This window comes from Setaria italica, chromosome V (genome assembly GCF_000263155.2).
Source record: "Setaria italica strain Yugu1 chromosome V, Setaria_italica_v2.0, whole genome shotgun sequence".
In the NCBI taxonomy this organism is placed as follows: Eukaryota; Viridiplantae; Streptophyta; class Magnoliopsida; order Poales; family Poaceae; genus Setaria; species Setaria italica.
In genome coordinates this window covers 5,961,846-6,031,960 of record NC_028454.1, presented here as the reverse complement: position 1 = coordinate 6,031,960, position 70,115 = coordinate 5,961,846, and the positions used below count along the sequence as shown (strand labels likewise).

The 70,115-nt window shown below is 46.3% G+C and overlaps 5 protein-coding genes across 7 annotated transcripts; 3 read left to right on the top strand and 2 right to left on the bottom strand.

Annotated features, from left to right (window-relative positions):
* Positions 1-14,655: 14,655 nt before the first annotated feature.
* Positions 14,656-16,428, top strand: LOC101774610 (isoflavone reductase homolog IRL). 2 transcript variants are annotated; one of them, XM_012845854.2, is made up of 3 exons: positions 14,656-15,288; positions 15,401-15,845; positions 15,925-16,428. In XM_012845854.2, exons 1-3 carry the CDS (start codon positions 14,965-14,967, stop codon positions 16,227-16,229), a joined length of 1,074 nt encoding a protein of 357 aa, XP_012701308.1. In that variant the 5' UTR covers positions 14,656-14,964; the 3' UTR covers positions 16,230-16,428. The 2 variants fall into 2 exon arrangements, with proteins under 2 accessions (XP_012701308.1, XP_004967939.1); XM_004967882.3 differs by having other exon boundaries at positions 14,662-15,288; positions 15,946-16,428.
* Positions 16,429-34,444: 18,016 nt separating this feature from the next.
* LOC101774205 (protein RER1A) lies at positions 34,445-37,809 on the bottom strand. The gene is made up of 3 exons (XM_004967881.2): positions 37,306-37,809; positions 35,150-35,330; positions 34,445-34,865 (listed from the first exon to the last, which is right to left on the bottom strand). Exons 1-3 carry the CDS (start codon positions 37,671-37,673, stop codon positions 34,815-34,817), a joined length of 600 nt encoding a protein of 199 aa, XP_004967938.1. The 5' UTR covers positions 37,674-37,809; the 3' UTR covers positions 34,445-34,814.
* Positions 37,810-47,235: 9,426 nt separating this feature from the next.
* On the top strand, positions 47,236-51,435 carry LOC101773801 (uncharacterized sugar kinase slr0537). Its single transcript, XM_004967880.2, has 8 exons — positions 47,236-47,566; positions 49,353-49,616; positions 49,701-49,772; positions 49,854-49,892; positions 50,015-50,122; positions 50,250-50,347; positions 50,505-50,616; positions 50,950-51,435. Exons 1-8 carry the CDS (start codon positions 47,384-47,386, stop codon positions 51,196-51,198), a joined length of 1,125 nt encoding a protein of 374 aa, XP_004967937.1. The 5' UTR covers positions 47,236-47,383; the 3' UTR covers positions 51,199-51,435.
* Positions 51,436-52,473: 1,038 nt separating this feature from the next.
* Positions 52,474-54,507, top strand: LOC101773261 (iron-sulfur assembly protein IscA-like 1, mitochondrial). Its single transcript, XM_004967879.3, has 4 exons — positions 52,474-52,641; positions 52,933-53,176; positions 53,970-54,087; positions 54,166-54,507. Exons 2-4 carry the CDS (start codon positions 52,996-52,998, stop codon positions 54,257-54,259), a joined length of 393 nt encoding a protein of 130 aa, XP_004967936.1. The 5' UTR covers positions 52,474-52,641; positions 52,933-52,995; the 3' UTR covers positions 54,260-54,507.
* A 133-nt stretch (positions 54,508-54,640) lies between these two features.
* On the bottom strand, positions 54,641-59,552 carry LOC101772563 (transcription factor bHLH110). 2 transcript variants are annotated; one of them, XM_004967877.3, is made up of 7 exons: positions 59,103-59,552; positions 57,965-58,562; positions 55,850-56,026; positions 55,583-55,648; positions 55,210-55,275; positions 54,991-55,050; positions 54,641-54,882 (listed from the first exon to the last, which is right to left on the bottom strand). In XM_004967877.3, exons 1-7 carry the CDS (start codon positions 59,255-59,257, stop codon positions 54,739-54,741), a joined length of 1,266 nt encoding a protein of 421 aa, XP_004967934.1. In that variant the 5' UTR covers positions 59,258-59,552; the 3' UTR covers positions 54,641-54,738. The 2 variants fall into 2 exon arrangements, with proteins under 2 accessions (XP_004967934.1, XP_004967935.1); XM_004967878.3 differs by having other exon boundaries at positions 55,850-56,023; positions 59,103-59,551.
* Positions 59,553-70,115: the final 10,563 nt, after the last annotated feature.

The following is a 70,115-nucleotide window of genomic DNA, read 5'->3' as shown; positions in this document are numbered from 1 at the left end:
GAGTAGTCTCAGTGTGGCGGAACCACCCAAATTAACCTGACTAAAATGCATTGAAGTCGCCTGACATGCGATTATGCACTTTAAGCAAGTCAACTTGGTCGACCGTCGGATTTCCTCCGATAAACCACGTAAACAGGATCGAGAAGCATTGCTCACGCGAAGGTGAGTAGCACAGAGATTACAACATCCCATCATGATAACATAGTTCAACAATTTATTACATTAGAGTTTTGGAACTTCAACCGAAATTTTGCATGGTTCGAGGTCAAATTAAAACTAGCGGAAGCTAAACGTCGATACAAGACATCATGACGGAGCCGATCATGACATCAAAAATTCCTCCCTTCGCCGTCCGAGGAAGGATCCCACTCGACGGTCCAGCCTGGAGGAAGCTGGGTCAGCCAAGTGGTACCAGCACCAAAGCTACTGACATTACCTGAAAAAGATTAGCCACAACAAGGCTGAGCAACTAGTACTCAGCAAGACTGACCCGTCGGAAGGACACGACCGAGACCTAAACATGCAAGGCTTTCTGGCTCTAGGGTTTTTCTTGCCAAAAGCGTCTAAAGTTAGTCCTTACTTTCAACCTTTTAGCTCATGTTCTATATTCTTTATCCATTCTAAATTAGCAACTTATACTAAACAAACATGGTTTCCAGGCAATTACTTATCAAACATCAAGATTTAAAACCTCATCATGTTCCATCCTTACTCAGTGCAGCATAGCGATCAAGTAGTCCCAATCTGTGAGAGGCAGACGAATCGATTCGAATTTATTAACCATGCATGGCAAACCTAATCTCACGACATCCGCGCACCACGAAGGGTCGCTTCATTTGTCAGTCGTCCCCATCGATCTCTTAGGCACGTGTCAGGGCCAACTTCCTTTGGCATGCAATGCTCCACTGTCCCAGCCTAGTGCTGCACTGTGACCGCACTTGCACCCACATGATGCACCATGGGAACGACGTTCCAAGGACAGCTGGAAGGTATGCCACGCCCCAATTCAATCAGGTACTAGGCTTCCCCATCCCATACTAGGTATGAGATTAGTACTTTCAATCACTTGATCACGAACGCCGACACGTTTCGACCTTAGTTCGTTTTCATTTAGACAGACGGGGCAATCCACCAAGCATTGAACACAAGCCTGACCCCGTCCGTCGTCCTTATAGTTGCGACAAAACTGAAACATTCAACTCCTATAACTCGCGAGTGACAGGAGATCACTCGACTTTTACCGAAACCTATTAAGCAATGCAACTACTCGGCCTTAGAGACTAGTATTCAAAACAAGGTACTAAGTTATGCATCTAAGGTTCCATTACAACTCCTCAAAACGTAAATGCGCAATCAAGTAATCAATCAGTGGCATGAAAGCAAAACAGGGAGTTCATGCACCGGGGCTTGCCTTCAGAAAAAGCTTAGGGGTCCTCGGGGTCTTGCGCTGGCTCGGGCTCTCCTTCGAAGGGGTGCAGTTGTGCCTCGGCGGGGTCTTCTTCCGGGGCTGGATGAAGCTCGTACGTCCCATCGGCGAGATTCAACTCTACACGGAAATGCAATGCAGGGGTTAAACATTTTAGATGGTTATTTCAACATTCTCATGCTTTAACACGGACACTTGTAGCAAAGCTACAGGAAAGGTGGGGGAGTTCAACTTCTGCATGTGGAGAGCAGGATGGAAGGGTCGGATTGGGGAAAACTTAGGGTCTGACCCTCAGGTTTAAGGAAAACCGTACCGAGGTCCTCAGACTCAACACAGAGGAATCCCCGAAAACATTTCACCGATACCCTCGGGTCAAAGAAAAAGAATTACAACCGAGCCCTCGGGCGAGGCGGAGAGAGGGTCGGCGAAACTTGGCAGGGTCGGGCGAGACGAAAAGAAAAGGGGTCGGACGAACCGAAACAAAGGGGTCGGACGAACCGAACGGAGAGGGGTCGGACGAACCGAACAAGGACAGGGGTCGGGCGGGACGGAAAGACAGGGAGGTTAAGTAGCTTACCTCCAGGTCTACCGGCGAAGCCTTGGGGCCGAAAGGGAGATTTTCGCGGCTGATTCTCACTTTTTCTTCGGCCTCTATGACCAGGTCAGGTCCATACACCGTTCTCTCTCCGGGTTGCGACCAGCTCAGAGGGGTTCGGCATCTACGTCCATACAAGGCCTCGAAAGGTGCCATTTTCAGGCTAGCTTGGTAACTGTTGTTGTAGGAGAATTCCGCTAATGGCAAACACTTATCCCAGTTCTTGTCATAATGAATAGCACAGGCGCGCAACATATCCTCCAAAATCTGATTAACCCTTTCAGTTTGCCCATCGGTCTGAGGGTGATATGTGGAACTGCGGATCAGTTTCGTGTCAAGTGAAAACTGCAACTGTTCCCAAAAGCATGCTACAAACTGACTACCTCGATCAGAGATGATCGTTTTAGGTACACCATGCAAGGAAACAATCCGATCAAGGTACAGTTCTGCATATCTCTGTATGGTGTGGGTGGTGTGTACTGGAAGGAAATGTGCGGTTTTGGTTAGTCGGTCTACTATAACCCATATGGAGTCATGCTTGCGGGAGGTATTGGGTAATCCGACTATAAAGTCCATGCTTATGTCTTCCCATTTCCACGAGGGAATGGGCAGCGACTGCAAGGGGCCAGCTACCCTCAAGTGGCTTGCCTTAACTCGCTGACAGGTATCGCACTCTGAAACGTATCGAGCAATGTCGGGTTTCATCCCACTCCACCAGAAATTTTGTCGGAGGTCGTGATACATCTTGGTACTGCCGGGGTGAATCGAGAACTTGGACAGGTGTGCTTCGTCCAAAATTTGTTTCTTAAGGTCGGGATCATTTGGAATTACAAGTCGAGTTTCATAAAATACTACTCCTTTCCAATCCCGTCGGAAATGTTTATATCCTTCGTCCTCCTGTGCAAGTTTCTCTTTGATAAGGTTTACCTCTTGGTCCTCTAGCTGTGCTAGAATTATTTGGTCAAGCAGGGCGGGCTCCAGAGAAATATGACTCAAGGTGCCGTGTGGAACAATTTCCAAGTTGAGTTTAGCCATTTCGTGACACAGGGTCTCGGCATAATTGACCGCCGATAAGCAGTTACAATGGACCTTGCGGCTGAGTGCATCTGCAACTACGTTGGCGTTTCCTGGGTGATAATGCACTTCTAGGTCATAATCCTTGATTAATTCTAACCATCTCCGTTGACGCATGTTGAGATCTGCTTGAGTGAATATATACTTAAGACTCTTGTGATCTGTATAGATGTTGCATCGGGTTCCCATGAGATAATGTCTCCACATTTTCAGAGCATGAACGACTGTCGCTAACTCAAGATCATGAGTAGGGTAGTTCAACTCATGTGGCCGTAATGCTCGCGAGGCATAGGCGATGACTCGGCTGTCTTGCATAAGAACACAACCAAGTCCAGTGCCAGAGGCATCGCAATACACATCAAATGACCTAGTGGTGTCGGGCTGAGCTAAAACTGGCGCTGAAGTCAATAGTTGCCTCATGGTGTGGAAAGCCTCTTCACATTTGTCACTTCACACAAACTTACTCCCTTTCTTCAGCAGTTCCGTCATTGGCTTGGCTATTTTTGAGAAGTCAGGGATGAATCAACGGTAGTAACCGGCTAAACCAAGAAAACTTCGAATCTGATGAACTGAAGCGGGCGGCTTCCAGTCCATTACTTCTTACACCTTGCTTGGGTCTACTGCTATACCGTCTCTGGATATGGTGTGCCCCAAGAATTTAACACTGTCCAGCCAAAAATCACACTTGGAGAACTTGGCATAGAGTTGGTGGTCTCTTAAGCGTTGGAGTACAGTATGTAGGTGCTCTGCATGTTCTTGTTCATTCTTCGAGTACACAAGATGTGGTCAATGAAAACCACGACGAATTTGTCGAGTTCGGGCATAAACACCGAATTCATGAGGTACATGAAATAAGCCGGTGCATTAGTAAGCCCAAACGACATGACTAAGTACTCGTAGAGTCCATATCGTGTAGAGAAGGCAGTCTTTGGAATGTCACACGAGCGGATCCTAATTTGATGGTAGCCAGAACGGAGGTCAATTTTGGAAAACACTCTAGCTCCAGCTAATTGGTCGAACAGAACATCAATGCGGGGTAGGGGGTACTTGTTCTTTATCGTCACCGCATTGAGGGGTCAGTAGTCGACACACATTCGCAGACTATCGTCCTTCTTTTTCACAAACAAGGTGGGGCAACCCCAAGGTGATGTACTTGAGCGAATAAAACCCCTTTCCAACAAATCATGCAACTGAGTTTTCATTTCTGCCAGTTCGGCGGGTGGCATCCGATATGGTCTCTTTGAGATTGGGGCGGTACCTGGTTGCAACTCAATGGCAAACTCGATGTCTCTCTCAGGCGGCATGCCCGGCAAATCATCTGGAAACACATCCGGGTACTCGCACACCACTGGGATATCTTCCAAACGGGCTTCAGACACGGGATAGGCACAAGAAGGTTGGCACTCTCGGGGAGGTAAGTGTATGGTGGAGCTACCATACTTGGGTGAATTTATGTGGATTGCCCTGGCAGGGATATCTAGGGTCACTCGGTGTCGGGTCATCCAATCCATACCCAAGATAACATCTATTCCTTCTATCCCAAGGGTAAGCAGGTCTTCCTTAAGGAGGGTCCTTCCTAACTGGATAGGTACTTTGCGGCTCACTTGGTGTGAAGCTACCTTTCCACCCGGGGTAGAGATTAGGTAGGTGCCTTTGGTGTGACAGAAATCTAACCCACACTTAGCACTGATTCTAATCCCAATGAAACTATGGGATGCTCCTGAATCAAACAGAATAAGGATGGGTTGATCACAGATAGAAAAGGTACCCGTCATCACTGGTGCGCCCTCTGGAAGTTCAGCAAGGGTGGTGAAGTTCAGCCTACCTTGTCAGACCTGCACCTTTGGCTTCTTCCCCTTGTTGCCCGATGTATTGCTTTGACCGGGTCGTTGATTCTGGTTGCGGGGGCATTCCTTGGCGAAGTGTCCTGAGTTCCCGCAAGTGAAACAGCGGTTTCCAGGGACCGGGCGCAGTGGCATCGGGAGAGCAGGGCGGGGCCCTTGTGGCTGGAAACCTGGGAAACGAGGTGCTGCCTGCGGTGGAGGTCGAGCAACCCATCTCCCAGGCTGTGCAGGCCTGCGAGGCGCTTGTGGGGGAACCATTCTGTACTTCTGGGCAGGCGGGCTGGGTGCCAGCATTGGAGCCTTTCTCTTCATGTCGGCCTTGAGAGCCTTCATGCAATCTTCCTGGGAAATTGCCAGGTTCACCAGTTCATTGTAGGAACCCACTTTGATAGGGTTCAGCCTTTCCTTGAGCTCCAAACTCAAGCCTCTGCGGAAACGGTCCCTCTTCTTTTCATCGGAGTCCGCATGATAGCCTGCATAGCGACACAGGTCGTTGAAAGCCTGCGCATAGTGCAGGACATCGCGGCCTCCCTGGGTGAGAACCAGGAACTCGTTGAGCTTGCGCTCCAGAAGACCCTCAGGGATGTGATGGCCCCTGAACGCCGTCTTGAATTCCTCCCAGGCAACGACGTGGTCGGCCGGCTGCATGGCGTGGTAGTTTTCCCACCACAGGAGAGCAGAACCACGCAACTGCTGCGCAGCGAACCGAACCTTGTTCTCATCCGGGCGAAGTGCGGTGAGAAGGGAGAACTTGGACTCGATAGCGCGAATCCAGGCATCAGCATCAAGTGGGTCCTCCGTCTTGTGAAACAGAGGAGGCTGGGTCCCCAGAAAATCCTCATAACGAGCAACGTGTGGCTGATGATGGGCCCTTCCTCCTTGGGGCTGCTGCTGCTACCCCTGAGCGATGTGCCTCAACAGCTCGGTTTGGGCTGCCAAGATCGACTCGAGGGTGGTCGGAGGCGGAGGTGGGGGAGGCACCTCGCTGCCACTGGGAACAAAGCCGGAGCGTGTGCGATGCGCCATCTACAAGATTCACCTTTCCATTAGCTCCATAACCTCAGAAGTATTCCCAATAAAATGTGGGAATGCACGTGTTAAATCCACGGATGCAACTTTTGCAACACAGCACATATCCTTATAAGGAGGTGCACACATCTTAGCTAGCAACTAGCCCGTTTTCTGCAGCGTCATTTTATCCTTGTTACCGATCGGAAAGGTATTTGGATCCATGTTTTGTAGGGTCCAAAAGATCCGGTGTTTCCCTGGTTGGTCTGCACACACCCTTGGGCGAGCAAAACCTTATCCTCGGCGCCCCACTAAATTCCGACCTCTAGTGCCGGGGTCGGGCGAGGCGAAGACCTTCCAACATGGGGTCGGACGAGGCGGAGACTGTCATCCCGAGGTCGGGCGAGGCGGAGACCTGCCGCGAGGGGTCGGGCGCGTCCGACCTCGCGACCCGGGGTCGGCCAGCTTTGGACAGGCCCACAGGAGGCGGGTGTGTGATCACAACACTAAAACCCACACAACTTGGCATCCACGGTGTGTCACAAAGATCAGAAGTAGAGTCAAAGGGAGCGAAAACAAAAGGAACTGCTTTCACTAAGATCATTTCACTGCTGGTCTTACATACAGGAGGAGTACTCAACTCAAGGCTAACCTATTACATCACTGGCCAAAAATATAGGTCGCCGAGGAGTACAAACAAAGACAAAAGAACCGCTCAACCTAGTTTGTCATAACTAGAAGTTGTCGAGGTTGCCCACGGAGGCAAAGCTAAGGGCCGGTGAGTGAGCGTCACCAACTGGAGGCTGCGGTGAGGCATTCTCATAGTCCATGCTCGAAAAGCCTTCAATCTCCTCAGGCTCCTCCTCCTGGGCCATCTTCTCATCTAGCTGCACCTCCAGGGCGTGGATGACATTTAGCTCATCATGATGTTCTTGTAAGTGCTCATTGGCGTTCGTCAGCTCCATGTTCACATCATAGAACTGGTCAGCCAAGATCTCCATATCGTGCTCCATGTCTACAATCTCTTCCTCTAAACGAGTAATCTTGTCCTGCATCTCAGCAATCTGAACATCCTTCTGTACCAGCTTGAGCGACTGGTCCACCATGCCACTCTGCACGGTAGACAACGCAACCTGGTTGGCCACTGCCATCCTAATCACCGTGGCCATTGCTCGGCTCTGCAGCTCAACCATCCTGTAGAACACATTCAGGCAGCGAGCTGAAACAAAAATCGTGCGCTGAGGATTCATAAGTCCGAGCAAGTCCATATGCTCCATACGGTCCAACCAGTCCGGGTCCCTCGTATCCCGGGCAGGGAACAACCCAATCGGGTCTAGCACGATCTCAAGAGGGTGTGCCCGACAGAACTGGGTCAACGTCTGCAAGGCTGCGAACTCCTAGGCGTCGTGGAGCGTGTGTCCCTCAGCCACTACCTCCAACAGCGGCCACTGTGGCTGATCCGGATGCGGGGATACCCGCACGTGTACGCGGCTCCGTGGAATCCCGTGGTCCTGGTACGCACGGCTCGCATAAACCGGTGGCGACTGATACCCGAAAGAGCGCAGAGTGTCCCACAACACAGCTGGAAAACCCTCGTAGTGAAGGCACCGTGAGTAGGTGGTGCCATCCGTGCCGACTGCAACGTGCACGGGCTGCGCCATCTGTAACCAAAGGTCAAGTGAGAACGAAGCTAACACTTGGAAATCAAATAGATTTTTAGCAGTTAGAGGAAAGCACATAACTCATCAAGTATTCCTCCAAAACTTCTCAAATTTTACCAACAGGTTCTTTAGATAGCATGTAACAAGTTTGGTATTCAAAGGTAGGGCTAGAACAGAACCTAACGAGGTGATGATCTCAGATTCCCATTAAGTGTACCTGCTGGAACTCTTCAGACCGAGTCAAGATAAACTGAACACAACTTCCAAGCCAGAGACTCAACAAAGCTGAAACTCTACCAGTAAGTCCTTCACTAAGTTCTGAAAAACTTTGCTTAAAGGGCTCCTCACTGAAAAGGTCCTTAGGGTGGTCGAAACAGCAGAAACTCCGCTGGTGTGCACTTTGGGCTAACAGCCAACAGGGGGTCACCAACTGATCACAACTCTCAACCCAAAAGTTAGTACCTAGTGGCAGTTTTACTTGAGTGTTTTAACACGACTTGCTTATACAAAGTTTTTGGAGTTATCATGGCGGAAAAAGATAGCTAGACAATCCTTAATGCGGTGCATTACGTTTTACGACGTACTCGAGTTTGAATGCATGCACGTCTTAGTCGTCCTCTCAACCAAAAATAATTGCCAAAAATCTTTGGACTTACGTGGTTAGTGCCGGTGGCAAGGCAACAATACGGCCCTCACTATAATAACTAGTCGAGTTACTAGACATCATTTCGAACGCAATGTTTGTTAGTGTACCTGCAGAAAAACACAACACAGCTTGAACCTTCCGTGCCAGCACTCACGAAAGCGTCCACAATCATTACCGTTCGCTATAGAAACGGCACCCATGCGTTTAACGCTGCATGGACAGCGCAACAACCGTGGAAATAGGTTCCTTTGAATAGAATCCTATAACCCTTCGCATTCTCGCGATGCGGAATCATGCACACGTGTAACAAACGTGGGTGAACAACCGTGACGATAGGCTCGTTGGAATCGAACCATACCATCCTTCGCATGTATTAACATACGGAACCTGCGCACGTATAATAAACGTGGGCGAAACAACCGTGATGATAGGCTCGTTGGAATCGAATTCCCATCACCCTTCGCATACTCGCGATGCGGAATCATGCACACGTATGATAGACGTGTCAAAAAGTGCTGGAAGTTAGAAGATAACCAATAACTATTAGCCACCTTAAAAACAACCCCAAAATCCCCTAGGGCTCCTCGAACTAAACTCATCCTTAGCGAACTTACGAGCTTCTTGATTTTTACTTCTTGTAAATTTTAGTTAGAAAAAGACTTTTAAGGTTTGTTGTTCTCCGTACTGTGCTTCGAGCTCTGATGCCAGCTATGGCGGAACCGCCCAAATTAACCTGACTAAAATGCATTGAAGTCGCCTGACATGCGATTATGCACTTTAAGCAAGTCAACTTGGTCGACCGTCGGATTTCCTCCGATAAACCACCTAAACAGGATCGAGAAGCATCGCTCACGCGAAGGTGAGTAGCACAGAGATTACAACATCCCATCATGACAACATAGTTCAACAATTTATTACATCAGAGTTTTGGAACTTCAACCAAAATTTTGCATGGTTCGAGGTCAAATTAAAACTAGCGGAAGCTAAACGTCGATACAAGACATCATGACGGAGCCGATCATGACATCAAAAATTCCTCCCTTCGCTGTCCGAGGAAGGATCCCACTCGACGGTCCAGCCTGGAGGAAGCTAGGTCGGCCAAGTGGTACCAACACCAAAGCTACTGACATTACCTGAAAAAGATTAGCCACAACAAGGCTGAGCAACTAGTACTCAGCAAGACTGACCCGTCGGAAGGACACGACCGAGACCTAAACATGCAAGGCTTTCTGGCTCTGGGGTTTTTCTTGCCAAAAGCATCTAAAGTTAGTCCTTACTTTCAACCTTTTAGCTCATGTTCTATGTTCTTTATCCATTCTAAATTAGCAACTTATACTAAACAAACATGGTTTCCAGGCAATTACTTATCAAACATCAAGATTTAAAACCTCATCATGTTCCATCCTTACTCAGTGCAGCATAGCGATCAAGTAGTCCCAATCTGTGAGAGGCAGACGAATCGATTCGAATTTATTAACCATGCATGGCAAACCTAATCTCACGACATCCGCGCACCACGAAGGGTCGCTTCATTTGTCAGCCGTCCCCATCGATCCCTTAGGCACGTGTCAGGGCCAACTTCCTTTAGCATGCAATGCTCCACAGTCCCGGCCTAGTGCTGCACTGTGACTGCACTTGCACCCACATGATGCACCATGGGAACGACGTTCCAAGGACAGCTGGAAGGTATGCCACGCCCCAGTTCAATCAGGTACTAGGCTTCCCCATCCCATACTAGGTATGAGATTAGTACTTTGAATCACTTGATCATGAACGCCGACACGTTTCGACCTTAGTTCGTTTTCATTTAGACAGACGGGGCAATCCACCAAGCATCGAACACAAGCCTGACCCCGTCCGTCGTCCTTATAGTTGCGACAAAACTGAAACATTCAACTCCTATAACTCGCGAGTGACAGGAGATCACTCGACTTTTACCGAAACCTATTAAGCAATGCAACTACTCGGCCTTAGAGACTAGTATTCAAAATAAGGTACTAAGTTATGCATCTAAGGTTCCATTACAACTCCTCGAAACGTAAATGCGCAATCAAGTAATCAATCAGTGGCATGAAAGCAAAACAGGGAGTTCATGCACCGGGGCTTGCCTTCAGAAAAAGCTTGGGGGTCCTCGGGGTCTTGCGCTGGCTCGGGCTCTCCTTCGAAGGGGTGCAGTTGTTCCTCGGCGGGGTCTTCTTCCGGGGCTGGATGAAGCTCGTACGTCCCGTCGGCGAGATTCAACTCTACACGGAAATGCAATGCAGGGGTTAAACATTTTAGATGGTTATTTCAACATTCTCATGCTTTAACACGGACACTTGTAGCAAAGCTACAGGAAAGGTGGGGGAGTTCAACTTCTGCATGTGGAGAGCAGGATGGAAGGGTCGGATTGGGGAAAACTTAGGGTCTGACCCTCAGGTTTAAGGAAAACCGTACCGAGGTCCTCAGACTCAACACACAGGAATCCCCGAAAACATTTCACCGATACCCTCGGGTCAAAGAAAAAGAATTACAACCGAGCCCTCGGGCGAGGCGGAAAGAGGGTCGACGAGACTTGGTAGGGTCGGGCGAGACGAAAAGAAAAGGGGTCGGGCGAACCGAAACAAAGGGTTCGGACGAACCGAAACAAAGGGGTTGGACGAACCGAACGGAGAGGGGTCGTACGAACCGAACAAGGACAGGGGTCGGGCGGGACGGAAAGACAGGGAGGTTAAGTAGCTTACCTCCATGTCTACCGGCGAAGCCTTGGGGCCGAACAGGAGCAGGCTGGGGCGGGAAGGTTGTACGCACGAAGGCTTGGGCGGCGGCGAGACTTTGACGGTGGTCCGGCGGCGGCGTGCTTCTGGTGGACACAAGCAAGCTCTAGTACCGCGCGGAGGAGCGGCAGCGGGTGTGTCGGATGAAGCGGCTTGGGGTGGCGGCGAAGTCGCCGGAGTGTGGTGGTGGCGCAAGGGGGTGAGCTCCACGGAAGCTCAGCGGCGGCGCGGAAAGAAAGCGGTGGCTCAGAGGAGAAGGCAGGGCGCAGAGGAGAAAGCGGCGGCGCAGGTGCGGGCGTTGGCAAGGGGTGGCATTGCCGGTGAGGGGGTCCCCTTTTATAGGCCCGGGGTGGCGCGGAAGGTCGAGGCGGGGCTTCGGTGGGGAAAGGATAAGGCCGGGAGCGGCGAGTGCTCGAGCGAGGCGGCCATTGGCCGACGACGCTATTGGGCAGAGGAGGCGGAGCTCCGGGTGGTCTTCGGTGGCGATTGGCCTTGGGCGGCGAGCGTCTGGGGCTTCCGGTCTGTCGGGCGGGCGAGGCGGAAAGGCTACCGCGGGGGTTGGGCGAGCGGGCGGAGACGCGGGACGTCGGGGGCATCTCAGCTTCCTCGGCGAACGGGCGGAACAGGATTGGCGGAGCAGAGCCGTGGCAGACGGAAGGCGACTTGCGCTCGGCCGGCGATTGGCTAGCCCTGCGCTTGCTCCGTCCTGTCACGGGTGCGGGTTGGGCACCGTGGCTCTCGTCTGGTCGCTGTCGTGCTGGGGATAGGGCGCCGGCGAGCTGCTAGTGGCCGGCGGCCACGCGGCACGCGGCGCGCGAGCGAACATGCTCGGGCACGCGGGCGTCGAGGCTCCCTTCGGGCTACAAGCCAGACTAGCTTTGGAGCGATCCTTCTCCGAATCTTTCAACACAACACCCGAAACTCCCTTAAACAAACTTGTTCAACTCTGGTAATCCTTCAAACTTTGTTTAAGGTGTCAGTTTAGATTGTGAAAGGATTCAAAGATATTTCCGGCCAAAATTAGCCAAAAATCTGGGATTCCAGACTTAGGATTTTTAAGCATCCGGGGTGAGTTGACTGGTTTACCTTACTTTGACCGGGGTTTTGAACAAGTTCGGGCCCGATTTGGATCTGGGTCAGTGTAACAAAGCTGGAACACTCTTGAGGTACTACAACTTCCATTAAGGCTCTGACTCGAGTTTAGATAGGAAAACAGGAGATGAAAGCTTGCAAAGATGGAGGAAAACTCAAATTCCAGGACTTAAGAGATTTTCAGGGTCCTGCAGGAGAACCGGCTTGGGTTGCTGTTTCTGACTCCTTTCCACTCCGACTTAGACAAGGTGCCTTTAACAAAAGTTGTGGGAAATTAAAAGTTTTACAACTCTTATTTGGGCAGAAACTTAAGTTTGTATATAGAATTTCAAGCTTTAAAACAAACTCCAAAAGAGAGCTTCTTAGGTTTAAAAAGGTCATTTCACTTCGTAGCTTAGGGGTTTAATTGACACTGGTTTAGGATTAAAGCACTTAATTTAGGTAGAGTTGTTACAGGCGCCGGGCTTGGCAGTGAAGATGTGGCCGGGCTTGGCAGCAAGCCCACCGCCCAAGATGTTGCCGTCTCTGCTGCACAACACACAGGGTTGAAGAAGGCATAAAAAAGAAATGCTCCTGACACGGTAATGCAAACTGAGCATCCTATTCAAATTCAGAATGTGAATGGAAATTGGTAGCAACCAGTTAAACTTTCTTGTGTTGCTTGTGGATGACAAACTCTGTATAGTGAATTGTGATCATTCAAGAAAGTAGCAAATTAATGTAACTGGATGCTTTCATCTCATGGTTAATAATAGAATATTGAATCATACAAAATACTTCATTTTTTTAATAGAGCATCTCACAAAATACTTCTGTAATGTAGGAGGGTGTGGTAAGGGATTAGGTTTTACATTTTTGGTTAATGAGTGTACATGACATGCATAAGCTAAACAGTTGTACTATGATTTCCTTCTTATATAATGAGTGTACATGACAGATTAGATGAAGTGGCAAATTCTGACATGATGAAAAGGTATGGGCTGCAATCTTCTATGCACATAACCACATATGAGATGCTTGCTATGTTCCTATACACATGTGTTGGAAACGAGTCTAATAGGAGAGCTCAAAATAGATTTAAGCATTCAGGTGAAACTATTAGTAGGAAATTTGATGAGGTTCTAAATGCTTTGATGGTTATGGCAAAAGATTACATTAGACCAAAAAATTTCAACTACTCCACGGTCCATAAAAGGATAAGATATGACAAATGTGCATATCCACATTTCAAATATTGCATTGGTGCACTTGATGGCACTCATATCCGTGTCACTCTTTCACATTATGAGCAAGTGTATATTGGAAAAACTAGGGTAGCCACTCAAATTTGTACTAGCAGTATGTGACTTTGACATGCGTTTCACTTATATTTCCATGGGCCAACCTAGAACTATGCATGACACAAGTGTGTTGTACAATACACTCAGAGTGGATGAAGATTTTTTCCACATCCTGCACAAGGTAACATGTGTTCAATTTGAACATACAAATGTGATTAACATGTAGCATTAATCCATAACTCATATTATTTTTATCTGAATATAGGCAAATATTATGTTGTGGATGCAGGATATCCTAATCATCCTGGCTACCTCGCTCCTTACAAGGGTGAAAGGTATCATTTACCTGAATGGCATAAAGGTACCGAACCTAAGACTCATATGGAAAGGTTCAATCGGGTTCACTCATCTATCTGCAATGTGATTGAGTGACCTTTTGAATTATTAAAAATGAAGTAGCAAATTCTTTGGAAGATGCCACCATATCCCATGTACAAGCAAAAGATGATTGCTGTGGCTACCATGATCCTTCACAATTTCATTCGTGAACATGGAGGTGAAGATGAAGACTTTGCTCGGTTTGATCGTGATCCTAATTTTGTTCCTACAGTACCGAAAAGATATAACAAATATGCAGTTTCACAAGCGGCGTCGGATGGGTCAACTTCGGCACTCAACGCACCAACTATGGATGTCTTTCGTGATAAGCTAGCCACCACACTCTCTCTTCCTTGGAAGTAGTTTGTAATGGCAAGGTTGATTTTGTACCGTATTTGTTGTGACTTTTCATTTGGCAAAACATTATCGGGTTGGACATTTTTTTAAAAAATAATTCCTGTAGCGAATTACTGCAGCACGTCAAAATAAATAAAGGAGTCTCCACGATGCTAAAAACAGAACCAGCTATCCATCATGGGTAAAATAGAACTTTCCCACCAAATTCTTGTATTTTTGGAGCTGGAGCACTATAAACAACCAAATGTGTACAACAGCTTCATAGTTTTCTGGAGTTGGTGGAGTGGAGCTGGAAAAGTGTGGAGCTAGTGGAGTAGAGCTGGTTTTTGGAGTGATGCCAAACACCATCTTAAGCAGTTGGATTCATAATCTGAAGCCACAGAGTTTAGCCAAATATGCATTAGAGGATTCATTTTCAAACGGATTTCAGACTGAAACCATTTCACCATCAAGAAGAAGAAAAAAATAAAACCATTTGCATTGTACAGTTACATAAAGAAGAAGAAGATTTGTCAATTTCCTGACAACAGCACACAAATTGAACCGTAGCCATGGAGTGGGAACATCATCAACTGTTGATTTATGCTGTACTTCTATATTTTTTTTTTTGAAACGAAGCTGTATTTCTATATTGTTGCCCGTGTTTCGCGTGGTAGTTAACTATATCGATATCAATGTTGGCGCATTGAAATCGGCTAATAATGAGTCACTCCCGATCACGATAAGAACGGGCAGACAGGTCCCTTCTTAAACCGGCCACACACGTCGAGTCTAGCGAACTCACTCACTCTTCTCGGTGAGCCGCGAATCGATCGATCGGTCACTACTCACAAGCAAAGGAACCAAGATGTCCCCTAATGAGGAGACTAGGATCCTGGTGATCGGCGGCACGGGCCGCCTGGGCAGGCACATCGTGGCGGCGAGCGCGCGGCTGGGCCACCCCACCGCCGCGCTCGTCAGGGACACCGCCCCCTCCGACCCGGCCAAGGCGGCGCTGCTCCGGAGCTTCCGTGACGCCGGCGTGACGCTCGTCAAGGGCGACCTCTACGACCACACCAGCCTGGTGCGCCCCATGAAGGCCGCCGACGTCGTCATCTCCGCGCTCGGGACGCGGCAGATCGCCGACCAGACCCGGCTCATCGCCGCCATCAAGGACGCCGGCGGCGTCAAGGTAGCAACCTTTGTTTACTCGCATCACTGCACTGCCTTCGATGCTTCGATTCAGTGATTCGTTGACCGCAAGCTCGCTCGCGGCCGGCGTGCTTGTAAATGCTTACGTGCAGAGGTTCTTGCCGTCGGAGTTCTGGACGGACGTGGACCACACCGCCGCCGTGGAGCCGGCGAGGTCCACCGTCTACGCCAGCAAGGCGTCCGTCCGGCGCGCCGTGGAGGCCGCGGGCGTCCCGCACACCTACGTGCTGTGCGGGTACCTCGCCGGCGCCGCGCTGCCCAGCGTCGGGCAGGTGCTGTCCCCGGCGCCCCCCGCCGACGAGGCCGTCGTCCTCGGCGGCGGCGACACCAAGGTGTCGTACGTGGCCGAGGAGGACGTCGGTGCCTACACGGTCCGGGCCGCCGCCGACCCCCGCGCGGCGGGCCGGATGCTGTACGTCAAGCCGCCGGCCAACACGCTGTCGCACAACGAGCTGCTGTCGATGTGGGAGAAGAAGACCGGCCGGACGTTCCTGCGGGTGTACGTCGCCGAGGACGCCGTCCTCAAGATGATCCGAGGTCAGTAGGACACGCCTGGTTCTGGTTCTTCCTGAGAAGACAGCATCTGCATTGTATTTACTTGCTGTGAAATGTTAAGGGGGGAAAAATGATTCTGCAGAGGCTTCTCACGCGCTGGGCATCGCGCTCTCGATCGGGCACGCGGCGTACATCCTGGGGGAGACAAACTTCAAGATCGAGCCGTCGCTGGGGGCGGCCGCCGGCGAGCTCTACCCGGACGTCGAGTACACCACTGTCAGCGAGTACCTCGACAGGTTGCTGCCGACAGGCTCCTCTGGACGTTATCTGCAGGGGCACAAGGGCGTGCTGACGTCGCTGGCGGCGCTTTGCTGCGTACTTCTATGTATCTTTGTGTGGATGCTATCTGATAGAATATCCAGATGATGTTAGGCTTGTGGTTGCAAGTTCACCCTCCCCTGGAACTTCTAGCTGCTTCGCCCCAAACTTCCATCCCTACTTATTTCACCAGCATTCCTCCAAGATCTGTTTTCCTGTACAAGAGTGCATCTAAGTTTAAAAAAATGCTTTGGTGTGCAAACAATGATTATAGATGATAAGCAAAAGCAAGGATTTTGTACAAGCATATGTCCATGTACCAACAGAAAACTAAACCAGATGAAACCTACACAGCAAAAGCAAGGATTCTGGGTCCAATGGAAACGGATGAAACCTAAATAAATAGCAAAAGCAAGGATTCTACGGTGAAGGATCGGAACGGGCGACCAAAGGGTGGTGAATGGGAGCCAATTCAAATTTCTTCAAATAACCTCGGCTATAGTCTCAAACCAATCCACAAACCTCTCTTCTAGCAATATCAAGTCCCCTTAGCTATGCAAGAGCTAATGGATCTAGAAATGGTGCTAGGAACCAAATTAGAAACTAACGGAAGCGAGAAAGAACCCAAACAAGTGTCGGAAGAAGAGATTCAAAAACCAACACAAAGTACGGAAACTCCGCAAAACTCTTCGGAATAATCCGCAACTTCCGGAGAATCTGCACAAACCTTTGGAGAATCCACACCTACGAAATTTCCGAAAAAATCTTCGCACCTACAGAATTTTTCGGAAAATTCTTTGGAATATTCCGCAGCTCCAAAAACAGTCTGCGTGAACAAGTCGGAAAAATTCAAAACTTGATCAAACGACCTCCAACAATTACAAAATTTGAACCATAAACTTATAACAACATACCAGGTTATTCCCAAAGGCTCACTTCGAAAAGCTTAAGTATTCATAACGAATTTTGGAGAACACCGAAACCCTACTAAGAACTCAAGTCTTTAGGAAAACTACAAATTCAAGTCGAATCCGTGGGGGATTTGAGGAGGGATCACATCATACTAGTTGGGGCTTTGAGATGAATCTGTTGAGGGCCGTCATGCATCCAGTCAGCTTCTGGATGTCCTTGATGCCTGATGGGGCATGCATATCGGTGATGGAGGAGATCTTCTCGGGGTTAGCTTCAATGCCTCGGTGACTAATGATGAACCCGAGTAGTTTCCCGGAAGGTATGCAGAAGACACAATTTGTCGGGTTGAGCTTCCATCGGAACTCTTGCAGACTTGCAAAAGTTTCTTCTAGATTCGCAATCAGGTCATCGGGATTTCTGGTCTTTATGACCACGTCGTCCACGTACGCCTCCATGTTGCGGTGTAGGTGCTTCTTGAAGCACTCCTGGACTGCCCGTTGATAAGTAGCTCCTGTGTTCTTCAACCTGAAAGACACTGTTGTGTAGCAGAAAGCTCCGTATAGGGTGATGAACGCGGTCTTAATGTGGTCTTCCTCCTTGAGAGCTATTTGGTGATACCCTAAGTATCAATCGAGGAAATAGAGTAGGGCACATCCAGCTATGGAGTCGATGACTTGATCAATCCTAGGGAGCTCGAAGGGATCCTTTAGACAGTGCTTGTTGAGGTCTGTGTAGTCAACACACATCCTCCACTATTTGTTATTTTTCTTTCACACTAGGACGGGATTGGCGAGCCACTCTAGATGATAGACTTCTTTTATGAAGCTCACCGCGAGTAGTTTGGCCAGCTCTTTCTTGATGGCTTCCCTTCTGTCTTGGGCAAATCGTCGTAGGTGTTGCCTTTTTGGTGTAGCTATTAGATTCATGTTGAGTGAGTGCTCGATCAACTCCTGGGCACCCACGACATGTCTGTTGGTTCCACGTGAAGATGTCTTGGTTGGCCCGAAGGAACCTGACAAGCGCGCCTTCCTATTTAGGACCTAGCCCTATGCCAATCAGGACTGTCTTGGAGCTGTCACCAGTCTTAAGGTCAAAGGCTTTGATGTCTAGTTCACTTGCTAGCTTGCCCTTGGTTGCCCCCGACTTCTTTTCTAGAATCTCGAGCACTGATGGGGACAACTTCTTGGATGCAGTGAAGACTTGCATCATCAAGTTTGGTACTTGAGTAATTGCTGCTAGCTCCATGGCTTCTGTGTCGCAGTTGTACGACCTCTTCAAGTCTCCGCGCAGGGAGATTACTCCCTTGGATCCTGGCATCTTGAGTACTAAGTACACGTAGTGTGGGATGACCATGAATTTAGCCAATGCTGGTCTTCCGAGCATGGTGTGTTGTGATGTTTTGAAATTCAACACCTCGAACCGGATGTATTCTGTCCCGTAGTGTTCTTTGGTCCCAAAGGTAATTGGCAAAACCACCTGTTCGAGGGCTACAACCGTGTTGCCTGGGACAATCCCATAAAATGGAGATTTTCTTGGTGTGAGCATATTCGGTGATGTCGAGGCCCATCTTATTCAGTGTATTGGCGAACAGGATATTGAGACCGTTGTCGCCGTCGATGAGTACTTTGGTAAGTCTTGAGCCAGCGACGACCGGGTCCAGGACGAGGGGATACTATCCTGGGTCTGAGAAACTAGTCCATTGGTCCTTCCTGGAGAAGGTAATTGGCACCTCGGACCATTTGAGGAATGTTGGCACCGCAGGTTCAATGGACATTATCTCTCGAAGAGTCAGCTTCTAGAACTGCTTAGTGGCAGTACCCGGGGTTCCACCGAAGATGACGTTAATGGTGTTGGATGGGTTCTAGAACTTACCATTGTCACCATCATCTTTGTCTTTCTTGGTCTTTCCCTTGTCTTTGGTACCAGATAGCTCTGGCAGGTCCTTCATGACTCTGCGTAGACTGAAACAGTCTAACGCAGCATGCTTGTGGTATGGGTGCCATGGGCACTGTTTCTTCAAGAGCTCATTAAATGAGGGCTTCTCTTGGTTCTTGCTGCCACCTTTCTTGGACGACTGCGAGATTTCCGTGACAGTATTGTCTGGCTTACGCAAGTTGTTCTTACTTCCCAAGTAGTTATTTCAGTTGTCATTGCTGGGGCGATCGTTGCAGTTCTTGTTGTTGCGTTGGCCGTTGTTCTGATTGTTGTTGTTCTGGCTCTTGTTGCGATTGAACTCGAACCTTTCGATCTCCCTATCTTCTTCATCTGCCCACGTCCATGCCATGATCTTGAGAGATTTCACATCAGCGAAGCATCTTTTGACGATGTCCTAAAACATCTAGCGGTCGCGGAGGCCATTCTAGAAGCGGTCAACGAAGTCACGCTCCGTGACATCCACGATTGTGGCCTTCTTGTCGAAGAAGCAATGTAAGTAGCTTCGCAGGGTCTTGCTTTCTTGTTGCTTCACTTGAGACAAGTCAATCCAGTTGCCTGAACGCTGCATTGCCCCCATGTAGTTGTTGGTGAACACCACCTTGAGGTCCTTGCATGAGTCGATGGAGTTCTTGTCCAACGATTCGAGCCATGTGAGTGGCGCCGCCTCCATGCAGATGGGGAAGTAGACGACTTTGGTGTCGTTGTTTCCCCCAGCTGCTTGTACTGACAGCGAGTAGCACCAGAGCCATTGGACTGGGTCTTGCTTGCCATCGTACTTGGTGATGCCTGGGGGTTTGAACTTTTCAGGTAGAGTTGTCCTCCTCACACGTCTGGAGAAGGCGGGGAACCCGTCAGTACCATCTCCTACGCATTTGACTTCTTGATCGCGCTCGCGGCACCGTTCATCGATGATGGTACGGGCGTCGCGGCTGGCAATGATCTTGTTGTAGAGGTCTCCTACTGGGCGTTTAGGCTTTGGGTTAGCCCCATGGTGGCCACGACATCCTGAGGGTTCTGCCCGACTACCTTCAGCTCCAGCTTGGCTTCGTCTGGTGCCTCCGAGTTGACTCAGTCTCAACGGAGTGCCTCTTTGGCTACTGCCATGTTGACTTCGCTGGGATGCGGAGTATTGGACTGACTGTATCGGATTCTGCTGATCGAGTTGTTCATACGCGAGTTCAACCAACTGTCTAGTGTACTTGTTCTGGGGCATCGCGCGGGTGATGAGATCAATAGACATGACGGTAGCCATGGGAGTATGATGGTGACGCGTTTGAACTGCTTCAAAGGCATTATCCAAGTTCTGGATTGGTAGGTCCGCTGCAAGGTAGCGGGGGCGCTCTGCTCTTGCGGCGTTTCTTGCTCGTTGTTGAGTTCTTTGAGCTTCGGTCTCTTCTCTGACAATGTTGGTGGTGAGCTCATCCTGCAAGACATCATCTGGGTGACGCTCATGTCGCGAGTTTCTGTCCCGCCGCTCTTCTTCTTCGTCCTCTTCTCCAGCAATGACGGCGAAGAGTTCTTACTCTGGAGAGTAGCTTCCCGAGCTTGAAGTCATGACCTCTATGGTGTCACCTACCTCGTAGATGGGCGACAGAGAAGCTCCCTCCTGGTACGAGAAAGTGTCGAGGTAGGCGATGAGGCATGAATTTTCGTCCTTGGCAAGAGCGGGTGGCTTCATGTTGGGCCAGTAGAAGAATCTGCCTTGAGGAGTTGATGTGATTACCAGGCCCTGCTGCAGACTTGATAAAGGAGTCTCCTCGTCCGGATCCGAGTAGTAGTCGAGGTCCTCGATCATATCCATATCGGATTCTTATCTGGACAGGGCCGCCTGATAAACAGTGGTCACATTGCGAAGTCCAAACAGGAATCGACTCAGATGGTAATCCAACTCACACGATGGCTTATGCACCAGCTCGTGCAAGTCAATCTGACCGGCGGAAGAAGTCGAGCTGTACTCAGACTCGTCCCCCTAGCCTCTGACTAGGTCAAGAAATAAAAATTCACCAAAATTCTTGACGAGATCCTCTAGATCTTGGCGCTGGAGCTTCATGGTTTGCTGCTTCTTCTTCGGGGTCAAAGCAATGTAGCGGCAGAAATTTCCAACACCGTCTGCGATGCAAACCTAGGAGCCGAAGAGGAACTATGGCGGAACACCTCGGATTAACTTAGCTAAAGCACATTTAAGTTGCCTAACACGCGATCATATGCTTTAATCAAGTTGACTCGACGATCCGTCGGATTTCATCCGATAAACCACTATACAGACTGAGTTAGCATAGCTCACACGAAAGTGAGTGGTTCCAGAGAATACAACAGATCTTCCACTTAAACAAGTACATTAAGTTCATCAACACCGGTTCGGAAATACCAAAGTTTTACAGAGTTCAAGCAGCGGAAAAAGATAAAACAGAACTGCGGAAGCTAGCGCCAGGTCGGATGTCCCTGATGAGGCTGATCAAGACATCAATGATCCCTCTCCTCACCGTCCGAGGAGGGATCCCACTCGACCGTCCACCCAGGAGGAAGCTGGGGCGGCCAAGTGCCAACAGCAGCACACTCAGAAGCTTCAACTTCACCTGAAAGAGATGCCACAAGCAAGGCTAAGCTGCTAAGCTCAACAACACTTAACCGACCGGTGGGAAAAACTACTCCACCAACTTCTAGACATGCAAGGCTCTTTGGCTGAGGGGTTTGTTTTGCCAAAAGCGACTACAGTAGGTCCTTACTTTCAATATTTTAGCTCAGATTCTAAGTTCATTAACCAGGCTATATTGGCAGCTTATGCTAACAATCATAGATTCCAAACAAAAGTATAGAACAAGCCTCAAAGTTCATATCATCATCATGTTCCATCTTTACTCAGTGTAGCATAGCGATCAAGCAGTCTCAAACTGTAAGAGGCAGATGAAGCGATTCGAGTTTCTTAACCATGCATGGTGAACCTAATCTCACAACATCCACGCACCACAAAGGGTCGCTTCCTGTGTCGGCCATCCCCATCAATTCCCAGGCACGTGTTAGGTCCAAACTTCCCTTAGCATGCAATGCTCCACAGTCCCGGCCTCTCGTCGTACTGTGACAGCACTTGCACCCACATGATGCACCATGGGAACCTCGTTCTAGGGACAGCAGGGGTATAAGCCACGACCTAGTTCAATCAGGTACTAGGCTTTCCCATCCCATACTAGGTATGAGATTAGTACTTTCAAACACTTGATCACGAACACCAACACTTTCCGACCTTAAGCAATTTCATATAGACAGACGGGGCGATCCACCGACCACCAAAAGAGTTCACAAGGCCCTGCTCTGTCCACCGTCCTTATAGTTGTAACCAGAAGGAGAACAAACAACTCCTATAACTCGCGAGTGACAGGAAATCACTCGACTTTTACCGGGTCCTGTTAAGCACTGCAACTACTCGGACTTATCATGCTAGTGTTCAGATCAAGGGAACTAAGTCATGCATTTATGGTTTCAAACAACTCCTGTAACGTAAATGCACATACATACAAAGGAAGGCATGCGCAAGTTTAGAAAAGTTGGGTTATGCTCCGGGGCTTGCCTTCGAGTGGGGCGGAAGCAAACTGATCTTCAGTGTGCTCTGCTTCAGCTCCTACGGTCGGCAGCTCAGCTACTACTTCATCTTCTGGCACCGGGTGCAGCTCGTAGGTGCCCTCGGCGAGGTTGAGCTCTACACGGAATGCAAATGCAGGGGTTAAACACTTAGACGGTTATTTCAACAACACTTGTAAGCTTAAGCTCAAAAACTTGTGGCAAAACTACAGGAAAGGTGTGAAATCCTAAGCTTCTGTTGATAAAGAACAAGATAAAGGAGTCGGATCGGGAAAAACTTATGATCTGACCCTCAGACCTAAGGAATAACTGTACCGGGGTCATTAGACATAACACGGAGAAGTCCCTGAAATTTTACACAGATATCCTTGGTCAACAGAAAAGGATACAGCCGAGCCCTCAGGCGAGGCGGACAAGGGTCGGCGAAACAAATAGGGGTCGGGCAAGACGGAAAGGGGTCGGCGGCTTACCCTTGGGCCTACTGGTGAAGTCTTGGGGTCGGGAAGGAACAGACTCAGGCGGAAAGACTTAAGGCGCTAAGGCTTGGGCGGCGGCGAGGTCCGGCGGTGCTCCGGCGGCGGCGGTGCTTCTTGTGGACAACAAGTAAGCTCTAGCACAGCGCGGAGGAACAAGCGGCTGGCGGGATGGGAAAGGCGGGTGTTGAGCAAAGAGGGGAGTTCTTCAAGAGCTTATGCGGCAGCGCTTGAGTGCGAAACAGAGGAAGGTGCGGCAAGGAAACGATAGCGAAGGAAACTCCGGTAGAGGCTCGGGTACTCCCTTTTATAGCTGCGCGGAAGAGAAGGAGTTCGGGCAGCCCGAGGATCAGGTCGAAGAGAATGGAGTGCTCTACCGGGGCGGCGATTGGTCGATGCCTCCATTGGCCGGCGAAGCGGAGCTTCAGGGATAGGGTCTTCGGTCATTGGGCACTGAAGACAGAGCTTAAGCAGGCACGGTTTTGCCAGAGGGAAAGATTGGCGAGGGTGAGCGCGGGTCTGGTCGCGTCAAGCGGCGGATTGGGTGCGGCGGCTTGGCTAGCGTGCGGCAGGAAGGAAAGAAGGGGCACTATAGGCGAGGGCGCTGCAGGTGAGGTGACAAGGCGAGTGGCGACGCTAGCAAGCGCCGAACCAGCGGCTTCGCCGGGGCACGCTACTGGCGAGGCGGGAAAAGGAGTTGTCACTGCTGGAGCCGTGGTTGGCGAAGGCGGTTTCGTCGCGGGGAGCGCGCGTGGGCAGCACAACTGAGGGGCGACGAAAAAGCCAAAAGGCGTTGGGACGCGAGGCCAGGGATCCAGGTGAGGAGATGTGCGTGGGAGGCGAGGCGAACTGACGCGGCAGCAGCTAATCCTTGGTCGCAGCGGCGACAGGGCGCCTGGCGCAGCCGGCGAGGTTGCAGGCGAGATGAGACGAGGTGGAAAAGGGCTGCAGGGCGCTTCCGCGCGTGATTGGGAAGGAGGTGCGCTGATCCATCCTGTCGCGGCTAGCGACTGGGCGAGGCGGGGCTCGTCGGGGATACCATGCCACACGGCGACGGGGCTCTGAAGCAGGGCGCACGCTTGCTCTGGCACGCTTGGCCTAATAGATCCGGGGAATCCTTTCTATGGGTCCAACTTCCAGTCTCTGGCTCTCCCAAAGCTCCACTTTTGGAGGAACCCTGGTTTCGGGACTTAGAGAGAAACGGCGGTTTGGTTGAGTTTCAGGGGTCGGGGCTGATTGAACTGCAGATTTGGGAACTTGTAAGATTAACTTGGCTGATTAACCTGAGTCGTTACAAGAATGTCGCGCCTGCTTCAAATGCAATGATTGGCTTGATGATGACTTGTACCATCGAGTTCACCAGTGGATTCTCGATGAGAACCCCTACCTGACGCGCTAGCTGTCGGTGTTTAGACCCGGCACCCTATCGAGGGGGGTACCCGAGCGAGTGTTTTGGTTAGTGCAGCTCGTCGAGATCAAGAACTCGAAGGTAAACGCAGACACACGATTTAGACAGGTTCGGACCGCTAAATTGCGTAATACCTTACGTCCTGTGTGTTGGTTGGATTGAATTGCTTTGGAGGGGGTCCCTGCCTTGCGTTATATAGCCGGGCACAGGGTTACAGGTCGGTTGGTTACAAGAATACTAGTTGGATACGGTTAGAGGAGTTATTCTCTTATTACAATGAGTACTTTCCTAATTCCCAACTAGTTCTTGTCCTTCCATGTAGACTACACCGTCCCGCGCCATGGTCTCCATGTAAGATGTGTCTCGATGTCCAGCCCCATATATAGAACTATCCAAACCTCCTGGTGGGCCATAGATGTATGTACGATATCGACCAAATCGAATCGTTGGGCATTATCGGTGGCAGGAAACCGATAAGGGCGATTAATCGTGACTAATCGTGATTAGTCGAACAATTTATAACATTGCCCTAGAGGGCTCAGGCTTCACGTAGCCTAGGGATGGCAATGGGGCCCCAATCCCCAGTGGGGAATTCATCCATTAGGGGATGTAAATAGGGTGATTTTACTCCCCTCGGGGAGCTTAGCAGGTCAAAACTCATCCCTGTCTGGTGAGACGGGGGCGGAGACGTTACCTGGCGGGGGCTCTTATGTAGCTTCCATGTGCTAGCTAAGCAACATGGCTTTAAAGTCCATTAGGCCCAACTAATGGACCCAACTAATAGGCCCAAATTCATCAACGAAAAATTACATTCAACATTTTAAGAGAAATAGATCAATATTTAAAAATACTACATTCAACATTTTTGGAATGTATACCATTTTCAATATTTTTCACAACCCGTTTAAACATTTTGAAAAAAGGATTCAACATTTATCCACAAATGCATCAACATTTTAAAAAAAAATAGCCGTGGCTTCTTCTCCGGCGCCGACGCCAGCACACGGCAAGCCGGCAGGCTGCGCGCTGGCGTCGGCACCGGCTAATGCGGTGGAAGGGCGTGCACGGTGGTAGGCCGTGGCCACGGCATGACCAGGGGGTGCCTGTGGCAGGTCGGCGGCCAAGACGCAGCGGCGGCGGCAAGTTTTGGACGCGCGGGCAGCAGGCCAACGCGGAGGTGCCAGGAGTCACGTGTGAAGGCGCTATGGGGCGCGGCGGTGACGCTGGGGTCGCGGGCAGTAGGCCGATAGCCATGGGGCGCGGAGGCGCCGAGAGTCATGGGCGGCGGTGCAATAGGCCCGCCGGTGGAGGTGTCGTGGGGGAGCGACAAGCTCGGGGTCGAGGCGGCGGCCATGGACAGGGGCACGGCTAAGTTAGGGTTGAGGAAGATGGGTGCATCCAAGGGGTGGGATTTCTTTGCACGAATCTCAAACAATGGAAGCCATATAGCTAACGGGCCACCGGAAACCAGATAGGAATAGACTTCCCTGGCTCCCCGTCCCCGATCCCCAGTGGGAGCCTCGAATTCATGTGCTTGTGCATTAGATATAGGCCGAAATCAGCCCAGCAAAGAAAATTTGGTAAAGCCCACAAGTTGATATAAAATTTGGCCAGCGATCTGCTAACCCTAGCTCTCCCCATCCCCTCGTCTCCTCCAGTCACTCAGCCGCCAGCCCGCCACCCTCTTTCCTCACGACGCGAATACGAGTACTCGAGCGCGCGACTGCGACGGCCGTTCATTGATCTCCTCTCTCCTCAGGCCTCAACCCCTCCCCAATCTCCCTGGCGCCGACGCTGGTGTTAAACAATGTAACATGTCATTCAAGTTAGGTGGCCAGCCATAGTTTGTTGTTAGGCTGATGTATATCTTGAATGTTGTTGTATGTAATCTAGAGTGAGTTTAGATTACCAACAAACTCATGGCTGGCCGCCGGCAACAACAACACCCGCAGCAACGGCAACGCCCCTCGCCAGTACAATGGTGGTAGGGGCAATCCTGACAGCAGGCCCAGGTGCTAGCTGTGCCTCAAGAAGGGTCACATGGTGACAGATTGCTGGCATAGGTATGATGAAAATACCTGATGAGAGATATGCAGGGATAGCAACCATATCATATAGGGTGGACACCAACTTGTACAGAAATAGTGGTGCCACTGACCATGTGGCGACCAATCTTGAGAAGCTCACTGTCCATGACCGATACAAGGGGAATGATCATATCCAAACTGTGAGTGGAGCAGGTATGGGAATTTGTCGCATTGGTCATTCAGTTGTTAAAACCCCTAGCCACAATCTTCATCCTTAAAATGTTCTCTATGTTCCTGAAGCCAGTAAAAATCTTGTTTCCATTCATAGATTAGCTACTGATAACTCTTCCTTTCTAGAACTTCACCCTGATTTCTTTTTGATCAAGGATCAGGCCACGAGGAAAAATCTTATTAGAGGGAGCTGCCATAAAGAATTGTATCCCCTGCTGTCTACACATTCAATAAAGCAAGCCTTTGGAGTTGTTAGGCCATCTGATGAGCAATGGCATAGTTTCCTTGGGCATCCATCTCTCCCAGTTGTGGAGAAAGTTATCAGTAGTTTTAATCTTCCTTGTTCTTTTGATTCGAATAAACAATCAGTGTGTGGTGCTTGTCAAATGGCCAAGAGCCATCAATTACCCTATCCCAAGTCTCCTAGTGTTTCCTCTCATCCTTTGAAACTTGTCTTTTCTGATGTATGGGGCCCTGCACCCAATTCAGTTGGAGGACAAAAATATTCTGTTAGTTTTATTGATGATTACAGGAAGTTTATCTGGATCTATCTTTTGAAGTTCAAATCTGATGTGTTCCAAAGAATTCATGAGTTTAAAAATCTGGTCGAAAGATTTTTTTGATAGAAAGATCATTGCCATGCAAACTGACTCGGGAGAGAAGTATCAAAAAAATTAAACTCATTTTTTACACAAATTGGCATCACACACCATGTCTCATGTCCTCATGCGCATCAACAAAATGGATCCGCTGAAAGAAAGCATTGCCATGTTGTAGAAGTAGCTATTGCTCTTCTAGCATATGCATCCATGCCGCTCAAATTTTGGGGTGATGCTTTTCTCTCCGTTGTCTATCTAATCAACAGAATTCCTAGTCGAGTTATTCAGCATGAAACACCCCTAGAGCATCTATTCCGTCAGAAACCACATTACACATCTCTACGAGTCTTTGGTTGTGCATGTTGGCACAACCTACGCCCCTACAACTCTCAGAAACTTCAATTTCGATCTACACAATGCACTTTCTTGGGTTACAGCAGCTTGCACAAAGGTTTAAGTGCCTTGATCCTTCATCTTGTCGGGTATATATCTCTAGAGATGTCGTTTTGATGAATCCATATTTCCTTTCTCTAAACTCCACTCCAATGCAAGCAGGCGATTACAAACAGAAATTTCTTTTCTAGATCCATCTCTTTTAAATCCAAATACTCTAGGCAATGGTGCCCCGCAACTGAGTAATCATGTGACTAATTTCCCTGATTTATCTGCTAATGATTTTTGTGAAGAAACCGGTGCTTTTCAGGAGCTTTCTACATCAAATACTGAGAATACAGGTCTGGGCACGAAAATCGGAGCAGATCCTCCTGCACCAACATCTTCTTCGGGATATGCTCCCTGCACTAAACCAGGCTCAACAGGCTCTGCTGGGGTGGATCCCCCACTGGTGCACCCGTCGCCAGCTGACACGTGCACCGTGTCCGGAGCTCCGGGGACATCCGGCAGTGCCCCCTTCCACGTCACCCAGCCTCCACCAGCCATGCGCCCGACGACTGGGGAGCGCGCGGGCGATGGCGTCCTTCCCGCCACACATCACACTGCCACCGGATCCACCCTGCCTGGAGGTGAATCTTCCCCTGCGCTGCCTCCTGGCGAATCTGCCTCGACTCTGGAGCCCGGATCCCCTGTGGTCTCTTCGGCAAGGGGAACACAAGACTGAAGACACGCCTACAAAGTGGTATTCGTAAGGAGAAAACTTACACTGATGGTACCATTAAATACAGCAATAAGTTCAGTTTTCTTACAGCAACTGGTGAGCCATATAATTTAGAAAATGCCTTGCAAGATAATAATTGGAAAAGTGCAATGGATAGTGAATTTATGACCCTGCAAAAGAATGCAACCTGGCACCTTGTTCCACCTCAAAAAGGTAGGAATGTCATAGATTGTAAGTGGGTTTATAAAATCAAGTGAAAACAAGATGCCAGCTTGGATAGATATAAAGCTAGACTGATTGCAAAGGGATTCAAGCAAAGATATGGAATAGATTACGAAGACACCTTTAGTCCTGTAGTAAAGGCAGCTACTATTAGGATTATTCTCTCTATTGCTATTTTCAGGGGTTGGACTCTTCGACAGCTAGATGTGCAAAATGCCTTCCTTCATGGTGTCCTTGAAGTAGAAGTCTACATGAAGCAGCCACCTAGATATGAGGATAAGACATGTCCAAACTATGTGTGTAAATTAGATAAAGCACTCTACGGACTGAAGCAAGAACCCCGAGAGTGGTACTCTCGCTTGAGTAAGAGACTGTGTGATCTTGGTTTTAAAGGTTCTAAAGCAAATACCACTTTGTTTTTCTATTATCAAGGGAGTGTTGTGATATTTGTCCTTATTTATGTTGATGACATAATTGTAGTGAGCTCCAAACCGGAAGCTGTCTCGACTCTCTTACTGGATCTTCAGAAGGACTTTGCTCTAAAGGACCTTGGTGATCTACACTATTTTCTTGGTATAGAGGTACACAAGTTACACAATGGAATTCTCTTAACACAAAAATATGTCTTGGATCTCCTAAAGAAGGTAAGGTTGGTATGGGAGACTACAAGCCGGTAAGCACACCGTTGTCTACTAGTGAAAAGCTATCAATGCATGAGGGAGTTCCTTTGGGACTAGATGATTCTACTCAGTATAGAAGTGTGGTAGGTGCTCTCCAATATCTGACATTGACCAAGCCTGATATTGCTTTCCCCGTAAACAAGGTGTGCCAATTCCTACATGCTCCAACAATTGTTCACTGGGTGGCTGTAAAAAAGAATATTAAGGTACCTTAAATCCTGTTCCAAGCTCGGTTTAAAGTTGTGTAAGTCTACATCCATGTTGGTAAGTGCATATACAGATGCAGATTGGGTAGGATGCCTAGATGACAGAAGATCAACAGGAGCATTTTCTATTTTCTTGGGAGATAATCTTGTGTCATGGAATGCTAAGAAACAAGCAACTGTGTCCAGGTCAAGTACAGAAGCAGAGTATAAATCCATTGCTAATGCTACTGCTGAAGTTATGTGGGTGCAAACTCTTTTGAAGCAACTGCACATTCAGAGTCCTCCAATGGCACGAATTTGGTGTGATAATATGGGTGCTAAATATCTTAATTCTAATCTTGCCTTCTATGCAAGAATGAAGCACATTGAAGTTGACTATGGCTTTGTCAAGGAATGGGTCGCCAGAAAACTCTTGGAAGTTGACTTTGTTCCGTCAGGTGATCAAGTGGTAGATGGATTTACGAAGACTCTCCCGGTCAGACAATTGGAGAACTTCAAGTACAATCTCAACTTAGGAAAGCTTAGGAAAGCTGTGATTGAGGGGGTTGTTAAACAATGCAACGTGTCACTCAAGTTAGGTGGCCGACCATAGTTTGTTGTTAGCCTGATGTATATCTTGAAGGTTGTTGTATGTACTCTAGGGTTAGTTTAGATTACCAATAAACTCATGGCTGGCCGCCGGCTGATCTTGTGCATGCCACGATGATGGTTCTTATCACCTATATAAATAAAGGTGCGGTCCTAAAGGTTCAACCTTCCACAGCCCCTCTGATTTTTATGGCCGGGACATCCTCGTGGCCTCTAATCCGTCCGCTAGGACATCCTTGCGGCTTCTAACATGTCCACTTCCTCCGAATCCTACAACACCTCCACTGAGCCAGTGCTGGCAGAAGTGAAGATCTGTCGATCTCCGCGCAGGTCGCAGTTGCATGCTCTCGCCACACAGTGAACCCTTCACCCTTGCACGGTGAATGATTGACATTTATTGCCTTGCCACGGTGAGTCTTAAAGGCAATCAGAGGACAACGTGAAGATTGCAGGGATTTTCTTATTCCTTTTGTTTGCTCCGTGAGAACTGAGAAGGCTAGCAAATTGTATAGATAATAGATGTATATATGGTTGTGCGATTGATCTGTGTTTTGTTTTTCCATAATCCTTGGGATGTTTCTTTCAAAGTTTTATTTGCATACTAAGATTGAACAGAGAAAGAAATCAATAGCTACGAATATCGGGGATTTTTCAAGGTTGGGATCCCTGTTGGGGGTCTAATCCCCGCTAGCGAACGGGGACGGGGATGTGGGAAAATTGCCCCTGTGTGCAATGTCAGGGATGGGGAGCGAGGTGATTTACACCTATTTGTTGTTTGTTTGAGCTGCAACTTTCCTAAAAGCTAGCTTTTGTCTTTTGCTCTTGGAAGGGTGGCTTTCTAAAAGCTAGATTTTCCCAAAGCTGAGGCGTTTGGCAACCTAGCTTCTCTGAGGATGTATATGCTGAGGAGGTGTACAACAACATGTATTTCCTATGTGTCTGTATTGTTTGTAATTTTGTTGTAAACTATTAATAGAGATTTTTTTAGTACAATTCTAATAAATTGCATCGGTCATTATCCATTAATTTTGAAGTACATGTGAAGTCATAAATTATAATTAGGACACATCTTGAGTACATATTACACTAGTCTTGCAATCAAAGCATCGGCAATACTATCACGAAAAGCATTCATGTCACTCTCCTCTTGTCCATTTGCTTGCGGCTGAGAGGATGATGATTCACCAACACTTGGAACAAAGTCTTCATTTTGATCACACATGTCAAAATGCTCATCACTCAAAGCACTCTCTCTAATAAAGTTGTGTAGCGCCATACATGCATTATAATCCTTATTTGCTTTTCCATTGGATAACTAGGCAACTTCAATAGTATTCTCCACTTCATTTTCAGAACACCAAAGGACTGTTCGATCACATTCCGTAGTGATGAGTGCAAGTGATTGAACACTTCTTTTTTACCTCTTGGCCTAGGACCTTGTTGAAACTCAGGTAAATGGTACTTCTCTCCTTTGTATGGTGAAAGGAAACCCTTCTGGTTAGGATAGCCCAAGTCAACAAGGTAGTACTTTCCTATATATTGCACATGTGTTAGCAATAATATATGGTCACTCTGCATGTGTTCCTGCACAAACAACAGAAGAGCACAAACAGATTGGTCACTTGCACATATACACTTCAAAGAATTACAAAAAATATACACAAGATAGATTGCTAACCGTTGTGTTTGCCTCCCTCCATTGGACACTTGTTGTCACTATCCCCAACTCTGGATTCCTCCTGAGCCTAGAATTGATCCCACTACTGGGGAAAGCCCCATCAGTACCGGTTGGGAACCCCCTTTAGTACCGGTTGCGCAACCGATATTGCTAGTTCAGTACTAAAGGGGAGATTTTAGTACCGGTTGAAATAACCGGTACTAAAAGGGTATTAAAAAATAAAAAATAAAAACAAATCCCACCCCGCCCGAGCCGCAACCCCCCCCCCCTCCCCGAGCTCGAGCCCGAGCCCCGCCCTTGCCCCTCGCTGCCACTTGCCTCTCGCCGCCGCCTCACCTCGCCCCACCGCTGCTCCTCACTGCCGGTGAGGAGCTAGCCGGGGGGAGGCAGAGAAGGTCCCGGTGGCAGGAGAGGAAGGGGGAGGGGGTGGTGCAGAGAGAGAGAGAGAGAGAGAGGGAGAGAGAGAGGAAGATAGGGGGAGGCCAAGATAAGATGGGAGCGGGTAGCGGGCTGGGCGGCATGGATAAGGTGGATGGGAGCTCCTTTACTACCAGGTGGGAGCTCCACCCGGTACTAAAGGGGTCACGGGGGGCTCCTGAGAAACTATCCGTTAGACCCGGTACTAATATGAGCATTAATGCAGTGGACGAAAGGTACAATTCCCTAGTAGTGTCTATAGTGATTTCCAAAAAGTATACAAGATCTTGAGGTTATCCCAACGGTTCTTCAGCTGTTTCTAGGTATAGTTTTTCCTTGTTTGCTCAAAAAACTTCTCCCGCAAGTTCTTATAACCTCTTCGATTCAGAGTGCCCAGGGGTCTATTCCCAGCATGGATCTCGTCAACAACAATTTTACAAAAATATTGTGGTCATCTCAGGATTATCCCAATCTACCTTGCATACGACCTTATCCTCTTCATTCCTCTTTTCCTTGCCCTTTCTATTGTTCTCCATCTAAACAGAGAGGTGTTTGTTCATGATTTCATACATTTCATCTACCAAACAGTGAATGCTAGAGTTTTAAGAATATTGGTTCAACAAATCTGCCTCTAAAGACACCTCTATTTAACAGATCAAACAATGTTTTGTCGCTTATCAAACCAAAAGTATGAGTTGAACTTTAACAGTAGTATTAACTTCAAATATTCAACCCTTTAATATACATCATATTTTACTGAGATGTACAATTGAAATGCAAGCTAATTGAATAAAATCAGAACATATATCAGTGAATCCAAATCCTAATCAGTGAACGACTGGTTAAAGGCATCCAAATCCTAATCAGTGAATCCAAATCCTAATCCATGGTTCAAGGCTAGAACAACTCAAGATCGAGGAGGGGAAGGGCTGCTCACCTCGGAACTGGCTCGTGTGGAGCTGCTCGGCGCAGATCTGCAGGGGTAGGGTCGTTGGCTTCAAGGGTTGCCCGGACGGTGAGCGGAGCAAGGGGGCTGAGCCGGCTTCAACAGGAGGCACCGGTTGGCCTTGGACGACGGCGGCCCCGGGTAGCCTTCGGCGGACGGAGTATGCCGCGACGGTAGTAGCGACGGGTGCGTGGGGATCGATGGGATGGAGGGGAGGCGGCGGGCGAGATGGGGATGGAGGGGAGGCGTCGGGCGTCAGGCGAGAGGCGAGCCGTGAGTGGATAGGGTTGGCCGGTTGGGTCGGGGGGAGGGGGAGCGGAAGAAAAGAAAAATAACGATCCGCGTATATTCACGATGGCAGGCAGGTAAATAAGGTGAAGTGGGACGTCAGAAGCCAGCGGAAGCTCATTTTCGCTCGCTTTCGACCTTTCCATGCTACGGCAGCTTCTGTGAATTTTTAACATTGCAAAAGCTGCGCTGAGAAGCCTGCTCTTTATTTGGACTTCCAGCTTCGGCGGTTCAGAAGCTGGCCAGAAGCCCAAACAAATGGGACCTTAGTTTACAGTTTACTCAAGGGGCAGAATGTTCCGCCGGACTCCGACGGGGATAGCCCCGTTGCCATCCCCCCTAGCGCAGCCGCACACGAACTGACGAGCATGCAGGGCGTGCATTGAACGAGGTTGAAGATAAATCATTCTTGGGCTAGGCAGCACTTTGGTGGGCTGCCTGCACGGCTGCTATTCTGGCCCAATGGATGAAGTCATGTCTGCTCGGTCCCTTGGCATGTTGTGCACTTTGCTTGCTCTTTTGATGATCCGAGGTTTCAGTACGCGCCTAGTTGATCAAAGTTTGAAGGTACAAAATTACTATTATAGCATTATAGTATATTGTAACGTTTTGTTTGTATTTGTGAATTATTATCCAAATATTGACTAATTAGGTTTAAAAGATTCGTCTCGCAAAGTACAACAAAACTGTGCAGTTAATTTTTAATTTCGTCTACATTTAGTACTCCATGCATGTACCGCAAGTTTGATGTGATGGGAAATCTTCTTTTTACCTAGTGTCAAAGTTGGGAGTTTTGAGGAACTAAACATGGCCTGCCTGGTTCTTCCTGAGAAAACGATTCTGCAGAGGCTCCTCTCGCGCTGGGCATCGCGCACGCTGCGTACATCTTGGGGAGTGTGTTACCAACGACGGTTGTCACCCAGACAGCAAAACACGAGGTACATTTTCACCGTTTCACGTTAAATATCTAAACGACACGAAGGACCATAAATTTTCTGAATATGCAAAGTTTATAAGACATAGTAAAGTCAAATGAATTTTAGTTTAGTGCTCAAAGTTTGGCATTCTGCTCCGGTTTGGTACAAAGACAAGCTAGTGGCACGCCTCCCATTGGGACAGAGTTTCGCGTGCCACTTATTTCTGGGATCCTGAGATATGGGGTGCCTTAACTAAACGAAATAATTTATCAGAGTGAAACACGCTATACACGCACATAAGGAAGCATTTCTAAGCGCAATATCGAATTAAACCGTGAACCCAAGTCAGAAACAGGAGCGAATATCCGTCTACCTCTAGATATGAATGAAGTATTACACTTGGTATTTAGCACATCAAATATCATCATCCACCGTATCTTGTTCCCCTGCCATGCTTCCTACGGGTAGGTACGGGATCAGTCTCTTGGGGAACTGCTGCTCGAGCCGCTCTTCTTCCCACCATATTTCTGGCATCAGTCAGGGCAAATCATGAGGAATGGAAAAAAAAACTGACACTTCACCTAACAACAACTTGCAGCTACTACACAAGCATTTCTTGAACATCACAAAATAAAGGTAAAATTGATCTGGGGACCATAACTGATGGTGTTTAATGAAAATGCTAGAAAACCCCCACTGTCCATGTGTTATTTAAACATGCAACTCCCTTGGTACCCACAGCAGTAGACTTTCAGCACATAACCATTTAGCGAATAAACAAAAGTCAACAAGTTTAAACAGTAGTACTGACCTGCTTCCCAATACTGAAGGGCACATATTTGTACTTGATCATATGCACAATCTGGCGCTTCATTGTAAGGACGAAGAGAACAACCCAGTAGCAAAGGAGTATGGGCCAGAAGACAGGAACATCAAACACAGAGAAGAAAGTCATCACAAAAGCTATAACAAAAGCTTTTGTGATTGCATACCTGAAAGACAAAGAAATGGTTGTTATGGGGGGTATACTGGATTGGAACTTTAAGAAAGATCTTCAGCATTAAGATTTAACAAAACAAAACAACTATTTTAGAAAATACTCGAAAATGGATGAGCAAATACGCATGCATTATATTTTTGCATGCTGTGCTGCATCTAAATTCACATTACATGGGTGACACTCAGAATGACACCCTAAAAGGAGGAAACTTGAGTTCGGAAAACATAGAAAGCAGTCAAAGTACTTCATACGTTGCATTTTTATGCATACTACCCAATAGCATTTCCAAAATAAAACCTTGCAGATGGCAATAGTTTACTCAACACGCACAAAATGAAGAAAAGAATACTCGACACTAGTGAGGGTGAACTATTGATGAAAAATTGAACCACTCACTGATAACTTCTGAAAAGCATTACTATAAATTTCAAAAACTACAATTAGTTCAAAAAGAAAACATAAGAATCCATCTATCTGACCTCTTACCAAAGCGAGAACACTTCAAACTTGTCTAAAAAGAAATCTACCACTAGAGCTCACAGAAACTATAAATGATTCAAATTACATACGAACTTATAAGTTGTCATATTTAGCTATACAGTAAATCCATCCCATGTAGATGTAGATGTAGCTAGAGAGATTTCCACAAAACCATCCCACATGCAATGACATCGAGGATAAAGACAAGGTATAACTTAAAACACCGCACCAAGCACATGGGCAATGCCTAATTGCCTAGACAGACATAATCACCAATCTACAAAGGCTCAGGGGTAGTTGAGTAACTAGGCAATGAGAGAGATTTCAGGTTCTTGAATGTGCAATAATCAGGACATTGAAAAGCTATTGTCTGGCTACCTTTTGGAAAAAGAAAAATATGGATTATGCACCAGGCAGATCAGAGACCACAAGTGATGGTGACCCAGACAAATTAACAAAGAGAAAAGAAAGAGAACTCCTCACAACGATTTCACCAAAAATTTCAGAAATTCCGATTAATCCAGATAGACACCATTTAAAACAGATATATTTTAACTAAAACGAAGGCGCTTCAGAATAATTCTAGTTTCAACGAAGAAACCCCCTGTTACCAAGCACATGGGCATTGCATACAACGATATTGCCACCTACCTGACGGTCCGCTTCAACTGGGAGGACCAGAAGCAATAAGTGACAATTTTCTCTGCTACATGGTGGTGCAACAACATCATTAGAGTATGTTTATATCATTTTCATCCACTGGAATTCCAAACGGTATGGTGGAATTGAAGGGATGCAACATGCCTTGAGTGATTTATTCAGGAACTGATTGTAGTTTAAGAGGTAACCAATATGCAACAATGCTTGGTTTTCGGGTTGCTGGAGGATATGCAAATCAGTATGCAGCACAAATAAGCACTGATTGACAATGATTGTGCAACTAAATGCATGGTCAGCTGACTTGGAACTAAACAACCATAATCAGGTGACACACGAACTTCCCAACAGAAAAATTTTGCAACCCTTTTCTTCTATGACTAAAGCAATTGTTGATAGATCACACACACTCCAGGATTTGTGCTCTACAAGCTAAAAGTTTTCTCCTGCCAGTTTCTCATCAACCGAATGAACTGCACGATGTCTTCCATTGATTGATTCAGTGGAAGAACCTGGAGGGCAGTGGGTTGCCACAGACGGTCGAGAAAAATGCCTATTTACTGTGGAGGGGGATCAGCAGTAGCTGAGAAATAGTAACTTGAGCAGTAAAGGAAACTAATCGGTTTTGAAAATGCCGATTAACACGGCTCTATATAAATTACGAGAAGCTGTCAAGTAGCTATCTAACCGACCCGATCGCCCCGTTCCAGTGGGCAAATACATACGGGCAAGTAGCGAATTGCCGGAGCAGGTGCAGTAATAAGAAATAAAAAAACGCGGATCTGGCGAGGAGCGGAAACAGATCTGGGGGAGGGGAGGCGGGATCTGACCAGAACTTGAACTCGGGGAGGCGCCTGATGAAGGGTTTGAACTCGTCGGATCCCCTGGTGGGCAGCGCCGGCCCCTCGGCGGCGGCGGAGGGATCGAGCTCGGGGTCGACCATGGGGGAGAGGAAGCCGATGAGGAGGTTGAGGAGGTAGATCCCGAGGCCGTAGGTGACGATGTAGAAGCCCTGCACCATGTAGACCCGCAGAGCGTAGATGGCGGCGGCGGCGAGCGTCCCTAGCCACCGCCCCGTGGCGTGCGGCGTCGAGCGGTCCAGGTAGTACTGGAACGCCCGCGACGCGTCGCTCCGCCACTTGGCCGCCGCGGCCACGGCGCCGCCGGCGCCGGCGGCGGAGGAGTCGCCGCCGTCCATGGGATCGGATCGGGGTGGGGTCGGGTGGGGTGGGGGCGGAACCCTAGCCTGCTGGGTCAGAGGCGAGGGGGGTCGAGTCGGGGACGGGAGGGGAGGGGAGGAGGTTGGGGAGGAGACGAGGAGGAGACTTGGCTCGGCTCGGCTCTTCCGGTTGGGAGTCGGTGCCGTTTACTTGCTGCTTGGTGGGCGTTCCGTTCAAGCAGCAGGCCAGCAGCCAGCCAGATCGAGCGCGGGGGATAACCGGATGAGAAAGTGATGGGTCTCGCCGTTGGCATATGCCGTTGCGGCGTTGCCGTCCTCGCCAAATTCAGGATTCTATCCTGCTCCTGCTCGATGGTTATGGTTCCGTGCCTGCGGTCAGAGAATACCGTCTCAGGTTACGAACTGACAACAAAAATCGTTTAGGTTGTATCGCATGTGCAACCAATGCGTAATTTGATCATTAATATTTCTTTTAGGCAAAATAGCCACTTTATTCTTAAATTTTACGGGATCAAGTTCGTCCCTCAACTTTCATATTGACATTCATTTTTGGGTCAAACAAATCCTTGTGCTAATATAGTATTCTATGTTAGCATAAGCCTAATGCGAAAATATCCCGTTTGCCCATGAACATGTAAATCAAACATGTATGTGCTCATACTCCCTTAATACATACACACAATAATATATTTTTTAAACTAACACAAAATATGGTTTCTAAAAAGTGTATCTACTCGTAATCTTTAAAGTCATTCATGTGCTCATACGCATTCGATATGTCTATACTCAAACAAGTATTTAATCATATTCTTTTAGTATATATATATAACTTAATGTGTGTACGCATGCTCTAAAATCAACATGTGCTCACACACTCGTGGTGTGTTATACATGCTCCATGTATATATTCATAGTTCCTCGGTAAATATATGCATCCTCATGGTAAATATATGCATCCTCATAGTTCCTCGGCAAATATACACGTTATTGTAGTTCTAAAGGCGAAAAATAAAGAGAGAAAAGAGTCAAGGTAAAAAGGACTTTTCGTATTAGTTTCATGCCAATACGGAGCCACATATCAATACAAGAACGAGTTTGAAATAAAAACAAAAGTTGAGGGACTAAATTGACCAATTTGAAAGTTAAGGGACGAAGTTGACCCTCGGTACAAAGTCCAGGGATCAAAATACCTATTTTTCCTTTTGTGATGCCCATGCATTACTCGGGTCTTTACCCACTCTCCGGTAAATCCATTTGTACGCCGCCCCTATGATAGAAACGGGATACTAGGGTTTGTTTTCTTCACTCTCCTCTATGAAATCACGTCAGGTTCGGGAGGAGCCGCTGCGAGCTCCGCGCGTGGCAACCATGCGGACTCCCCTTCCCATTCCCTTTCGTCACCAGGCAGCTCGAGCTCCTCACGTCGCGTGCCGCCGAAGAGGAGGCCGGATCCGGAAGCCTCGCGTTCGGTGGTGGCCGGCGAGATGAGGACTGACGTGTGCTTCCGATAAGTAGAGCTGCGGCAGTGGCTCCGGAGGGTGCGACGGTGGCGCTTCCTCTTCCTCTTCGCCACAGGACACCTGCCCATTGCGGGAGGGTGAATCCAGGGAGGCAATGACGCAGCACTGGTGACCCAGCGCCGGCGAGGCCGGTTAACCTCTTTTTTTCTTTTCTTCCTTGTTTTTTTATTCGATAAATTTGGAAAAGTTATGCATATAATTTATATATATAAATACATTTTCATAAGTTTTTCTTTTTTTCATAAGTTATATTGATTATTTTTTTTGCAAAAAGTTATGCCTATAAGTTTGTTATATGATTAAATTTAGCATAAGTTTTCAACATAATTTGTTGTATATACGTTTGCATATATTTTGTGTGTTTTAATGTGTTTTCTTTAATGTTGTGTGCATAACTTTTGTCTTATATAAATTTATGTGTATAAATTATATACAAAAGTTGGGTTACAGAGAGAAATGCGTCGGGGTCACTGCTGGACAGGCGTGGGGATAGTGGGTGACCGCTGGTGGAACCATGTCTAGGGCGCATGTGCGGAAAGTCATCGCGCGCGAAGGCAGGGAAACTCGCTTTGTCGGAAATCGATGGTTGCATTCGTTGCTGGCGCGCATGCTGATTAGACACACCCATGTCATGTCGTCCTCAATTGAAGCTGACACGACCACCTATGTTATAAGCAGAGCCTGCACGAAAGGTGGTTTGCATGGTGGTTAAGGGATGATATCACGGGATGAGGTTACACTACTGAATAATATTCGCAGTGTAATTCTTCGAGCTCTTCTCTTTTCCTAGGAATATAAGTATTGTAGGGAGGTACATTACATTAAAAAAGAGCTTCTGATGATTGAAGTTCAAATAACTACTTATTGAATGAAAATGTTCTCAAATAAAGTTGTAATAAGAAAATTGCATGATGCTCAAAACATAAAACATTATAAACAGTGCCGAATTTTAACTTTTCATCCATTTGTCAGACAGGCTATTGTTTTTTATCATGAGAGTATAATTTTCTTTTGTTTGCAAGTAAGAAGGTTTAAAACTCATGTGGATGCATGGGTTGATGGACTAGTACGGAAAATATCAGGTGCGCATGTAGGCAATTGTTGAGGTGCTCCTCCCTTGGCGTCACTAGCCCTTTATTGCCAATTGTGTGTTAGTGCGATGCTCCTTTTCTCTTCTCCAACATAAGAAGCCATCCAACCTTTCCATTGGATAGGGAATATGAAGTCTAACTAACAACTCATTTATTAAACATATTGTTACAACTCCTGTATTGGTTTATCTATAAAATAGCTTACTCTCAAATTGATTCCTAGCTATTTTATAAAAAAAAATGCTCTAATTTCCAGCATCCAATTTGCACAGTTTAAAATAGCTTATGTTACAATTAACTTATTGCTATTTTTATCTAGAAAATAGGCTATGCTCAAATTGATTCCAAGCATCCAATTTACACGAATTGAAGTAGCTTATGTTCAACTTGACTTCTACGCTCTGTGCAAAATGACTTCTAGCATCATATTTACATAGAAGTTTGCCTTTTAGAATCTAGACTTAGAAAAAAAACTAATCTGAATCAACAATTTGACACAGTCCGTCAACAACACTAATTTAAGGTAACGGATCATATGGTTTTGCTTCCATTTGCACACAACTTCCAATCCAAATCAAGAAAATTTTTGTAATGTTGTGCTGTTGTGTCATGCATGAACTGATTCTCGTTTGAATGGGGCCATGCAAAAAGAAACGAAAACGCACATACAGTAATTCCCAGTTAACCTTCTGACGCAATATGGACTGGCCCAAAAAAGAGCCGATGTGAGAAGAGACCTAGGCCGAAATAGATAGCCCAATACTGCCTATGGACTGGGCTGTTCTTTTTCTGTTTTAAACGGCCGCTCACAACAAAATTACTGCGCAGGCAAGGAAGGAAGTTCCGAAGCGTGGGCTGAGCTGACCTTCTTTAGCCTCAAGAGGCCCAGATCAAATCTGTGAATCCTCTAGACCTTGGGCCAGACAGGAAGTAAGCTCTGGACCGTCGTGGGCTGCTCAAGCTAACCCTAGTGAAAGGCCCAGATAAAAATCGGTCCGCGGCCCGGTACTTCTCCTCTGCTGGCCTGCTGCTGCTGGCCTGCTGCTGCGTGCTGGAATGCTCTTCCGGGCGATGCATGAAAGCGCTTGCGGGAGACTCCGAGAGAGTGTGTGGAACTGTGGATCGATCACGAATCGATGCCGGCGGACCGGTTGGGAGGTCAATGCCCTACGTCAACGAGAGTTTTCATCTGCTACAAACAATATTGTGCGTGGGCCGTGGCTGCTACTGCGAGCGGGCCCCGCCGCCGCGCGGTGCCGTGTCGACCAGACGATCCACTTGCGTGTGAGGCCGCTGCGCTGCCGGCTCGGCCGGATGCGCGAGAGAGACGAGAGGAACGCATGGATGCTGCGGTGGGCGCTACTCACCAGTCACCACTACCTGCCACACGCAGTGCCGCCGCAGAGGAGCTAGCCTACGGGTGTAGGCTGGCAGGCGCATCAAATTCCGGCCTTGTTGTTGGCTCGGTCCATTTGTTTGTTGTTCAGCTAGCCTACACTAGCCCTCACTACCTCACACAGTAGCAGTTCGTGCTCGCCTGCTCAGCGGTTCGTTGGAAAAAGAAAAGGAAAAGAAACGGAGAAAAGAAAGAAAAAGTGCTCCGGCCTGCGCCGCGCGCACTGCGATTTTGCGAGCCGTTGCACGATCGTCTCGGGGCAACGGGACCTTTGCCGTCGAAGCATTGCCGTGACGAGGAGCCACAGCAGCAGGCAAAATCTTTAAGAAACAAGACGCAATCATGCGCGCGTGGGGGCACCGAGTATCATTCTCGGATCGCCGGTTTGTCACTTTCGGCCGGTGGAGCCCCGGCCGCCGGCCGTCCAGCCGGAACAAACAAAAGCCGCCCAGAAACCCCCTCTCGTTCACGTGTTTTTCGGAGTGCGTCTTCGGTCTTCCTCCCGTCCCCTTCTCACCGGCTGTCACGCGCCTACTCCGGCTGATTGATGTCACTCGCTCACTCCGTCACGTACGGGGCATCTTGCTCTGTTTGTTTTCGCCGGCAGTAGCCATGAGATGCGCCTGCGCCTGCGCCTGCGCCTGCCGCGAGGCTGGGAGCTACTACCGCTCGTCGTATTCGGCCAGGCGTGGTGTCCCTTTTCCATCATCATGTGCACCCGCCGCCACCAGGGCCCAGTTAACAGCACCTAGCCGTTTGCCACGTCGGATTGCCATTTCTCAAATGCCTATTGGAACACACTTAGAGGAAGGGCTAAGAGAGAGAGAGGAATATGCATCACCATGATTCATGCCTCCTCTCCTCTCCTTTTCTTTCTCTCGTGGTCTGGTATTCAGAGGGGGTGTTTGATTCTTTGGAACCTCCTAAAATTCATGTCACATCGAATATTCGAATGTTAATTAGGAGGACTAAACATGAGCTAATTATAAAACTAATTATACAGATGGAGGCTAATTCACGAGACGAATCTATTAAGCCTAATTAATCCATCATTAGCATATGTTTACTGTAGCACCATATTATCAAATCATGGAGTAATTAGGCTTAATAGATTCGTCTCACAAATTAGTTTTCATCTGTGCAATTGATTTTATGATTAGTCTATATTTAATACTCCTAATTAGTATCTAAACATTCGATGTGATAGAAATTTTAGGAGATCCTAGAGAAACAAACACCCCACGAACAAATCCCACGGGCACGCCAACATGACACTGCGACATGCTTTTTTTTTTTTTAAAAAACACTGCGACACTGCGACATGCTTTGCTACTCGTGAACGGGAGGAGCAGACGAGCAGTTGTGTCATCCTACCACAGCATAGCTGCTGCTGCTGCAGGGCTACTATACTCAAGTGGTGTACTCGCATGCATGAATTGGGCCTGGGCCGGACGCTGGAGCGCGCGCAGAGTATCTATCTGGGTGGTCACTCGTCACTGTCCGCGGGGGCCATGTGCTTGGACGGGGGCTAAGCTGTCGTCCCGCCATTGGCCGGCCTGGATCCCACGATTCCCAATCAGATACTCCCCGCCGTGTCGGCTTGCGAGCTTTTTAGGCACACCCTTTGCTAGATAATTTAACCATTTTTGGCATAGGCATAGCACTCTGTAAGTGACGGTCGTTTGGGTGTAAACATTTTTGCATACAACTCAGGTTTAACCATTTATCGAGATCGCCCATGTATTTGTAAGCTTTTCCTTAAATTTATCCTTTTTCCAAGCGATCGGAGAGGCCCCGTCGTCTCCATGTGAAAGGAGATTAAAGAGAAGGGCATGTGATTACGGATATAATCGTGGCCATAGTGCACGTGTTGCCTGCTCACCTCGTAGCAGAGGCTCCACACATCAATGTCACTAATCATGGCAAGTGACGTGATTAGTGCTGTAATGGTAGGACCATTTGGCTGGTTCAGCACACTAAGATAGTGTTTGTTTCACCAACTGGTAACACAAACGGTACGGGAAATGGATTACACTGCCATTGGCAGTGAGATCACTGTTTCCCTGTTTTGTTTGGTTCTACAGCGGATGTAACGGTATCGATTAATACATCATGCACAAAGTTCACTTTTCCTAGAAAAGAGAACTGAGATCTCGTTACGGGGGAGAAGGAGGGGTATCAGATTTCGGCCGGTATCTGATTACGTGGGACTCGTTTACAGGCGGCGGTGAAACAAATAAGATATAACGTAATCAATTAACAGTGTAGATAGGTTACGTTACATTTTGCTGAACCAAACACTATCTAAACGTGCATGAAAAAAATTTAATAAGAATACAGATGGATAAAGTGTGTAATCATCTATGTGCATATAATAAAGATCAAAACTTGGGGAGAAAAAGGAAAAAGAAAAATCATCATGTGACCCTCCCTTCAACCGCTAGACGGCGCGCCGGCGCCCACCTGGTCTGCTGCACCTAGCGGCCCGATTCGACACGCCCTATCTGTCCAACCGCCCCCAACGCCACCCTCTGCAGCGGGCAGGAGCACGGAGGTGGGGCATGCAGCAGCGAGCAGTAGAGGAGGAAGGGAGTGCAGCAGCAGAGGGAAGTAGCACACCAGCAGATGGCTACATGAGACGGCGGCCATGGAGGTGCGCAAGTAGTAGAGGAGTAGATGCCGCCACAAACGAGACCCTCGTCACCAAAATCAAGCTCCTTTATGCTACAATCGGAAGTTGCGACGCTAGATCTAGGCTCAAGAAGGGGCGCGCAACTCATTTTTGTTGAAAGATTTGGCTACTGGGCTAGCGGCAGCTGTTGATTCGAGCAGTTGCAGTGGTACTCCAGTACCTGCAAGGGGAAAGAAGAAGAGAAGGAGAACTGGAGGTAGCGGCCAACGATTTTTCTTTTCTTTACATATACCGAGCTCAACGCTATGCGGTTCAATTGGAACCAGAGCTACATGTGTGCCGTAACGGCGACCGGTGAGCTCCAAGAAAAATTAATGGCAGTGGGCGGTGGCACATAGCTAGTTTTTTATAGTATCGAAAGGATGGGTATAATTTCTATGGCATATAAGGAATTTTCTCTAGTCCTAGCGTGCGACATGGTATACGGTACTGGTACAATAATTAACCGAGTGGAACATCTACGTGACTGTGATTGATTTGTCCTCAATTTATTACCACGGCTTCACCACCCCCATACGTGTAGTTTCCTGGCACACGCAAATCGTGTCACCCACTTGTGTACTGTACCTGACGGAAGCTGGGTACCACACCGAGCCGGCCGACGGATTTGTCCCCGTCTGCCGGAACGGGAAGCTGCCGAGAAAATTCCCGTGGATCAATCGGATCGGCCGCTGCTAGGCTGTTCTTGACCTCCTTGACGGGAGCTGACGCGAGTCAATGGCCAACAGGCAGCGCGAGCGAATGGCGAATGCCAGTGGCTCTACCGCGCGACTGCGCGAGACGGAGATAGCTGCCTCGTTGGCCAGCTGACGCGAGCCAAATCGGACGCACGAACGGCAACGACCGGTTATTTCCTCTGAACTCCCACGAAGCACTGGAGCAACCACAGAGGCGCGGCCTCCGTCAACTTTATAATCATATCCTAATCACTTTGTCATTCTCATTTTCAGCCGGCACCTTTTGTTCCCTTGTGCCTTCTTTAAGCAAAAGTTGCAGGGACCCAAATTTGCAGCGCAACTGCACCGTGCCATCATAGTTTTTTTTTCCTTTTTCTTTTTTGTTTTGTTTTGGTTTGTGTGTGTGTGCATGTGTGCTCCGGTGATTCAAAAGAACAACAAAGCACTACGAAGGAAAGGAAAACAGAGCACTACGATACAAAAGAAAAGGGGTTTTACCCGCGAAAAAAGAAAAGAAAAGGGGTTTCTTCGTCAGACTGAATATGCGCCACTAGCCTAAAGAACGAACGGCTGTTAGAGGGAGTATTATTATTGCAACAAAATACTACTAGTAGCTAGCGTGAATGATGGGTGAAAGATCCGAGATGTCGCTCCAATGTGCAAGTTAGGGGGTGCTTATACCCCAACTAAACTTTAATCCATATCACATCGAATGTTTGCACACTAATTAGAAGTATTAAATATAGTCTAATGATAAAAATGAGGGTTGATTCGTGAGATGAATCTATTAAACCTAATTAGTTCATGATTAGCCCATGTGATGGTACAATAAACATGTGCTAATTATGGATTAATTAGGTTTAATTTTGCCTATCATGAAAAAGGTGTTGCATCAAAAGTGGTCGGCGGGTGGAGGGGCTTAACTGCAAAATAATCCCACTACTAATCCTATCCATTGGATTAGCATCTTGTGATCTTGATTCATAGTTTCCAAAGCTGCACGGGATAGATGGTTTGCATCATATACGTTCCATGTATCTGTACCAATTTAGTGACGGTTTTAAACTTTGACCAGTGCAGTCTTACTATCGTCATTTACCCGCAGGGTGAAAAAGGTGGTTCCTAGGCCATAACCCGCAATCACGAATTGTATGCACACTTGCACAAAATGTATAATTGGAGAAGCCATGGATGGATCTGTACCTAGCCACATAATTTCATACAATTATAATTCAGAAATATGGAAGAGTCAAGTGTTGCTTTGCATGTCTAGCGGAGTTGACTGTACCTTCTACTCACTAGGTATCGAATCCTAGGTGCTCCTTTTATTCTAAATTATAGGTCGTTTTAGGTTTTATATATTTATATCAAGGCACCATATATATATAGGTGCACAGCAAAATTTATGAATTTTAAAAAAAATAAAAATAACTTATAATTTGGAACAGAGAGAGTACGTACTTTATATTTCATTAATATACCCTACTCATACAAATGCTTACGAGAGACTAGACGAAGTCACTGGAATCACTTCGCTACAGGAGCAGAGCCAAAGATTCTTTTGAAGTGGGCATCCATCAATATAACACCAAAGTATCATTCCATATAAAGACTTAAACATCAATGGGGTGGTAGATCATTGTATTTTGGTAAAATTTCATAAAACACATAGTCCAGTCTTTTGCCGATGGGTACATCATCTATTATGTAGATAAATAACCATATTAGTGATTAATGAGACACACAAAGCGTCATATAGGGTTTAATCCATAGTGGATAGGCATGACCCAGTACTATGTCGTCTATCTGAGACACGTAACTCCTTGTGACACAATAAAATCATCATGAAATGATTGGAATGTTTTTGGTTTGAATCTCGGTGCCCATAATTTGACATACACATGAATAAATAATCCATGTTTTTTAAAAATAATCCATGAAACGTTTTCTTAAAAAAGACTCATGTTATACAGTAGGTGCGCCGGCGCGGTTGTGTAAGTCGTGGTGTGGTAGTGGTACATACTCCATGCATCACCCATCGAAAATAAATCAATAATAATAATAATGAGGTGATTAATGACGGAGACAATAATCCACGTAATCGAGCAAGATGCATCGAGATCCGTGCAAGGGCAGTGATGAACAGTGCCGAGGAAGGTTGCCCCCTCTTCCACCTCCTATAAAACGGCGGCGAAGAAGCCCTCCCCTTGGAGGCTTTGCAATCCCATCTGCTCCCGACACGGGCCCAGCAGCCCCCCGCACCGCCGGCGCCGGCGACCGTTTCCTCCTCCTCCTCCGCTCGAGGAGAGGGCCAGCGGAGGGAGACCGGCCAATTCACCTGGACCGACCCATATGGGCGCCGAGGCAGAGCACCCGCAGCAGCCTCCGTCCTCCCTCCGGCCCGGCTGGGAGGCGGCGGCGGCGGCGGCGCCCGCGGTGCTGGGGTTCCAGCTCTCGGCGCTGATCGACCACGTCGCCCGCGTCGACTGGTCCCTCCTCGACCGCGTCCCCGGCGACCGCGGCGGCTCGCAGCAGGTACTTCGCGCTCCTCCCCTCTTCCTCCGCGCGCAACGCGGCCCGTATGGTTGTAATTCACTTCAACAGTTCCAAGCGCACTCTTCCGTTCAATTTGCGAATTGAAATCGCAACCAGTAACCACTTATGCTGTATTGATTGCCACCCTCGGAATTCTTCCCCCGTCCCCTCCGTTTCTTTTCCTGTTTGAATTTTCGGGTGAATCATTTGCCATCACGTGGTTGTTTAGAGGTAGGCTGTTGCATCACTGGCCGAATTCTAGCTTCAATTGGCGTCCCCTCCATGTTCCTTTTCTAGCTGTCCGCCGGCCATGTGACGTTTGGATCTCTTGTTCTTCAATATTCTAATGTACTCAATTTTGTGACCTCTGTATTTTTTCTGAGAAAAAAAACCCTAAGTGCTGCATCAGAAGTAACTTGTTCAATCTCATTCCGAATTTTGTATATTATGATTATGATGCACTCTTTATTCTTGAAATGGTTTGTGCAGCTAATTTTGTTTCATATTTTATAAGACACATGCTTTCATGAATGAATGCCCTACTGACTTATGTTATGTCTCCTCGGATTGTCAAGAAATTGCCTGTTCTTTTGTTCCACATGGTTCCACTCTTCCTGTACTTGAACAGAACAGTTCAAGTACTTTTGGTGGGCGTAGAGACAGATATTTCCTATATTTGAAGTGGTCTATACTTTGCTTTGTTAAATGCAGCTATATTGAATAGATTTGGTGTTGCTTTCATTGAGAAAGTGCTTGCCTGATGGTTTGGCATGCTCTGCACTGCACACTTCAGGAATGGTCAAGCATGGCCTAACGTTTCTTGAACTGATTGGTCTGCGGGCACCTAACTATTTATGCCCCAGAGTCTGTGGAAGTTTGTAGTGAAAGAAACCACCATGCTAGTTATGGTCGTCAGACATTCTTGACTTTTCTATGCAAAGATACATGATTGCAGGCTCAGCATCTTGTCAAATTCTAATTACTTTTTTTCTCCCTGTCATATTTGATCTCCACACAGGAGTTCCCCGTAATTGTCAAGAGAGAAAAGTAGTACTTGCAATGATCTTGAATCTTAATTAGCACCTGCCACCTTTATGATGTGACTGCTGCCCTTGTGTAAGGAAGTAGTGTATGCTCCTAAGATAGTCTATAATGCATTTTTTTTTGATAGATGAAATTATAAATTGGTAGCAGTTAGATTCCAACCTAGATTTTAAAATGTCATACTTTGTACCTGTATCTTCTGGATTATGTGCAATAGGTTAGAGTCCCTCTATCTATCAAATCAACCTACTCTCTTATATACGAACTGACAGTCAGAGATTCTTCAGTTGAACATGCTGAAATGTTATCATTTTCCTTCCCATCATACTAGCATAAATCCAAGAAGGCAACATTTGGCTTTAGCTTCTAAACAAAGCAAAAGGCACATGCATACATGTGCAGGAACAATTCCATTCTATCATAAGATTTTTCTTTAATGCAACATAAAAGAAATTTGGAATCAAAGCTACCAAGAAAAGTGGAAATATATGTTATGCTAGTTGAAAACTGTCTACAACCTTTTTAGTTATCGCATGGATGTTGAACTGTTGAAGAATCACACATCCAGTGTGTTTTATTGTTGTTTTTTGTGGTTGCATTTGCATTATGAAATATTTTCTGAACCTTGAGTTGTTTTGCATCAAGATAATGCAACTAACCTGGCATCGCTTACAAGGGGAATCAAAACTTTGTGTCATTGGGTTGGGTTCTGCATTTCATCTTACAATAGTTTTATGTACAGGTGTCCATTGAGGAGCTGAATCATATTCTTACTGAAGTGAATGCCCACATCCTTCCTTCCCGCAATGATCTCACTCCAATAACTACAATGGCTGGTGGAAGCGTTGCCAACACAATCCGTGGGCTCTCAGCTGGTTTTGGGATATCAACTGGAATAATTGGAGCTTGTGGAGATGACAACCAGGCCATTTTGTTTGTCGACAATATGAGTTTTAGTGGTGTAGATCTCACAAGATTAAGGCCCAAAAAAGGGCACACCGCTCAGGTAGCCTAACAGAAGCCAGAATTTATCTTTTTTGCCCTTATTTTACTGCATAGTGGATAAGGCTGAAAAGCATACCTGTTATAGTGTGCGTGCTTGGTTGATGCAAGCGGCAATCGCACCATGCGGCCATGCCTATCTAGTGCAGTCAAGCTGCAGGTATACCCTTGTCTGATGCAGTGTTAAATTTACATCTCTTAACAATCTTATGATTGGTGAGATCATTTGTCCATCTAACAGGCCAATGAGTTTAGAGAGGAGGACTTCAAAGGCTCCAAGGTGCTTTCCTTTTCCCTCTTTGGTGCACATCCGTTTCGTGATATATTATTCTTCTTATAAAAAACATCCTAGCACATGTTTTTGTTAAGTCTGAATTTTCATTGCTATTTATTTTGATGCAGTGGCTTGTTGTGAGATATGCACAACAGAACATGGAACAGATTATTGAAGCTATTAGGATTGCTAAACAGGAAGGACTTTCAGTATCATTAGATTTGGCCAGTTTCGAGGTCTGGTTGCATCTTTACTGAACTAATTGCTCTCCTCACAAAAAAAAAACCCACTAAACTAAGCTTAGTTGAAATCAACTTTGTAAATACAGTATGATTTTTGCTCTGATTGATTGGATACATGCAGATGGTTCGTGACTCTAGGTTGAATCTCATTAACCTTTTGGAGACTGGCAACATTGACCTTTGCTTCGCCAATGAGGATGAAGCTAGAGAGCTTATAGAGTGAGTCTTGCTATAATCGTTTATTACTGTATGTAAGTAGGAAAATAACAAAAGATCGGGAAAAAAGGGAAAATTGTTCACACCTTTTGAAGTGACAAAGTGCAACCAACCTAAAGTATGTGCCCGGTGTTTGTCTGTTGCTTGTATCTATCTGCAGGGGAGGTCCAACATCAGATCCAGAGGAGGCACTTGCATTCATGGGAAAGTACTGCAAATGGGCTGTGGTGACCCTTGCTTCAAAGGGATGCATGGCAAAGCATGGCAAACAGGTGAGTTTCAATTCTTGGCGAATGTAAACTGCACAGTCAGCTAACAATGTAGTTGCAGCCAATTTCGATGGCAATGTTTCTTAAGAATGACATGTTTCGAGCAAACTTTTTCACTCAATACACACAGTATACCAAAATAACAAATGAGCAGCTTGAATATTTAGTAGAACCTAAAAATAATACTACAAGAATAAAAATGTACGGAGATTAGTGCAAGATGTATTTTCATTCAACTGGTGTCATGTGTTGATCACTGACCAAGTCTTTCAAAAAAATGCTATAAAAAAATGCGATCACAAGTCTGTAACAGCAATGATGGATGAATGGATGCAGGTCGTTAAAGTGCCGGCGATCGGGGAGAGCAACGCGGTGGACACGACCGGAGCGGGCGACCTGTTCGCGAGCGGGTTCCTCTACGGGCTAGTGAAGGGGCTGCCGCTGGAGGACTGCTGCAAGGTCGGGGCGTGCAGCGGCGGGTCGGTGACGCGGGCGCTGGGCGGGGAGGTGCGGCCGGAGAACTGGCAGTGGATGTACAAGCAGATGCACGCCAGGGGCCTGCTGCTCCCCGAGCTCAAGAACTGAACTGCTGCTGCTGCTGTAGCTTAGCATCACCAGCTGCTGTATCTCACCATTCCTAAGAGGCCATATTCCAGCCTCCCCCGTTATTGATTGTTGCTAGAATGTTGTTGGTTTACCATGCTTGATTCATGGCGTGGTGAAGGGCAAGCCTGGCACATTAGTTGATTTGTTGAAGGGAACCACGGAACCACTCCTAAGTCCTAAGATGAATCAATCGAATGGAATATATTGATTACCTCACTTCATGTGTCTGCTAGTGTAATTGAGTCGAGTAATTTGCCTTGTCTTCTTAGAAAATCTGTAAGCTGAGTAATATCCGGTAGATACACTTCAACAGCAGTTAGCAATAGCATTAGATGTACTGCACCATGCTTGAGTGCTAAAAAAAGGATACTGCATAGGCGTGCAGAGAAAGAAAGATGTCAAGGAAAAAATAATTGGGAAATAAAATGCCACCAAATAAATACCAGTGGACGGGGGAGATAATCGTAGTGGAACGGACCGCGCAGCGTACGATCCCAACTTTCACTAGGTCCGTTTTTAATTCCGTTTGCGCTATTCTGTTTCTAGTGATGAGATCTACAAAACAAGATCTATATCTGATATATTTTGATGCTATTTTACATGACTAGCAATTTATGAACAAACTGTATAACAACTTACATATAAACAAAATAGTGGTATTATCAGTCAACTCATATGAAGTAACTTATATAGAGAACATGTGATAACTTATATGTTAATTATAACTCATATAGAATCAATGTAATAGCTTCTTCGGAGCTAATTTATCCATATATACAGAGACAAATGAGATAGTTCAAATAGGTACATCAAATACGTAACTATATTGGGTGAAAAAAGTAGCAACTTATGTATATAATGTGTTGATAGATTTATACATAAGTTGCTACACACTTCATACATAACTAGCTATTATGTATTCAACATAAGTTGCTAGAATATAAAAATATATTAAAATATATTTATTATAGATATAGTTTTATAAATATTATTAAAATAAATATAGTAGTACAAACGGAATTGAAAATGGACAAAAGTTAAAAGGGGCCGCCGTACAAATGCGCCGCGGCAGGCCGTGCGAAGCGCGACCAGCGCGCGCTAGCTTTTTTCTCCTAATGCAACTCTCTGCAAAGTACCCGATGTTCAATTTGGGCCAGTCCTAGGCATCTGGTGGGCCTAAAGGAAAGGCCCGGTCCGTCGGCCCACCGGTAGAGTCGACGAGACGAAGCGCAACTCGTCGTCATTCCTCTCCGCCTCCGCCTTCCAGACGCCTCCAATCCGGGTTTCCAAACGTCTCGAGAGGAAGGAAGAGGAACACGTCACGGCGAGGTGCGCGGGCGGCCGCGTAAGGAGGAGGAGATCGAGGCGGGCGGGCGTGCGTTGGTGCGGGCAGCCGTCGGTCCCTTCCATCGGAATCTGCAGGTAAGCATCTCTCTGAGATTCGTCAGTTTTCCTTCACCTCTTCCGCTTGGGATTGAATCGATTCGACTGGAATCGGATGATGAAAGGGAGGGTATCAATCAATTCCTCGCATCGCCCGCTCTCCTCTTCTAATGGAATTATCATGCAGTATCGATTTGCCAGGATATCATCTCGAATTAGTTAGCTGTTTCTAGCCCAATCTAGGTTTCATAAGGAGACATCTTGATCCGTCCGGTTGTCAGAATCTCCATTTCGGTCCAATTCGATTGACGTTTTATGTGATTCCGCTAGGACTTTGCTTGTGCGGCCTGTTCTTGGAGGAGGGGTTGCTGAGGAAACCGCAGCCGGTTAGCCATGTCGTCCTCCGTGCTGAGGGCTGCGGTCGACAGGGCCATCCGGAGGCAGGCAGTCACGCTGACGGACGCCGCGGCGTCCAGGATCCGGCAGCTCCTCAGCCTCAGGCAGCGGCCGTACCTGCGGCTCGGCGTCAAAGCGCGAGGCTGCAACGGCCTCTCCTACACGCTCAATTATGCCGGTATGCTGCTTTCCTTGTCTCGGCTACCAACTGTTGGTAGCCTAGTTCCCTGTTTATTCCTGTACCTGTTCTTCACGGTTCCACTTTCATATCAAGAACCTCCGTCTTCAACAACTTCAGACAGTATTTTGGAGAACTCGGAAATGAAAGAAAAAAGTGATATGCCCCTCAAAGTCAATAAGTTCATGTTGCACACTTGCTACACATCTTGGTGCATACTGTCCCTAACATCACATATGTAGAATTCCATACCATATGCTTCACTGCCTTAAACATGTCGAATCATTCATATTGCATATGTGGAGACCATGGTGTTCAGTTATAACTTATACCATGCTTAGTTTTCTTTACCATCTAGTTGGTATTTAGGTATCTGGGTCGGATGCTCAATGTTATTTTAATTACTGTCATTATACCTGATTGGATGGTTTCCTCATACTTGCCCAACATATACCCTGTTTTTCACAATTGCATCAGCATTAATCAGTGTTAGATAAAGCCTGGCCATGTCTGTCAAGTTGTAGCGTCCAAGTGTAACATTGCTATCCAGTGAAAATTTGGTAGAAGCTGATGGTGAGTAAGTCAGAGTGGCAGGTACCTTTATGATTTTGTCTGCATAAATTGGTCCACACAATGAGCTCTACTAGTTATGAACATGCATGGTATTTGATGCCGCCGTAATCGTTGTATTGTGTTCTGAATGTGTAACCCTTTTCTTTTGCTGTTACTGCTGTCTGCTGGCTTCACTTGGCTGCTTCTGATCTTGCTGTATATAACCATCATCTAACTTCAGATGAGAAGGGGAAGTTCGATGAGCTTGTTGAGGAGAAAGGGGTTAAAGTGCTTATCGACCCCAAGGCTTTGATGCATGTTATCGGCACCAAGATGGATTATGTTGACGATCCATTGAAGTATGGCTCTTCATAGCGACTGTTTTGTTTGGCCCCTGCTTATCTGTTTTCAGTAATTAACCAAAATTCCTATTGTAGGTCCGAGTTTGTGTTCATAAACCCAAATTCCAAAGGGGAGTGTGGCTGCGGTGAATCCTTTATGACTACAAGCAGCAAAGGGTCCACATCATGATGCGTTTTGCGTTGTAAATGCGTAACAAAGTATTGGAGGCCTCAGCTACTGATTTTGTTGGGTCTATTGTGCTGCAGCAGGCCTGCAGGACATGCCACAAGAGTGGTTATGTAATGGATGCGCCTAACATACATGTACTTCTTCATTTGCCTCAGCCTGTTATGAACATGGAGTCATTTATCCATGTTTTGTATATTTTGATTGCACACGATATAAGACCTCGAATGGTTACCAATCTTTTAGCGCCATGCTTGTCCAACGGAGCTCTCTGAAGTTTATCTCTAGATTTCTTTCTTTTGGGTGTTATGGAGAAGATGATAATCTAACCATATTATGTGTGGCCAAGCAAGAATCAATATACAGAGACGACACAAAGACAGATGGTGTTTTCTTTTTTTTTTGCCTGAAGAACTCTGATTAACCGTGGACTACGATCAGTTCCGAGTACACTGCTGTGTTGTGTCTCTAGTTGACATGAATCAGTTTCCCCTAAAGTTTGGTGGAGCCCAGGCTCCATTCTCGTTGGTCACGTACGACGTGCACGAGAGGGGCACCAGGCAGAGCCCCCTGCTGCGCAGATCAAGCCTTGTTTCCTCCTCCCCACCATTTGCGTCTGAAGGCCCCTGTTTTAACACACCAACAATGCAAAACAAAGCAGCATATAACATCATCAGGATAAAAAAAACATGAAATGAATGTTGATTATATGTATACAAAAAAATGTACTGTACCCGCTGTGTTGTCCTGGGTTTCTTATTTCGGGAGGATTTCAAGTACGGCCCGCTCAAAGTCTGCAGGGGGTGATTAAACTGCTGTCAGGAGGAAATCCTAGCAAATGCTAGTATATGGAAAGGTTTTTTATTTCTTGAAAATCATGCTTATCATCAGTTCTCAATCGTAGCTAAACAGTGATGTGTGACTAAGCTTAAATGGTTACTGAAAGTCATTACCTCAACTTGGTCTTGAAGAAATTTGATATAACCAATGGCCTCCATGAGTACCGATGCGGTATCAGTCTGCACACAGTTATTAGATATAGAACCAGTAAGTACTTTTACATGCTGGTAAAATAGCACTCCCCTCCGTTCTAAATTGTAGGTCATTTTAGCTTTTTCAAGTTCATAGATATATCTAGCCTAGAAAAGTTAAAACAACCTACAATTTAGAATGGAGGGAGTAATCCTGAACTATATTTTCGGATGGATGAACAGAGCATCCACTCTATACTTTTCACATAGTTTTTTTTTTTGCAAAATACTGGTAGTACATATATACTGAAAGTCCAAGCAATCTTTGCTAGTAATAGTAGGTCTTAAATGTTACCTTGCCAAACGGTGAGACCAGTTGCTGAAGGGCTGCAATCCGATCCCCTAGCTTCTCTTTCCTTACCTAATCAAAGGGCAGCATGAGTATGCTTACTATACTTCATTAGCACGAAGAAAAACAGCAGATATCCTATCTAGAATGTGTACGTGCTGCTGATCGAAGCAAAGTGACGAGGCGAGGCATGATATTCTTCTCGGGAGCAACGTTAACATCTATCCATTCCACACATATATGCATTTACATGTGTATATGTGCTGTGCGTACCTTGAAAGAAGGGACGATGGTGGAGGCGCGCGACTCGACTCGAGGCTTCTTCAGCGACGATGGCGCCTGCGACGACGGCACCGGGCGTGCTGCCTTTTGACACGCCGCGTCGTGCTCCGCGCTCCAATGGCGGTTTCCTCCGGCTGCCTCGTTCACCAAAGCTGCACCCACCATCTGCTGCAAAGGCTCACACATGAATGTCGATTTCAAGCTAACATAGAACTTTGACTTATTTTTTCACAAAAAATGTTTTTACTACTAGGGTGTATTCCTTGATCAGTTAGGAACGTAGTAGGCTTTTTCAGCAAGTAATTTATTGGGAGAAGCATTATTGCAGATAGCACATGTAGTAAGTACGGCAAATAAAGCCTGTGGAATAACAGAATTAACAGTTGCTGAATTAACTCAAGGTGCAGGTTAGCGATCGACAGAGCCCCTGCTAGGGGCGGTACTGATCTTGGGCCGAAAAAGATGACGCAGGTCACTCGGATCCTAAAGCTGCGCGCACGCAGAGCAAAAAGAAGAGGCTGTACTTGTACAACAAGGGCCGGCCGGCCGGGCCTAGCCGGTCTAAGCTTGCTCAGCTGCCCTGCCAGCACTACTACTGCAGATCCATCAGGAAGGAACAGATGCACGAGAGGAGGAGGAGGGGGAGGGCATCATATCATGCATGTAGGTAGGCACGCAGTGAGCTGTGTAGTGTGTAGTACCCACCAGGAGCTATCCAACCATGCATCTTCTAGCTGCACTCCAGCATGATCTATCGATCAGAACTAAATAAATGGTCCTGTGATGAAAGTTCAATGTCTTTTGGCATAAAATGTTCTACTTACTACATATATGGCTCATTACATTATTTAAGTATTCCTTACTCTGGAGTATATACACTATTAGTACAAAGTCTTTTTTTTAAAAAGTTTTTTTTGGCTCAATCTTCAAAAGTAGACTTTTATTATTAATTTCTCTAATAATGTATCATTTAATTTATATATAACTATAAACCAAAATAGCGTGGAAGCATTTTGAAGTATGAATAATCTTGCTACACAATTATGGACACTAAACATACTACATATAATTTGAACAAATGTTGGTTAACATAAAATGTCTAAAGTTTGAGCCCGCCGCCCCCCCCCCCCCCCCAGATAACTAGTTCCCAATGACTTTTCAACCATTTTGCATGCCTGCTACCTGCACCCATATAATTCATGCGAAAAAGAAATGTTTTTGTGTTGGCCACAAGGGGGTTAGAACAACATATAGGTTTCTGGAGGGGATGCCAAATACCATAGAAATTTACTTGTCACGACCCTAAAAAAACCCAAAAAATGAGGGGAGCCCTTTTAAAATAGGAATAATTTTGCTCCCCATTTTGGGCCCCAAACACCCCCCATTTTATTTGGAAAAAATTTTGTTAAAAAAAAAATTTTAAAAGTTGGAGCCCCCCCCCCCCCCCCCCCCCCCCCCCCCAGGATAGCTAGTTCCCAATGACTTTTCAACGATTTTGCATGCATGCTACCTGCACACATATAGTTCATGCTAAAAAGAAATGTTTTTGTGTAGGCGACAAGGTGGTTAGATCAGCGTATAGGTTTCTGGAGGTGATGCCAAATACCATAGTAATTTACTTGTCAGTACTCTAAATAATCCATAAAAATGATCTTATGTTATCACCTATAAATTAATATTTTAAGTCAAGATATGTTCAGGTTCTGAACGTTATGCATGCTATACTTCATTCTTGAATTTTAAGACACAACAGCATGCATATTATCATGCATTAGCTATTCAGCCAAAGAAAAAACGCATCAGCAGTTGCAAGTTGCAACTGATGAGTCATGTGGTTTGATGCAATCTTGAGCTTTCCTAAAATTTTCATGATCAAACTTGAGTCAGACATAGTATTTTAGGTTGCTGGATATATGTAGTTCTCTGGGCAAATGCTAGTTAAACAATGGCGGCATTGCAATGGTACTTACACATATATTTTTCTAGCCCTACAGTTTCATTACTAGCTAGTAGCTACCAAATCCTTTTCCTTTCAGTTCTGTCTGAGAAAAAATACTGTGCATGCAAGCTCTACACGTCTACGCACCGTACTTTAATTTGACTGACCTGCCTGTAGTTGTCACCGGATGGTCCTTGGGGATGGGCAGGAGGAGGGCCATGGGGCACATGCTCTGATCTCAACAAAGGCATGCCATTATGGAGCAGTACTGAAGAAGCCTGGCTCAGCAGCAGCGTCTTGCACAGCCTCGACGACGCCAGTATCTCGAACGCGTCGCCGGGGAGAGGCGGCGGCGCCGCCGGCCACGCCTTCATTAGCTGCTGCGGCGGCCGCGAGATGTTGACGCTCGGAAGCACGGCGCCGTCCAGACCGGCGGCGGCCATGGCGGGGAGGCCGCCGCCGCCGCCGCCGCCATCGAGGACGATGTCATGGTAAGCCATGGCTGCGCCAGCGCACGACGATGACCTTGGGTTGAATGGCTGCTCCTCCTTGATCTTGCTGTGGCCATCTTGCTGGCCGTTCGTGGGCACGGAGACGGCGTCCGCAAAGCTGCAGTTGCTCCATTGGAACCCTAGGTCTTGCATCATTAGCAGCGAGCTGAGCTGGTGAGGTGCCAATGGAGAAGCAGCGTGATGGCTGTGGTTGTGGCCTTGTGCTGAGAGGAGCACCTCAAGCTCATCGGAGTGATGGTGATCACCACAGTTCCTGCAAAATTAAAGAATCTAGTCAAAGTTTGAAGAAGGATTCATCTGACCAATCATCTGACCAAACGAGAAATGCATGGTGTACGTGAGATATGGCATCCATGACAAAAGGAAAAAAAAATGCACAGAAACCTTTCGGAGGAAACCAACAAATTCATGGATGGTGTCATGGGCATAAGTTTTCGTCCGTTCTTTGTTTATCTCTTTCTGCCTAAAGTTGTCATTTTGCCGAGCTACAATTCCCTAGACTCCATAGAGAGACAACAGGGAGGAAGAGAACAAGCATGCAGAGGAAAACTCCAAATCCTAGGAAGAATCCAGGCAGTAAAGGATATGAATACACTCTACGACATCCCTAAAATTTTCCTTAATTTGAGAGAGAGAGAGAGAAAGAGAGAGAGAGAGAGAGAGTGGGAACAAGATGGAAAGAAATGCAAACAAAATATTAAAATTTGAAAATGTTCTTGATTTGGCCCTGAGAGAATTGTAAACATAAGCAACGACAGTAGTAGTGCTAGCTAGAGCTAGACCAGGTGCTTACAGCATTGGAGGTTGCTGGCTCCATTGATGGCTGCCTCCAATAACGGCGCTGTGAGGAGTTGGAGCAAATGGCAGGGAGGAAGAAGAAGGCCATGGGAGGTCATCTTGCACGAGATGATCGCTAAGGTTGGAGGAGGAGGACGAAGATGCCATCATGGTGGCTGTAAAGTGGATCTTAATCGATGCTAATTCCAAGAGGGGGAGGATGAAAAGGTCTCACTCTATGACGAGCTTTTAGAATCTCTCAAGAACACACACCCCACCAATGGAAGCTATATCGGGTTTGAGAAATGGAGATGCCCATAAGGCTTCATCGCTTTCCCCTCCTTTTGTATCTGCTTGGTACCTTTGTTCCCATTCCTCCTTTCAAGGCATCAGCAAAGAAGAAAAGCTCCACACTCTCTCTCTCTCTCTCTCTCTCTCTCTCTCTCTCTCTCCACTCTCTCTCTCTCTCTCCCTCTCCCTCTCTCCCCCCTCTCTCTCTCTCATCATTATAACATTTCTGCCACGATCATATAGTAGGATCTCTGCCGTTAGATCCCGAAGCATAGCCTTCAACATATGGCACCAAAGAGACAAGTCTTTTCTCCGCCGGGTGCATTAGACATATATAGGGCTAGAACGCCTTATCGATCAGTCACTGGTACTAATGGTACAGATTGTTCTCAAGAAAAGAAAACGGTCTACGGAAAACTGCCAAAGTAATGTCAATTATTTGTCTTGCCGTCTGCTATATATATAGTATTTGTCTGTCTGACGAGTTGATGTAGATGTCTAATCATGTTGCATTGCTACCAAATGGAAGTAGAAAAGATCTTAAGCTGTAAATCACCTACTGATGGATGTACAGATTTAAAGGAAAACTAGTAAGTAGTTACTGGAACAATTTTGGACAAACAGTAGTATCTAGTTCAGTTCGATCAAAGTAAAGTAAGATTAAAGCCAGGATCACTCATATTTTTCTTCAGGGGAAAATGGCATGGAGCTCGACGTCTCGTGAACACGGAGTTAAGATCGCTAATTGACCACACTTTTTACTTTCAACCTTTAATTTCAACATGATCTTTCTTAGCCGTTGCTTGAAAGGTTCTTCTCAATCTAGAATACAATACCCCGGTCCCCGGCCCATTTTCCTCTTAGGAGAGGTTACTTAATTTCTTCTATAATTTATAAGTAAACTAGATATCCTTGCATATAATTAAGTTTCTGCTGTTCTACCACCATCCTCTTTTTTCTGCATGTGTCCGTGCTGGAATAAAGGGATTAGTAGCGCCCTCTTTTCCCCATGGAAAACGCACACTTTGGGGGCCTCGGTAATTGTGATGTATGATTCCATGGCAGCAAGGGGGTGCAAAAAAGTTGGTCTCCGGGCCTTCTCCAGTTCTCCCCCTCCAAGAACAAAACTGGAGAATGCCCAACATCGATGCAGGGCCCGCTGTCCTACAAACCCCTGAAATTTAAACGGAAAAGAAAAGGAAGTAACATGATGACTGATCAGATCAGCCCCACATCCATTCATGTCACGTCAGTGCAGAAAAGGGAGGAGCTAGCCAGGAGATTGAGAGATGCCAAGTATGGGCAGATGCCCGTGCCTTTCCCATGTATTGTGTTCATTGGTTCGCAGTTCTTTTGCTGCGGTTCTAAAAGTGTATACAAGTTTGAGTTGTGTACTTCCTGTTTGATTTTTTTTGACAAAAAGACACTCAAGTGAAATCCATGCATGCATGCAACTTGCTAGCTAAAATATCAAACTTGCAAGAATGTGTTTACTACTGAGTACTTCCTTCCATCATGTGCATGCGTAAAAGTTTCTTATATTCAGAAGGTGGTTTAGCTATATATTGGTAAAAACAAAAATGCTGTCAACAGTAATGCAAAGCAAATAACTAATGAAATACTATTATCAACTAGTTTACGAGTAGAAGAAGTCTTGTGATAGAACTGATGTGAAGTTAACTACCATCAGACCAGTTACACAGTACGCGACATTTTAGGTCGGGTACATATGCATTTTTTTCATGAACTTTTCTTGAGAACATGAGGTTTAAATAAGGGATCCGAATGTATTATCAGGTTACCATTTCAAACTGTAACACCTTTATTGTAGATATCTATATAAATAAATTTCTACCCATGGTGCGGTTTGTCGATGTCAGAAACATCTCTACTGTGATTCCAAGTCACGGCTATATTGATTACTCCCTCCGTTCCAAAATATAGATCATTTTAGTAATTCTAAATACATAGATTTTGCTATGCATCTAAATATAGAGTTATGTGTAGATATATAGTAAAATCTATATACGTAGAAAAATCAAAACAACCTGCCTTCTAAAAGTAAACATTCATGGTGCCTGATTATATAAGGTCGATCTTAATTTAACAGGTGCCAACAATGACTTGAGTATATGCACATCGATCTGCATGTCCCCGGCACATCAGTCCATCGATCGGGTCTTGTGCAAACATCACGTCAATATAAAAAGAGGAGAGCCCTACTCTTCCTTAAAGGAGCTGAAAGCCAACAGAAAGGCATCGGGAGAAAAGAAAAAGGGTGAGAAAAGAGTGATTGAAAAGTTTCAAATGTGACTATGGACCTTTAAGCCTGCTGTGAGTGCGCATACGAGTTTCTTTGCGAAAGAGCAACTCGATCGTTTGATCAAACCGATCTCTGGCACTTAAAACAGTTAGATCAGGAGGACTCAGAGCAACAACCATTTGATGCTATGATTGCAACCTTTTGAAGCAGCTTCTAACCCATCATGACCTAATCATATTAAGCTGTCTTTCATGGTATTGCAAAGTCAACCTGTAATAATTTGTGTAGTATTGCTCACTAAACCCCGGAAATGTAATATTTCATTAGCTTCTAAATCTAAATAAAGCCTTTTAAGTTTTTTATTGCCACCAATGCTGAACGTCAAAGATTTCCAAACTGTATTTTCCAAGTTATTTTAGTTAGAAACACTAAAATAGAGATTAGAGCATCTCTAGCAGTCTCCCTTTTCCCAATCCAACTACCGTACTGGGAGTTCGTAAAAATTAGTGTTCCAACAGTCTCCCTTTATTTTTCCCTTTTCCCAATAATTATTGGGACAATCCAATAATTCATCCCAACTCTCCCTAAATAAAGGAGAAATTGTGACTCTCCCAATACGGTAGTTGGTTTGTGATGAGATTATTGAGAGACTGCAAAAGCTACTCCCCCTGATAACAATGAAAGAGATATTGAGATATCCCAATCAGTTAGTTATTGGGAAATATTTATTGGGAACTGCTGGAGATGCTCTTAGAATTGTTTTAACCAGATTAATTGTTGTTGTTCCATAGAAAACAGCAAACTCAGGGGCCACCGCCCCCTTTATTCTGCACTATCCTCCGCCCCTAACAATAGGCATTGCCCATTAAAATTCAAATAATATGAAATACTACGTAATGCGTAGTGCATATGCACCAAGGGAACATTAAGTAAAATTCAGCATTGCAATATTCTTTTAGAAGTATTCTATTGAATGAGACAATACCTTACAACTAGTATGGAGGTTTCCATGGATGTCAAAAAACAAAAACCTTAGCCTAAAGGCCATTAGAAGATCCCAACACATCTATGCTATTTGCTATAGGCCCATATTGGACATAAGACATTAGAAATTAACCATGTTATTGGAGAAACTAGAGATAGACTTCTTTCTTAGTTTGTTTAACCTTAGCTTTTGCATCTTTATAAATTGGTGTAGAATCCTGCTATTTAGGAGTCATGATTTTTTTTCTTTTTCCTATGAAGAAGCTAAGTTAGAGGCCTTGCTATAGGGAGCTTATATAATACTTCAGGCTAGGTTGCTTCACTATAAAATTAGAGAAAACAAAAATTATCGCATTAAAAAGTAAAAAACAAGTATTTAGGTCCGAAGTAATATGACATAGATGATCTACTAGTACAATATTTAGCAAGCGCTATAAGCTAATTGTTCAATTAAAACTAAGTCTATTCTTCCTATGCCTTCCCTAAATTATTTGCATCCCATGCATGTGGCTAATGCATCTGAATCCATTGAACCTTCCATTCCTCACGCACATTTTATACCCCCTCCACCCCAAATTGTAGGTTGTTTTAGTACTGCTAGGTTCGTATATTTTGCTATTCATCTGGATATACATACTATGTCTAGATACAAAATACAAACTATGAATCTATAATGCCAAAACTTGAGGCGGATAGAGTACTTCATATATAACAAGTAATGTTATACTGGAATGCAATATTGTAATGCCGAATCGAATTGATGCACATAAGCAAGATATGCATGCATGGCGCGGTCCATATATGATTATTTAATTACTGTTGATATGGTTCTGTTAGCAGCAAGATCCAAAATATACGACCGATCCACGTTTGGGGTTTACTACAGTATCTAGTATTTAAATGGGTGCACCCATGCTATCCATCAGTATCACACATGCATGAGAAAAGGGTCGATCATTGCTTTAATTTGTTCTTGTGCTCCTCTAAAGGTGATTGAGAAGAAGACAAAAGGGGTTCCGAGAGGAATATATGCTTTCCAAACAAAATGCTACGACTCCCCATGCATAATTTCATATAATACACTGCCAGGTACTGCATTGGTCCTTACATGTTGGCGGGAGAATGCAACCTGTGGGGATATGGGTATGCTCTATAGTCCACACAAGGTCATGAGGGGTTTGCAGTGGTTCAAGGGTAACGCCCCGCGCATTGGTAGAGCCAACTGGCACTCAGTCAGCACCACTCGTATGGATATTTTTTATATTCATGCGGTGTTAGGATCTTTAGTTCGGACTAAAATTCATGCCACATCAAATATTTAGAGGCTAATTAGGAGGACTAAATCTGAGCTAAATATAAAACTAATTACACAGATGGAGGCTAATTCCCGAGACGAATCTATTAAACCTAATTAATCCATCATTAGCACATATTTACTGCAACACTACATTATCAAATTATGGACTAATTAGGCTTAATAGATCCGTCTCGTAAATTAGCCTCCATATGTGCAATTGGTTTTATAATTAGTCTATATTTAATACTCCTAATTAGTATCTAAACATTCGATGTGATAGGAATTTTAGAAGCTCCTAAAGAACCAAACAGGACCTAATATCTATACTGGCTCTCATCCTTCATGGTATGGATACTTCGATTCCACTCTGTAAACTCAAACCTTTTAATCAAACTCAATTTTCTGCTACATTCCTTCCCATCACGCCACCTTCCCCTCCTCTCTCTCTCCCTCTCACTCTCTCCCTCTCTCTCTAGGTTAACTATATAAATGATGACGAAAGTGATATGCATATGTGGACCTGACCCATTCGATATGAGGACCGTAAGCAGATTTTGGACGTGAAATGTTACACACTCTCTTTCTCATGAGCCATGGCCTAGGAGCATAGCCTTCCTGCTGGCGTGAAAGCACGTCACGACTGGGCTACCATGGCAAATGCATCCATATGATGGTCCGGAGACGTCATGGATACCTGACACGTGTATAGCGGTGTTTGTTTTGAGCCGGTATGGATACTTGAGACATTCGTGCAGGTGCTAGTGTGGAGCCGGCATTGACACAACTAATGCTCTACCCAGCTAGTATCAATAGCATTTGCATCAGAGTAAATTTCACCTGCGGTCCTTAAACTTGTTCCGAGTTCTCATCTCACTCCCGGTATTCTCAAAATGCACATAACAGTTCTTAAACTTGTTCCAAGCTGTCATCTTAGTCCCGGTACTCACGAAATGCACATAACAGTCCCTAAACTTGTCCTGAGCTCTCATCCGGGTCCGTAAACTTGTACCGAGCTCTCATCTAGGTCCATAAACTTATCTCGAGATTTCATTCACTAAAACTTTAAGTTAGATTTGAAATTGGTTTCAAATCCTCATAATTTTTTTTATCAATTTTGAATGGGATTCGAACTTAGTTTTAATTTCTTAGGAATTTCGGATCGATTTTCTGTGGGATGAGAAGCGAGACCGGAACGAGAGCTCGGGACAAGTTGAAGGACTAGGATGAGAGCTTGAGACAAGTTTAAGGACTGTCATGGGTATTTTGAGAGTATCGGGACCGGGATAAGAACTCGGCATAAGGACCGCTAGTGAAATTTACTCTTTGCATTGTACACTTCTACCCACTGTACATCTGACATGGATCAGCATATCGTACAATACCATCCTTGCAATGTTTATTCTTCTCTAGTTACACACAGCTGGAATAATTAAAGTATAAAACTAAAATGATAGTCTTCCGAAAAACTAAAAGGGTATATGTTGCTTGAGCATGCGGTGGTATCCTTCTCATCAGAATATGCTTCTTCTCCCTCGTTAGTGTGTGTATGCATAGCAGGCTGCCCTTTTGAGCACCAGGGCTGTGATGCAAAAGGCATCATTCAGGGACCCATGAGTGTCTTTTTGTGCTTCCCCTTGCCCTTGCCCCTCTGACCTAGAGAACCTAGGCCCGTTTGGATCCACTGGATTCTGATAATCCAGCTTCCAGAAGCTAGGTGGGATCCAAACGGCTCGAATTTCAGCCTCAGATTCTAAAATCCAAAAGCCAGATTCTGAGAATCCTGTAAGCTGGAGTTTGGGAGCTGTTGCTGGATTCTGGCGGCCAAATTACCGAAATACCCTTCGGATTTCATTAGAATTTACCTCCCCTGCCATCGCCTCTACCGTCTCTTTCCTTGCCTTCCCCGTCGCCGGAGCCTCCTCTCGCATCGCCGGCCGCGCCACCTCCAGCTCGCCGGAGAAGGGCCGCCGGCTGCCGCGCCCAGATCTGTCGGCCGCGCCCACCTCCACATCTCTGGAGAAGGCCCGCCGGCCGCTGCGCCCAAAGCGCCCGCCTCCAGCTCGTCGGAGGAGGCCCGACGGATGCCGCGCCCAGATCCACCCAGCGCCGCCTCCTTCCCGCCCCTCCTCGTCGAGCCCTCCTCCATGCCGCCGCACCTTTTCCCCTTCCTCTCCTTTTCACGAGCTGTTGTTGTTGCCCCAATCTCGCTGGCCGCCGCCTCCGTCTTCTGCTGCCGCAGATCGTCGTGCGCCATCGGGGACTGACGCCGCTGCAGATCCAGCGCCGCTCCGGGCCGAGGACCGTGCGCGAGCAGATCTCCAGGACACCCCGCGTCTGTGCAGAGGATTTGGAATCCTTTTGCTGTCGCGTGCAGGGCGGCGCTGACGAAACGGTGGCCGGCTGCCCGGACTGGGAGAGGACGTGCTTCATTTTTTTTTTTAAATACTGCCGTGCTTCAGTTTTGCGGCATGCAAATAATCGGAGGGGAGCGGAGAGAAAAGACGAAAGGAAAGCAGCCGAATTTTTTACTGTGCTGCGGGCAAGGCAAAGGGTAATATGGACATGAGCCTCCAATCAAATAAAATATAAGTGCATAAAATCCAAGTATCCTAACATAATAGATTTTTATCATCTAAAATCCGGATTCTACAATCTTTATCTATAATCCAAGATTCTCATAATCTGAATCCGGGGGCCTAAGGCAGGTCCAGACGAGTCGAGGAGAGAGAGAGATGCAAAGTGCATGGAAATGAAAGCCGGCCGCCATTGGTTTCGGAGCCTCGATCGATGGATGGATCACGTTCATGCTCTCTTTCTCTCGTAGCATCACGTCGTCGCTGCCTTTTCCTTGGGCCATGTGGGCACACCTGCAGGGTCGTCTACAGCATGCATCTGCCATCGAGGGAGCGAGCGAGGTGACGCGCGTGGACATGGACGGGCCCCGGTTGGCTGGCCGGCAGGGCCGGGGCAGGTCCCGTGCATGCATCGCTTGGTTCCGATGGGAGGCAGCAGGGGCCGTATGTTTTCGTGGCCGGCCGGGCCTGGCGAGCGCGCGCAGCAGACTCGGTTTAGTTTTGAGGCAGATGGAGGGCTACACAAAATGCAACGCGAGCACGCTTGCAAGTGCCAATGGATGGATCGAAACACAGTTCCCAAACGCTCACACACCTACACTACCACAACCATGCGCATACACAAACGGCTATAGGAAACTGGGCGTGCAAAGTCATTACGGAAATCTTGCTATTGACAAGTATTTTCGTTTAATACTGAATAAAAAACCATACAATACTTTCCTATAATAAATTTAGAAAAATACAAAAAGCACTTACGATGGATTTGAGATTTGAAGTAGGTTGGTAGATTCCACGATGAAGAACCAAACCAGCTAGGCCACTCTGCTGAGCATGTCGCATGAATGCTAGCCAACCAACCGAGAAAACGTTGAGGGCTCCTTTGGAGTATAGAATCGAAAAAGGTAGGAATGCAGTAGAATCATGTATGAAACGGAGGTTTCAAAATCAAAGGAGTTTTATATAGCTTATCTTACTGGCTTGTAGCCTCCGATTATAATTAAAAAATAAATTATAATTCTATTTTTCAACTTTCAAATCTAAATCAGACTTGTAGATGGTGCTTGCGTAGAGTGGTTTTGAAACATAAGCTAAAGTGGGGTTTGCATTGAATGGAGTGGTTTTCAACCTTCCTCTAAAACTAGACTAAAAAGATAATTGAAGGCTACTTAAAAGAATTGTTGCGTGGTACATTTGGAAAATATTTCCCTAATTAAGAGCATTCGTTTGAATTGTAAAATTTATATTTCAATTTTTAATTTGATTATCATAAAAGATCATGGCATGAAAACTAAGTTGAAATAAGAGGTAAAGTAGTATTTGGTTTTGGTGTTGAACGTTAAAGACCAGAATTTTTGTCTCCACTAGTCTTCGTCCTTTCCTCTGACCCACCGGCGGACAAACTCACGGGGACAACGGAGGTGAGGATGATTTGCCAAAGTTCTATACAACCCCAAAAATGGAGAGGCTCGAGTGGATGTTTGAAATCCTGCGATTACACTACTGGAGGAAAGTACCGGTCGGTAACCCCCTCTAGTATCGGTCAACTTTTATTACCGGTCGATAACCCCCTTTAGTACCAGGCGTCCGATCGGTACTGATTGGTCGGTAACCGGTACTAAATGCGCTATTCAGTACCGGCCGGTAACACCAACCGTACTAAACTGCGAGCCACATCGTGCTGTTGTGGACGACAGTTTAGTACTTGTTGGTTTTACTAACTGGTACTAAAGTTTATTCTTGTTTTAATTCGTATCCGACGGAGCTTTTAATAATAATATTACATTAATATATCAACCCATTAAAATCCAAGTATCACAAGTATCAACCCATTCAAATCATTAACACTTAATAGTTCGTACATCAATACTTAAGGTCTTAGAGAGAACAAGTTCAAATCCATAAGAAAAGGGTACGGGAGTACATCCATGCATGCTACATATTCAATAATTCACTTCGCTTATGTAGATATACCACATAGCTTAAGTCTCCAATTGTAAAGTCTTGAACTTCATCAATATAAGCTAGAGCATGAAGTAGTGCACTCTCTGGTGCTTCACAAGGACGATCATATGCATTACCATAAATCTCAAATAATGGAGACGACGTCAACTGAAATGGCCTGCAGAAAGTGAGATGAGCCTGGAGCTTGAAATCTTTGGTGTGTATCGAGTTTTCACCGGTGTAACTATAATTCAACACATCCAAGACTTGAGCTAGAATCGTATGAAAGCTCATTGTTGCCAAGGTTTGACAAAGACATCCTAAAAGAAGAGAATAACGTGATGAAATTTAAAAGATGTAACATAATTAAAGATAAAAGGATGATTAGATATGTTCCATACCATGTCATGTTGATTTAGCTGACAAAACCTCTCAGTAGTCCTAGTCACATTACTTTCTCCCTCCTCGAGCACCTTTACTTGAAAATATGAGGTACCCATGATGCTGTTGTAGGCAGGCCTCCACGGTGGTCCTTTCAAAAGTTACCCTACTTGGTGGTAATTGACCCCATGCGGCAATTAAAACCATCGGAATAGGCTATCTTGGTACTCTCATCCAGTTGGCCTATGTTTCTTGAACAGGTACTTGAAAAGAAATTTTTACTCTTTTAAAATTCTATGAACCAACTATCTCGGATTGCACTAAAGGAGAAGAAGTACCACCTAGAGCTTTGACAACATCTTTCAGCCATCTAATATTGTTGATAATCTACATTGTATGTAAGTAAATTTAGGAATTATTCATGTGTAGTAAAAAAATAATTACAAGAAGGAAAGAATATTACTATGTTGGGAATTGCTCCTTTGCTTTGATCGCCTTTTGGCAAGTCAATGACGCGATTAGGGAAGTGAATTTCAGGAGGACGAGCCAATGGTGGCTCCTTGAAAATGTAGTATACACGACCGCCAACACCATGGCGAGAAGGACTTCCACTTGCCATAGTTAACCCAAACTATCCAAATAAAATTGTGATAAGATAATTTGCTACCATTTTTCCTAACTAGTCAACTTTGCCACCAATAATACATTATCATATACGCACATCATATACATTGAAATAAATCTAGACCACCATTTTATAGCCATCCACAATTCTATTACAATGCAAGCCGTGGATATCTACATGTCCTCTAAAAGATATAGCCTTATGCCATAATTATATCACAAAATAATTACTTAGCATCCAATACAAATTGGTATCCAATTGAAACATCATAGCCATTTTAATTCAATACGGGTAGCAAAATTATTTTAATGCATCAAAATCAAAATTATCGAAAAAAATGGAAAACTAACTAGAGAGGGAGCGCGGGGGAGGTGGGGGAGGGAGAGGTGTGGTGGCGGCCCGCGAGGGAGGCGGGAAAAGAGAGAGGCGCGACGATGGGGACGGCGGCCGGGGATGGGGTTGCGGCGGTCGGGGATGGGGCGATAGCAACGGCGACGGGTGACGGAGCTGGAGATGGGGCGACACCGACGGGGACGGTAGCCGGGGATGTGGTGGCAGCGGTCGAAGACGGGGCGACGACGACGGGTACTAAATTGCTCTATTTAGTACCGGGTAGGGCTTCTAACCGGTACTAAATGGTCTAAAATGGCAGGAGCAGAAAATTGAGGTAT

Coding starts and splice junctions, on each gene's coding strand:
- LOC101773261 (XM_004967879.3), top strand. CDS start 52,996: ATGTCGTCCTCCGTGCTGAGGGCTGCGGTCGACAGGGCCATCCGGAGG. Junction 53,177..53,969: donor CTACACGCTCAATTATGCCG/GTATGCTGCTTT, acceptor ATCTAACTTCAG/ATGAGAAGGGGAAGTTCGAT. Junction 54,088..54,165: donor TATGTTGACGATCCATTGAA/GTATGGCTCTTC, acceptor TTCCTATTGTAG/GTCCGAGTTTGTGTTCATAA.
- LOC101774610 (XM_012845854.2), top strand. CDS start 14,965: ATGTCCCCTAATGAGGAGACTAGGATCCTGGTGATCGGCGGCACGGGC. Junction 15,289..15,400: donor AGGACGCCGGCGGCGTCAAG/GTAGCAACCTTT, acceptor GCTTACGTGCAG/AGGTTCTTGCCGTCGGAGTT. Junction 15,846..15,924: donor CGTCCTCAAGATGATCCGAG/GTCAGTAGGACA, acceptor TGAAATGTTAAG/GGGGGAAAAATGATTCTGCA.
- LOC101772563 (XM_004967877.3), bottom strand. CDS start 59,257: ATGATGGCATCTTCGTCCTCCTCCTCCAACCTTAGCGATCATCTCGTG. Junction 55,649..55,849: donor CCATCGTCCCTTCTTTCAAG/GTACGCACAGCA, acceptor CCCTTTGATTAG/GTAAGGAAAGAGAAGCTAGG. Junction 55,051..55,209: donor TTCTTCAAGACCAAGTTGAG/GTAATGACTTTC, acceptor CACCCCCTGCAG/ACTTTGAGCGGGCCGTACTT.
- LOC101773801 (XM_004967880.2), top strand. CDS start 47,384: ATGGGCGCCGAGGCAGAGCACCCGCAGCAGCCTCCGTCCTCCCTCCGG. Junction 47,567..49,352: donor ACCGCGGCGGCTCGCAGCAG/GTACTTCGCGCT, acceptor TTTTATGTACAG/GTGTCCATTGAGGAGCTGAA. Junction 49,773..49,853: donor CTAGTGCAGTCAAGCTGCAG/GTATACCCTTGT, acceptor TCCATCTAACAG/GCCAATGAGTTTAGAGAGGA.
- LOC101774205 (XM_004967881.2), bottom strand. CDS start 37,673: ATGGACGGCGGCGACTCCTCCGCCGCCGGCGCCGGCGGCGCCGTGGCC. Junction 35,331..37,305: donor CTCCCCGAGTTCAAGTTCTG/GTCAGATCCCGC, acceptor TTTGTCTTTCAG/GTATGCAATCACAAAAGCTT. Junction 34,866..35,149: donor CCTTCAGTATTGGGAAGCAG/GTCAGTACTACT, acceptor GACTGATGCCAG/AAATATGGTGGGAAGAAGAG.